The 72,089-nt window shown below is 38.8% G+C and overlaps 3 protein-coding genes across 5 annotated transcripts in view; 1 reads left to right on the top strand and 2 right to left on the bottom strand.

Annotated features, from left to right (window-relative positions):
• LOC107564540 (thymidine kinase 2, mitochondrial-like) overlaps window positions 1-7,057 on the top strand; it is a 7,219-nt gene extending 162 nt beyond the window's left edge. The window contains exons 1-9 of one of the 2 annotated variants that reach the window (XM_016249643.1): window positions 1-100; window positions 255-329; window positions 439-492; window positions 607-750; window positions 5,314-5,387; window positions 5,690-5,778; window positions 5,876-5,955; window positions 6,187-6,267; window positions 6,384-7,057. The exon at window positions 1-100 is cut by the window's left edge and continues 162 nt beyond it. In XM_016249643.1, the coding sequence (XP_016105129.1) occupies window positions 44-100; window positions 255-329; window positions 439-492; window positions 607-750; window positions 5,314-5,387; window positions 5,690-5,778; window positions 5,876-5,955; window positions 6,187-6,267; window positions 6,384-6,467 (738 nt within the window). In that variant the 5' untranslated portion in view covers window positions 1-43 and the 3' untranslated portion in view covers window positions 6,468-7,057. The remainder of the gene's footprint in view (window positions 101-254; window positions 330-438; window positions 493-606; window positions 751-5,313; window positions 5,388-5,689; window positions 5,779-5,875; window positions 5,956-6,186; window positions 6,268-6,383) is intronic. The other variant, XM_016249644.1, reaches the window with a different exon arrangement.
• On the bottom strand, window positions 6,734-11,006 carry LOC107564539 (uncharacterized). Of its 2 annotated transcripts, none has more exons than XM_016249642.1 (2): window positions 10,803-11,006; window positions 6,734-9,348 (listed from the first exon to the last, which is right to left on the bottom strand). In XM_016249642.1, the coding sequence occupies exons 1-2, from the start codon at window positions 10,881-10,883 to the stop codon at window positions 8,095-8,097; spliced, it is 1,335 nt and encodes a 444-aa protein (XP_016105128.1). In that variant the 5' UTR covers window positions 10,884-11,006; the 3' UTR covers window positions 6,734-8,094. The 2 variants fall into 2 exon arrangements, with proteins under 2 accessions (XP_016105128.1, XP_016105127.1); XM_016249641.1 differs by lacking the exon at window positions 10,803-11,006 and adding an exon at window positions 10,283-10,768.
• A 5,395-nt stretch (window positions 11,007-16,401) lies between these two features.
• LOC107564545 (protein BEAN1-like) lies at window positions 16,402-43,316 on the bottom strand. The gene is made up of 4 exons (XM_016249652.1): window positions 43,274-43,316; window positions 42,806-43,006; window positions 41,308-41,449; window positions 16,402-17,167 (listed from the first exon to the last, which is right to left on the bottom strand). The coding sequence occupies exons 1-4, from the start codon at window positions 43,314-43,316 to the stop codon at window positions 16,798-16,800; spliced, it is 756 nt and encodes a 251-aa protein (XP_016105138.1). The 3' UTR covers window positions 16,402-16,797.
• Window positions 43,317-72,089: the final 28,773 nt, after the last annotated feature.

Here is a 72,089-nt window from a genome sequence, read left to right as displayed (position 1 = left end):
GTTGCCATAGAGATCTGCTGCGGAATCTGAGAAAGGTTTCATTATGTTGTCTTCTTCTCAAGGGAAACTGGTTAGAAACGGCGAGGAGAAGAAATCAGTGGTGAGTTATACACTGCAGCATGTTTTTGGATGAATAGATCCTCTGATCTGAAAGAGAGTCTATTAGTTACACGGCTGAGAAGACAGTGAACATAATATTGTTAAATATGTGTATGGGTTGTTGTTGTTTTGAAATTGCATCCACTTTTGTTCAGATCTGGATAGAGGGAAATATTGCAAGTGGAAAGACAACATGTCTGGAATACTTCAGCAAAACCAGTGACATTGAGGTAGTAATACAGTAAATGTGTAATGAATAACATTTCTCACGGTACCTGAAATTTCACTCAACTACAATTCTTATTCATTTATTTAATAGACAACTGTCTTGTGTTGTAGGTGCTAACAGAGCCTGTGTCTAAATGGAGAAATGTACAAGGATGCAATCCATTGGTAGGGACCAAGTAGCACATAATTATGGATATAATGAGCTTTTTCTTTCTGATCCATCTTGTTGTGCATTTTATTTCATATTTGATTATATAAATGTATTTTATTCTGCCACAGGGATTGATGTACCAGGACCCGTCTAGATGGGGACTCACTCTTCAGACATATGTCCAACTGACAATGCTGGATCGGCATGTCTTACCAATGGCATGTACAAGTCCTACGGAGCCCCTAAAGGGACATGGTGGTGGAAAAAAATCAGTGAGTGAAAAAATGTGGGGTGGGAGGAAAAATATTTTTCAGATTTTTTTGTTCACTCGCAAAAAGTTAGCATTCTCTGGCAAAACCAGTAGAGTTCTGACAAATACTTCCTGTTTACTTTACAGATTGTAGTGATTCATACTAGGGCTGCACGATAAATATCGCACGATATTTAATGCGCATCTTGTCGGTAAAGCCGGTTCTGTAATCAGCGGTAAATCTCTACACGTGCGTGCTTTCACGTGGAGAAGCATTTACTACACAGAGCCGTTGTTCACGGACAAGCTGCACAAAACATGCACAAAATATGATCGTGGTTTTGTGCAGCTTGTCACGGAGATTTACCGCTGATTACAGAACCGGCTTTACTGACGAGATGCACATTAAATATCGTGCGATATTTATCGTGCAGCCCTAATTCATACAGCTCCATATGTTCACAATGGAGCGGTTCATAGAGTTTTATTTTGAACTTGGACAAAATAGTCAGTGCATGCTTATCAAGGCACGGTTTTGGGACATTAAAGGGGTCACATGATGCGATTTCAAGTTTTCCTTTCTCTTTGGAGTGTTACAAGCTGTTCGTGAATAGATAAGATCCCTAAAGTTGCAAAGACTAAAGTCTCAAACCCAAAGAGATATTCTTTATAAAAGTTAAGACTTGTCCACGCCCTCCTAAAACGCCTCGTTTAAACATGCCCCCACATGTCTACATCACTGTGTGGGAAGATTTGCATAACACCGCCCAAATGTTCACCCAAAGAAAGAAGGTGTAACTTTGATTCTTGCTGTAGTATTGTTGCTGCCGCCGCTGCCATGTCGTATTTCCTCTATGCCCCACGTTCAGAAAGGTGGGGCATAGAGGAGTGTGTTTCGTTGTGAAAGCGAAACTACTTTGTTTGGCCTTCCAAAAGAGTACACAACTAGAAATCAGTGGTTAAGTTGTATTTACAACACTGTTCCAGAACAGTTCAGATGTGAGCAACGCATTTTATGGAGGACAAGGACTGTTTCCTGGGAGAGTAGCCAACAATGCCGGTGTTCCGGTGAATTCCGTTCCCCTGTTTTCCTTTATTTGTGCTAACAATAGCAACCCATTAGATCGAGTTAAATGCCAAGGACAGCAAAATATTCCACTGAGAAATTGGATTGTGGAGTGAGTCTTCGTATTCAAGCCAGTCGTAAGCTGAAGGCCAGAAACATCTTTATCAGCTGCACATACACACGCTTACTCACAGTCTACAATATTGACAAAGCAGAGAGATTACAATTACACCAAATACACAAAATAATGTTATTTTTTAGCAACATCATATGACCCCTTAACTTAATTAATGGACTAAGACAGTGGCATAAAAAGGCCAAATTCGGTATACAAGTTTATTAATAGATTATACATGAAAGCAGGTAAGCCCAGAATAACAGAAGCGTTTTCTTTCCATAAAGAAAACGCGGCTTAATGAAGACGGAGACATAAAAGACCAAATATGCTATAGAAATGATTCAAAATATATTCTGTAAACATGCAAGCAGATGAGCCCATATGAGCTGAATTGCATGATAAGCGTTTTCTTCCCCATAGAAAACCGCGCTTAACGTGGCTTAATATAAGAAGACAGTGATATAAAAAGCTACAGGCAATCAACGCTGTAATCCATTAAGCCAGTGGTTCTCAAACCTTTTACAGTGGTGTACCCCCTAGGGCATTTAGCCTAACATTCTTCTGAGTTAGACCGCAGTCACACCTTTTCCATTAAGGGACAATATTTTCCCCCTTAAATTGATTTACAGGTGCATTTTTACTGTTATAGAGGCAAAGTTTTTCTAGCCTTATTAATTGTATGTCATGTTTTATGTCATATTCTTGACATTCCATTAAAGGCACAATATGTAAGATTTTTTTATTAAAATATCCAAAAACCACTAGAACAGTGTTATATATTTTGCTGACTTGTGTACTTACATTATCCCAAATGTTTCGAAGAATGTTTAAATCCAGAGAAATAAGTAATTGTAACTAGTGACACGGAGCGTGTCCATAGTGTCATTGTGTTGCCTGCCAGTGACGTCATAACCCCCGATTTCCGGGGAAACACCAAATACGCTTTAATATGTTGTGCGTTTTAATAGACCGGTGACGACCACACAGAGTAGCATTATAACAGAACTTTCAAATGGATCTAGTATGATAAAACAGCGCTGCTTTTTTCCCCCCCACATATGCACGACCGGAAGGAGCGGAAGCGGTCGACTGTGGCATAATAAAAGCTCCGCTGCTTTCAAGCCGTGTGTCACGCTCGTTCAGCGGCCTCGTTTCGCTTCGACGGCTTTCAGCCTCACCCTGCTTCATTCTACTACGTTAATAAATCATTAGCTCATCCATGAACATGATTTCTGCCCGAGTCCCGTGGGATTGCATCGGCTGTGGGGATGAAGACCACAACTCCCATGATTCCACACTCAGTCACAGTCATAAAACTAGCCTTTGTCTATTTGTTTATTTTGAATACGTGCCCTCTAGTGGCGAAAATTACATATTGTGCCTTTAAGTGTATTATTAAAGATAAATAAAGCAATAAATGATGGCAAAACTAAGTGATACTTGTAGATTCAAAACTAAAATCGCCAGTATGTGGCGGCAAGTCACTGTCTAATGAGCAAGGTGAAGCATTCATTCATTCAGTAACGAAGCAAATGGTTGTAGTTATGAAAGGGTTATTAATCAGTACTGACTCTCCGAATCATTCAAAGTTGCTTGGAGACGCACACCAGTTCTGTTGCGGATTTCGTTGGAACTATTATTTCGTTGTAAAATATAACAAACAATATTGACACTATTGCGTTTAAACTGTAGGCTACATTTAAAATGTAAAATGTACACTTAATATTGCCTTTTTTGTTGAACTGTTATATAAAATCAATGTCACATTTGCAGTCTTTTGGATATTCAGGAAAAATTGCATTATAGGTTTCAGAGCGAAATACAGTAAGAACGTAACAGTGTTTGCTTTATAAAATGTATCTAATAATCTTTTATATTATTGAAACTTCAAACTCGAATTATGCCTTACTGTAAGTGACGGAGTAGCTATTTTATGTTTCAGCGATTTGATCGTGCCAGGTGTCCTGACATTTTATCCTACCCATCAGATTGTCCTACCAGGGTTTACTGCGCATGCGCACATCAATATTGCGTCCTTTTTCTCATGCTGAACAACAATATTTAATGTAGGCCTATCTACATTACTGTAAGGGTAGGTGTAGACTTTAATAAAACACAATCTAATAGGTAGAACATTTATTTATTGTTGGTTTCCTGTAGCTGTATCCATTCCAGCTAGAACCGCAAATATAACACATAATTACTGTAAGGGTAGGTTTAGGGTTGTGGTAGGTGTAGACATTAATAAACAATAATTTTACAGGTAGCATTTTTCGTTGTCGAATTGTACTACCCACTGTTTTAATGGGTGGTAGCAAAATCTGACAGGGTAGCACAAATCGACAGAACACCGGCATCTCATGCGCACATTTATTGCATTCAGCGCGGCCTGTTCATTATTAAAATAAAACATAGAATCATAAATACTGATAAAATGTTACACAGTCAATTTAAATAATCTGTATTATAGTCCACTCCAGTGCGGCAAATTTTTGTTCATTAGGATGTTTTTCCTGTCGATATTAGAACGTACAAAGTCCAGTTAATTGAATAAATAATGGTTTAGCTTAAAATACATTGCGAATATGGAAACATTTGGATTTGTGCTGAATGAGAGTGGTACGTGAGCCCATACTTTTAGTTTTGCTTTAAATTAGGTTTTGGCTTGTTTATAGCTATTCTGGGCTTGTCTGCTTTCCTGTGCATAATAGGCTATATTTTATTAATAAACTGTGTACCATATTTTGGTTTTATACCGTCTTCGTCCATTAGCCTCCCTTAAGCGTTTTCTATAGCCTAACCGTTTTCTGTGGGGGAGAAACGTTGCATTATGGCTATCTGCTTTACTGATAGTAATGCTATTAATAAGGTTATTAATATTACAATTGTTATTAGTATTAATAGTATTTATTAGGCATAATACCGAATTGGGCCTCCATGCCACTGTTATAGTACATTAAGCCACATTAAGTGTTTTAGAATGTCCCAAAACCGTGCCTTAAACTACAAGCAAAGCTAACTGTATTTGAACTCGAATCCAAGTTTAAATAAAACTCTGAACCACTCCATTGTGAACGTAATGAGCTGCATGAACCACTAACAAGCTGTTAGTAAAGTTAACAGGAAGTGTTTGTCCAAACTCAACTGGTTTTGCGAGGGAACGCAAAAAAATTCCTCCCACCCCAAATTTTTTCCACCCACCCCAAATTTTTTTTCCACCACCATGTCCCTTTAGGGGCTACGTACAAGTCTTTCACGTCCCTCTAGTCAGTTTTATCGAGTTGTTTTACATGTATCTGTTTCTGTTCTGCAATACAGAAATTAGCCTTCTGTGTGAACAGAGGAAATGGAATGCGAATCATGACTGCACTAACCTGTTGTTTTTCTTTCTGTCACCACAGTCAACACCAGTCAGAATGATGGAAAGATCTATTTACAGTGCAAAGTACATTTTTGCGGAAAATCTTTATAAAAGGTACATTTTCTTATAAAGCTGAAAGAGCTTTACCTGCCTTCTATTGGACTAAAATGGGTAACACTTTATTTTGGTGTCCTTCTTACACATTATATGTACTTACTATAGCAATAACAGTAAATTATGCATAATTACATGCAGCTAACCCTAAACCCTAACCCTACAGGTTGATAATTAATATTGCTTAGTATTGTTTTATTACACTATATCAAAGACACCATAAAATAAAGTGCAACCACAAAGTGTACTGATCATTAAATGTGTACTAATATTAAATGAGTATTATTTTATTTGGTTGACAGTGGAAAGATGCCCGAGGTGGACTTTGCTGTTTTAAGTGAATGGTTTGAGTGGATCATAAAGAATATAGCTATTCCTGTGGACCTTATTGGTATGGCATTGCAACATTGCATGTTGCTTGTTAGATGTAATGATGCCAAATAAATGTTGTTGTGTATTTATGCATGTTCTCATTGGGTTTTATACAGTTTACCTGCAGACCTCTCCACAGACCTGTTACGAGAGACTAAAGCAGAGGTGCAGAGAGGAAGAGAAGGTTATTCCACTGGTGAGCTGTTAAGTGAACCGCTGTGCATGCAAAACTGAACTGAAATGCAACAAATCTGAAACAACCCAATATAACTAATAATCTGAAATAACTCTGCTGTCAATGGTGGAAGAGTTTTAGCTTAGAGATGACTTCACTTTTCATGTTATCAGAAGGCTGGATTAAAAAAACATTACTAATTTTTGTCATATATTTTGAGAGGTTACACTTTATCTGATGTTTACCCTTTAGGAATACCTAGAATCAATCCATAACCTCTATGAGGACTGGCTCATTCATCACAAGTCGTTTGAGGTTCCTGCTCCAGTTCTGGTGAGTTTCTGCCAATAGTCATTGGTTAAAAAGCCTGCATGATATCTATTGTGACGTATTGTATAATCACCCATGCACTATCTGGGAGTAATTTGTGCTTTCACTTTGGTGGGCAGGTAATCCCAGCAGATCATGATCTTAAGAAGATGCTGCATCAGTATGAGGAGAACAGAGAGAAGATACTTATGGCACATTGCTGAGCAAATGATCAGAGACAACGATGACCATATCAAGCCATAAATATGTCAGCTCAAAAGACAGATGAAGCAAGCACTTTTTTTTTTTTATTCGAAACTGGGTTTACAAACATTCCTCCTGCAGTGAACAGTTGATTTACATAGTAGGATTTGTAAATTAGTGCATATGATTGGTATTTTATTTAAATGCTGACTTTTATGATTATTATTTTGTGTTTGCATTTGCAGTCTTTGTAAACTTGTTTAAGCACTTAACAAGAGACATAGTCTTTTTATTTTTAGTGTTGTTTATGGAATCATTCCATATCTAAAACTACTGCACTTGGAAACATTTCCATTTTTTCTTTGTCTGTAGATATTTTAAATTCAGAATGACAATTCCAGACCGTGCAAATATACTGTATGTGATTTAGCCTTGCATTTTACAGTGAAGTCCTCATTCTAGGGTCTTAAAGATTCTTTTATTTTCATGAGTTGTGCATCCTCCCACTTGCAGACAGTGACTCTATCAAATACAGGAACTGTGGTCAGTTTATGTTACTGAAGGTGTTATTGCGACCAATGTAATTTATACTGCATAAGGCATTGTTTTAAATAAACTGAAGAAAAAAAATGATTTGAAAATAGTGATTTTATTACATTGTAATTTACAGTCACATAATTCTGATGCGCTGCACTGTAGCCTCAGTAGTATGGCACGAAAAGTACTACAATTGTTTGCACCTTATTTCTTTAAATAACAGGTAGTATAATATAGATGCCCCAGGGGCCTCATTTATAAAATGTTGGGTAGAAACCTACATTTGATCTAAGATTATTTCTCAAATGTGCATATGTGTGATTCACAAAAATGAACGTACACGCAAAAAGCATGCGCACACCTCACAGATGTGAATCTATAAATCACAAATGATCTTGAATTTAGTTCTCTGTCTTGTAAATGGCCCCTAATTAATGTCATTAGCATATCAAAGTGCACCAGTCAACTTCCAAGTTCTTTCCTTGAGAATGGTGAGCGACAAGAATTTTTTGATTTCCAAATACCTGTGTTTGTACATCTGCTTAGAACCTGGTGTGGCACTAAGCACTTTTCCATGTCAAAGACCATTTTTTTTATAAATCTTAACGTTGGCATGAATTTTACCTGTAAGATCAAATCTGTGCATATGCACGTTTTATAAATGAAGCCCCAAACACCATTTTGTAACACTTATATAACCCCATTAATCCAAGGTTAGACATCCCAGCAGAACAAAGGGTCCATAAGACAAGCGCACATGTATCTGTCTACATTTCATAAGGAACAGTACCTAGAAAACCAAGCTCTAATAATAATTTTGACCAAAGCATATTCATGAAAATTATAGCAGCAAGACACCTTCCTTCACTTCAAAAAGCTATGATAGAAGTTAAAAAGCCAAAGAGCACAGACATTCTTCCTGTCACCTTCATAAACTCTTAAGATACCAAAGCTAATCCAAAATCAGGGCTTCATTAACAAGAAACTCGCTATCAATGAAAATGCTTTGCACATCATGACTAGCACAAAGACATTTTTGGTGCACTGCCACGCTCTAGAACACTTTCAAATCTCTGCCATGGATAAGGAAGAAACAGGAATACTCTGTCTCTAAATCACCACGTATGTTTGGACTAGGTCGTCTTCTGGTGGCTGAGGTGTGGGACTCTTGCGTCCGTTTGAGCCCTTATTGGCAGTCTGACTGTGGTCAGTCGGTGGTCCAAACACTGGTGTACACACGCTCAGTGCACTATGGATGTAGATTGACTGAGGAGGCTCTCTAATAAGGTTGTCCTGTGCAAGAACGCCATCAGACCCAGCACAGCTACCACAACCTGTGATGTTGCAGACAGGCTCCTGGGATGGGCTGCACAGGATGGGCAGGCTCATGCCATCTGGGGATTTTGTGGGTGGAGCTGTGATGACGTCATTGGGTCCACTGCATGGCTGGGCCTGTGCGGTCTCCTCTATGGGGTATTTAAGAGGTTCATCTGCACTGAGTTCCTTCATGTGCATTTTCCCCATTTGCTCAGTGAGCTCAGCCAGGCAGTCTTCTGTCGAGCCTTCACGGCTGCGTCCTTGCAGCAGCTTCCCAACCTGAAGAACCAATGGTTTGTCATCTGAGGGCTGGGCTTCTACAAGTGCATTTGCGATGTGTAGTTTTCTTTGGCCTGTCATGGTCTCAGTGTGTATGGCTATAGACTGGGGGCCACTCATGTCAGCACTGGCCTCGTGGAACAGGCCCGCATTGTGGCCCCTGGATCCAGCCCACTCCTGGGCCTTGAGAGGCTGCATAGATCTTTGAGACTTTCGGAAAATGGGCTTTTGTCGGATGGCCAGGTCTGGGTAGTTCTCCCGCATCTCTAAGATAGACTTGTCGTCAGTCATAAATGAGCTGGACGGTCTTTCGACATCAGAGATAGAAGCATCTTGAGACTTGTCGACTTCCTGATCAAGAGAGTTATGACTTTTAAGTGACTCCTGCCGCTCCTCTTCCTCTGGGTTTACCAGAGAGCCACCTTCAACATGCCCATCATCCTTAAAAACATCCTCGTTTAGATTACAGGTGTCATTGATAGGTTCGGAAACTACTTCTCCAGCACTGAAGGTCAGAGGAGCAGCTCTCATTCGGATGATCTCCAGACAATCCACATGTGATCTCTGGTTCATGAGCTCCAGAACATACTCACACTCTAACCTGGCAAGGAAAAGGTCAAATCCCATACTCTTGGCCTTGTCAGGATCAGAACTGTCTGACAGTCTATACTCAGTGTCTGTTTCCATGCAGTATCCAATAATCTGAAGAATACTTCTGGCAAAAGGCAATACTGGCTTGATGTAATAGACAAAGTGTCCTGTAAATGTCTGAGAGAACAGGAGGAAAAAACAGTCCTGATTAATTGTATATTATATTAAACTGTATAGTATTTTAGAATGTGTCAGGTTTCTTTTTTCACTTCTAAAATAATTAAACCATGTGCCCTAATGTGGTACTATATTGCAACCAGTTATTACAGCCTTCACACTCTGCTGAGCTTAACAATGTTTACATCACTCAAAGAATCTTATCAAAGTTATATATATATATTTTTTTTTCTCTTCATACTTCCGTGTTAAATATGGTTTTGTGGGTAAAAGTGCTTGCGGTCTCAGACCTCAAACAGAACTTAGGAATTAAAGGAAGTCTGCAAGAGCAGCCTTGCTAAATGAAATCTTAAAGCAGCCTAAAATGGTATGCTTTGTTTAACTGATCTTAGTTTGCCTTTCAGCCTGGCTAAGATGTCTTTAGATGAACTAGCTGATGTCAAATCTGGTCTAAACAATTGATAATTAGCCTACTCAAAATCCTTCTAAAACCAGAAAACAGATCAGACTAAACAGCTTACACTGTTTTTAGCATAATCAGCTCATCAAAAATCATTATGTATTAACTTGATACCCTGTTAAAAATGATTTTGTGGTCATTAAAAAGTGCTCAGGGTCTCTTAAACCTCACAGAGAACATGAGAATTAAAGGAAACCAGTGACATCACCACTACTTATAATAATAATAATAATGAATTAGGCCAGCCTAAACTAGTTTGCTGGTTTTATATGGCCTTCCAGTGTCTTTTTGATGGTCTAGCTGATCTCACAGCTGGTCTGACCAAATGAAAAGTTCCCCAAACCCCTTCTAAAACCATAAAACAGACCGGTCTGACCGAAACAGGAGACCAGAGACCAGACCGGTTTAACTTCCAATGAATTATCAGCTGGGAGAGCAGAGAGGACAGACCTATTAATAGCGGCTTTTATTTACCTTTAAGGTTTTAATCTCTTTCTTCCACGGAAACAAAAACAGGTTGACACAGAACATCTCCAGTAACTCGGCAGCTTTTTTAAAGTCGTGGACTCGTCTCTGGCAGTCTCTGTACTGTGCGCACTTATAGAGAGTCTCATAGAAGTCCAGCTCGCCGAGTCTCTTCCGCGGCTCTTCCTCAGCTAACAGCTCGCGCCTGGCTTCATCTGTCACCTGTGTCTCTGAGCACACTGTCAGATTGCCTTCGCAACTAACTTTGTCGTAGTACTCTAAATACTGAACGAAAACGTCTTTTCGCGAAACAGGCGTTTGATCGTCGACGCTGTTGGTCATGGTTGTGACAGAAAGTGATCAAGTTGATCAACTCCCATCTGAGGAAGCGAAAGTAGACATGTATGCAAATGAGGAGTGATGATGATGATGATGAATATGCAGGTATCGCAAACGACGCAAATACGGAAGAACCTCAAATATACACGTGTTCTTATAAACATCGGGATTATGTTAATAAAAGGCTTACATTTCCATAAATGTCCACGACTGATAAGCGAAACGGTCCTGCAGGCATCAGCGACGTAATGTCGATCTCATTATCATTCATCTCAGCCTCAAGAGGCGCCTGAAATACCTAAATATTGTACATTTATAAGTACGCTTTAATTATACCAGTGACATTTGTCCATAATTTGTCCGAGAACGGTTGCTGGTATAGGTACCTATACATGTCACCATTGTTATTCTTCCTCCGAATGAAGGATACTGACATCTAGCGCTGAAAGTAAGTATGTTAATTATCATGACTGTCCAGAAGATGGCGGTGTAATCACAAAAATGATGCTTACGTACGTCAAACACGTTTTTGAGAGAAGACAGAAAGGGAAATACCTGATCTATGAATTGCGGATCCCTGGGGGAAATCCAGCTTCTAAACTAGAAAATGTTGTGGAATATTTTGAGTATTCTTGTGTAAATACGTGGCATATGAAATGGTAAATATATTCGGTTCAATAATATCAAAATACCTTAGTATTACCATCTGATAACGGCTCTTACCCTGTATATTTATTTTATTTTATTTGATTTGATTATTTATTTTTTTACAAGATCAGCGTGTAATAAAGGATATGAGTTATGGGATTCAATGAGCTAGAGATTCTGCTGTCTCCATGATCTCTTACAGTAATAGATGAGGAGAGATTGACTGACAAGGCAAATGCTGTTTACAAGCGGCTCTTCTAAACATTCTATAACTTCTATTCATCAAAGAATCCTAAAAAGTCATGGTTTCAACAAAAATATTAAACAGTACATGTTTTCAGCACTGATAATTATAAGACATGTTTCTTGAGCACCAAATCAGAATATTAGAATGATTTCTGAAGGATCATGTGGACTAAAGACTGGAGCAATTCATCATAGGAATAAATTACAACAATTTAAAATATATTAAAATACAAAACAGTTCTTTTAAATTGTAATAACATTTCACAATATTACAGTTCTTTACTGTATTTTTTGATCAAATAAATGCAGCCTTGGCAATTTTAAAAGACTTCTTTCAAAATAATTTTTGAAACCAGTACACATAACATATGTATAACCTAATGTGTCCTGAATAGGCTACAGAAATATTCAAATTACAGGATCATAAAATGCACAAAATGTAATAAGCACTTATGTCACCAAATAAAAGAATATAGCGGGTTCTAGAGAATAACAGGATCTAGAGAATACATTTTCAGAATCTCACTTATTTGACCTCATCTGACCTGAAAATAGTCAGATGGTAAAATTCACATTAATTACAAGTGTCTCATTCATGTTTAAACTAACCTTAAATGGTTTCAAATGGTTGGACTTGTATTTCTGTACTGTAGTTAGTGTGATAGAGGTGTGTGTATCACCATGTGTGTCAGCTCTGGATGAAATTAGCATTCCTCTGGTATAGTTTAATAGAAGTGGAGCTCTGGGATAATTTTCTGTACTGTAGTTAGTGTGATAGAGGTGTGTGTATCACCATGTGTGTCAGCTCTGGATGAAATGAGCATTCCTCTGGTATAGTTTAATAGAAGTGGAGCTCTGGGATAAGAGGCTAATTAAGGGCAGAGCTATGGCACAGGCCATCTGTTCAGGATGCTTTCTTTGAGCCCACCATGCAAACAGGCAGGAGAGAGATGAATATCCATATCAGTGTTAGCGAGAGGCTCGTAATACATTATGAATGACAGGAGTCAATGAGCGAAATGGTTCAGGAAATATTCTGTCCATCTGGAAAGCCTTTAGTGTACAATCAACATCTGTTACTAAACAGCACAGCAATCTCTGAAACTTGCCAGCAGTAACTGTGCACAACAAAATCCTACATTGATGTTTTACTGAATTCGCTATCAGTCTGTTTTTCGAAACGTATTATTTCAAAATTCTCCCAGAAAGGATTAAAAGATGGACATCTTGATAGATAGAAGTCTTGTGTTTTTCTATTTATTCAGAGGATACAGTGGTAAAGGAATAAAGACTCTAATACAAAACATACATCAATATCTGCAGCTCTATGAAACAGCATTATCACTTTGGACAACCGACCACAACATAGTGACAGAGAGTTCAGACACATGTGCGATGTATTCATTAAATGTCAGTCAACATTTACAACGGGCTTCGATGCTAAGGTGCTATCCTGGTGCAAGAAACATATCCATGTGGTCCAATGAAACTGCTGAAATAGTTTAGCACACAAATGTAAGTCAGTTAAAAGTGATTTTCCTGAACATCAGCTCACTAGTTGCAGCTAAAATGCACAAAGCCCTAAAATTGACAGAAAATAAATGCTATGTGACCAATGGGAAATAGATCTTCATTGAGTATTTGGCAATATTCCTTTAAATCTGTACTGTATGTTTATTTTATCTTTATGCACACTGAGTTGCTACAGCCTTGCTAACACATGTGAATTACAGGAATAGTTTATCCCAAAATGAAAAACTATACTGAAAATATTCTCAAATACACCTACATATTGGATGGCCTGAGGGTGTTACTTTCTCAGAACAGATTTGAAGAGATTCAGCATTCAGACAAATTCAGCATCAACACGACTCCAGTTGATCAACCTTGTGAAGCAAAAAGCTGCATGTTTGTAATAAACAAATCCATCTTTAACACATTTTTTAAGCTTCAAATTCTTACTTCTGACTAAAATATGAGTCCTCCATCTATAATATTGCTTTCAGTGAAAAAAAGTAGTCTTGTCCGCACCGTTTGCAAACGGAAACAAACCAAAACAGTTCTAAACAAATATGTCAGTGGATTTTGATGTGAAAGGACACCAGGGATGGACCTTTTCAGCGTTATTATGGATTCTAAATTATTTTGGGCAGATGCGACAGCTTAAAGATAAAATGCCTTAATGATGAATTTGTTTCTTACAAATATGCGCCTTTTCACGTCACAATATTGTTAATTTATGGACTGGAGTCATGTTGATTACTTCTGGATAATTGTGATGTTTTAATCAGCTGTTTGGACTCTCATTCTGATGGCACCCATTCATTGGTAAGCAAGTGATGTAATGCTAAATTTCTCCACATCTGTTCCGATGAAGAAACAAACTCTATCTACATCTTATATGGCATACGGGTACATTCTCTGCAAATTTTCATATTTGGGTGAACTATTCCATTAGACTCAAGGGTTTACAGACACAGTATTATTACTATTACAGTGTGGTGGCAACAGCTAATACACCTCTACTCATTACATCGTTGAACATCTGGACCATTTCTTCATCTAAGGTGTAGACCGATACAGCTCGCAGAACGAGACAGGCTCGACATCTACAAAATTACCTTGAAATGCTACTTCAGATGTGTTGTTACAGGAAAAGTAGCCTTTCTTCATAGGTGATGAGTATAAACTTGTTAACTAAACATTGGTGGAAGTCAAAAGTACTATAATATGAGAGTCCAAAGTTGACATCCATTCAAACTACAATAAATAAATAATAGTGGGCAATTTATTATTCATTTCTGCTTTGAGCTGCTTTTCACTACACAAGAAATGCATTCATGCATTAAATTCAATTTAAAAATCCCTTACAGACCCTCTTTTCTGTACGTATTTACTTTCGTGCTGTGAGGGAAAGTGGCGAGAATAGAGGTGAGGTGTCATGCAGTGTCATTTCTGGGCAGCTTTTAATAAATAAATAAATAAATATATATACATATGTGTGTTTTGGAATGACATTTTCTTCACTCTAGCATGTTAATCTAACAGTCATGGATTAATAGGCACATTGTATATTAGACACATGCATGTGGCGAAGCCATTGTGTTACAATGAATAAAGTGGGCAATGTTAGAACAAAAACAAACCAATCTAATACATAAATGTTTTGGAAGCACAGAATGTGTCCAGCAAGAACTATCTTGTGTTTCATTTCATATTGACGTCAATGCTACGACGGCTTTGCAGTTGAGCTACTTGGTTACCAGTCTCAGCTCTTATGTTCTAATGTACACAGCATCAATGCAGTTTAGGAGAACAATATTGTTTAACACCCTTTGGCAAAGTGTTCCCTAAAGCCCTTTCTAACTATAGTTTGTATTGTCATATGCATTGATATCATAATCTCCTAATAACATCTGCAGATGCATTCGAGACTTTAGGAAAACAGTAGTCTCTGCAAACGGAAGGAAATATAAATAAACCACAGTGATCTATGAAATAGATGTAAAACAGTGGTTCTCAACCTTTTTGACTCCAAGGCTCTCCTTTGTCCAAGACAATATTTACAAGATGTTAACTGATGGGCTGGAGTCACATTGATTACTTGTGGATTATTGTGATGTTTTTATCAGCTGTTTGGACTCTCATTCTGGCGGCACCCATTCACTGCAGAGGATCCATTGGTGAGCAAGTGGTGTAATGCTAAATTTCTCCAAATCTGTTCAGATAAAGAAACAAACTAATCTACATTTTGGATGTTCTGAGGGTTTGTAATTTTTAAGCATATTTTAATTTTTGAGTGAACTATTCCTTTAAGATTTTGTTAATATAATTAAATTTAAATCATATTAACTTATCAGGAAGCTTGGTTTAGGCCCCTAGTGGGGCCCTCTGGTTGAGAACCACTGATGTAAAGAATAAAAGAAACGAAATGATGTGTAAATAAGTATGGATTAAAAGCATATTGATTTTCTAATGACTTTCAAATTTCTATTAAAGGTAATAATTTATCATCTTTGCTAGTTATTCTAGTTATTAAATTTACAAAATATCATCTTTAAAAAAACGTTCAGTATACAAAACGTAAATATAGTAGCCAACATTTGAAGTGGATCAAAAAAGTTCATCAAAGTTGTCCTAAGACAAGAACGTATTTTGGTTTTAGGTTTTAAGACTTTCAACTTTGACTAAAGGTTTTGATCCATTTCAAATGTTGACTAATGTAGTTAAAACCAACCCAACATTTTTGAAAAAAAAAAAAAAAAACGAGAAAATCCGAAGTTGTAATAGACCTGTTGGAAATACATAGTCACTCATGCAGGAGCACACATTTTCACACTAAAAAGAAAGACAAATTTCTATTCCTATGTGAATATTAGTGCTGTCAAATGATTAATCGCGATTAATTGCATACAAAATAAAAGTTTTTGTTTGCATATGTGTGTGTTCTGTGTATATTTATTATGTATATATAAATACACACACATGCATGCATATATTTCAGAAAACTATGTTGTGTTTATATATTAAATATATTTATTTAAATATAAATATGTAAATACATGTAAATATTTTCAAAATATATACTGTATGTGTGTGTATTTATATATACATAATAAATATACACAGAACACACACATATATTATGCAAACAAAAACATTTATTTTGTATGCGATTAATCACGATTAATCATTTGACAGCACTAAACTATGTTGTGTTTATATATTAAATATATTTATTTAAATATAAATATGTAAATACATGTAAATATTTTCAAAATATATACTGTATGTGTGTGTATTTATATATACATAATAAATATACACAGAACACACACATATATTATGCAAACAAAAACATTTATTTTGTATGCGATTAATCACGATTAATCATTTGACAGCACTAGTAAATTTCTCTATTACGGCCACAGGTTTATTGTCTTTTCTGACATCCAGAAGGGCACATTTCAATGGTTGTTGAAATTGGTGCTTGTGAAATTGAAATCATCTATCAGTCTAGCAGTAAAAGAAGACACACATTGATATCTAATTACACCATAAGTAAAAGACAAGGTGAGGTGACGCACAAAAAAGTGGTCGATAGCCCTGTGCTCTCATGGCGGCTCCCTCTGTGTCACAGAAAACAGGAGGTGCAGTGTCCGTGTCGGCTGAAGTGAGAAGGGAATTGTGTCAGTTTCAGCCCTCGACTCAGGAGACCCCAGCCACACAATAGAGTCCCTCTCGAAGCTAGTTTGGTACAGTGACGTATGAGTGTGCAGGAGAGGCCCGGATTACAGGATCCTGTGGGAAACGCTGTCCTGAGGACTGCTGTCTGCTGTAGTGTGTTTGAGCAGATCCAGGGGCATCAGAGGAAGAGGGTGGTTTTGTTCACTCACTACTGCCTCGTATGGGGGCGCCTCATCTAAAGGTAAGGCTGACAAAGAGATGGAGGCGATTGGCTGGTGCCTGAAGTCCTGTAGTCTGGTTGGGTAATGGGAAGAGCCACTTGCTGACACCCAAGACGCACCAGCGAGCAGATCCCCCATCTCTCTGTGACAGTGTGGGGCGGGATGCTCCCGGCACGGGTCTGTGAGGGAGTAGGGAGGCGGATCGTCCGTAGGAACATATATATGCGTCCCTTGTCCCACACACTCATCATAACTGAAAGAAAAGACAATTTTGAAATAAATATTATTATATATCAACAATATTATGTAATTGATCTATTTATCAATATACTATACTACAGTTTGAAATTCGAAGGTCCTGTTGCACATCTTCTTTAGGGTATGTCCTGTATACATGGTAGGTTACATTTTATAACCACTAGAGGGCAGAACATTAATTTATGCTAAGAACCCTGACATATGATTATCTCCTTACTAAATACCTATATTCTCTATGGGAAAACGATATAGTTTGATATTATAAAGACAACATGGTGTTTCCAGAATTAAATAATTGACTGTTATTATAAAACATACACAAAAATTATTAAAATATCATATAGAAAATATTACATGCAAAATACACTGTGGTATATATATATATATATATATATATATATATATTATTAACTTGCTGTCAATAGAACAAAATATTGTGATTAATCTTATGATTTGTCCTGATAGGTCAAGTTATACTTCATCCTTTTCTTAGCACTCAGCAGCTGCAATGATGCACAAATAACATTCAAGCAATGAAACTAAAATGATAAATTAAACAATGTATGTATTAAGATTAAATCATCATGTTGTGCATATTTAATATTTAACACCTTTGAAAGCTTAAGTAAAGTATTTTTTCTTTAGATTTTCTTTGACCCCAACCACCCAGCCTCTAGGAGGTTAGGGTTCTCTAAGAATTAATATACAAAAATGAATACAGTAACATAACTATTATATCATATTTAGTAAACAAATAAAACTTTTAAAGTTAAGTTAAATCAAATATGTAGCTAAGACAAATAATAATTTGAAGCAATTTTACACTTCACTTCTACAATTCTACACTTCAAGTTCGCAACATTTTACCAGAAGTGTCAGATTTATGACTGTTTTTATGAATGAGGTTTCTAAATCCAGTATATTTACATAGTGAGAATATTTTCGTATGCTATTATAACTTCTGAATGGCAGACCCTCAGTTTTACTGACATCTGATTCTCTTTTTGTTCCTTCCCGCCACACTAAATCACCAATTGCAGTTTCTCTGTGCGACATCCTGCTGCATGGCAAACAAAGCTCCAGTGAAGCACATCAGATTTAAAGCCTGATGTGTCCATCCAAGAGAAAAGCAAACAAAACGAGAGACAAAGGGACTGAAATAGCCTTCTTGTTTGTGTGAAGGTGAGTTGTGTATGTGTGTGAGAGGTGAGCTACATTAACCAGGTTCATGGACACTTCCAGTAAAGTGAAGCAGTCTTATGCCTCTGACCTCAGCGTGCGCAGAGCACAGAGTGTTAGAAAGAGTAAGAGTGAATAGCAGCAGGGTAATTGGACCTCGGTATGGTTAACCATATCAGACTGTCAGTGAGAGCGGAAACGGGATGCTAGAATTGGTTTACACTGCCACCCCAGGCTTACACATGAGAGATGAACACAGAGAGAGAGGGCTTTGCAGTGGGCACAAAGATCTCTATTATAGACACATCTATTTTGTCTACATACAAAAGATGTGCAGATGAGTTAGTACGATTTAAAAAAAAAAAATTAATACTGTTATTTAGCGAGGATGCATTAAATGGATCAAAACATACAGTAAATAGATTTGTAATGATACAAAAGATTTAGGTTTCAAATAAATGCTATTTCATTCATTCATTCATTCATCAAAGAATCCTGAAAAACCTGTTTTCTAAATCATGGTTTCCACAAAAAAAAATTAAGCTCCACAATTGTTTTCAAAACTGATAATAAGGAGACACATTTCTTGAGCAGCAGATCAGCATATTAGAATGATATCTGAAGAATCATGACACTGAAGACTGGAATAATTACTGCTGAAAATTCAGCTTTGCCATCACATTGTAAAACACATATTAAAATAGAAATTATTTTAAATTGTAATAATTTTTCACAATGTTCCTGTTTTACTGTATTTTTGATTGAATGAATGTAGCTTTGGTGAGCATAAGAGACTTAAGAGATTTCTCCAAAATAAATAACACAATCTGAACACTTCGTACTTTTCCAAAATGTATTGAATAAAAAATACATACAGTACCTAATTTTCTAACACAACATAAATGTTGACTATTTAAAGTACAAGCATTCAAAATGGTCACTATCTGGTGTTGTATGAAAAAGAGCTGCATAGATTATTACTTGGGGGGGGGGGGGGGGCCCCCCTTTCTGAATTATAAATAGATTACTTGTAAGTAGATATATATAGATTTTTTTATTTGCTCCCCTGAGTGAAATAGACTGAATGAACTGCTGTAAAATAATTTTGAATTTTAGTATGTAGTATATATAATAAACTGATCTATCAGCAGCAGCTGTATCAAAGGGTCTACCATATACTCAGAGATCCACTCTCTCACCTCCTCCGTCAGGCTTCAGGTGATGAGGGCTAATTAACACACCACCTGCTCAACTGGAAGAGGTGATGATACCAGGGAAAATGGCTAAGCATGACTGAGTCCCATTAAAGGAGCGAGTAAACACCAAAAAAGTGGTTCAGATGAAATCAATGTAGTTCCATTCTCCTAAAGTTTCTCTGTCTTCTCAGTTTCTCTTCTCATGTCATGATGGTAATCATACCACATCATGAACACGAAAAACGCCTCTTCATGTGGACTCTGAATAACATCTGTGGTGCTTGAGGGTCATTCTTTATTTTTGCCTCTGCATCTCTAGTTGGCTGAGACTAGAGACTGCTGATACATCAAGCAGTTGAAGTTATCAACCAAAACAGATTTTAAAAGATACATTTGTGTAAATGTTACATTGATTATTGGTGCATACTAGCAAAAAAAATGTCAAGGGTAAAAATTTATATAATATATAAAGTAAATTAAAGTAAATGCATGTCAGTGTAGCAAATTGCAATTAATCTAGACAATTTAGAGTCACAAAATGTTTTAGTGAAATTATATCCTGGAATTGTTTTATATACACTACCAGTCAAAAAATTTGAAAAATAAAAAAGATTTTTAATGTTTTTTTAAAGAATTCTCTTCTGCTCACCAAGTCTGCATTTATTTGATCCAAAATACAGCAAAAGCAGTAATACTGTGAAATAGTTTTAATATTTAAAATAACTGCTTTCTATTTGAATATATTTTAAAATGTAATTTATTCCTGTGATCAAAGCTACATTTTCAGCCTCATTACTCCAGTCTTCAGTGTCACATGATCCTTCAGAAATCATTCTAATCTGCTGATTTGCTGTTCAAGAAACATTTATTATTATTAGCAATATTTAAAACTGTTGAGTACATTTTTTTCAGGATTCTTTGATGAATAGAAAGATCCAAAGATCAGCATTTATCTGAAATAAAAAGCTTTTGTAACATTATACACTATCCTATTCAAAAGCTTGGAGTCAGTATAATATGATGTCTGAAGAATCATGTGACTGGAGTAATGATGCTAAAAAAAATAAAAAAATATATATATTACTAATTCTTTGTGGTGGAAATTAGTGCTTTTATATATCTATACCTAAAGTGTCTGATTTGAAGTTGATATAACTTTAAAACAATTGTTGACACAAAAACTGGCAATTGGGTTGTTTTGACCCAGCGGTTGGGTTAAATGTATAACCCAACCTTCTGGGTAGTAACCCAACCGCTGGGTCAAAACAACCCAATTGCTGGGTTTGTCCCTATTTTATCCAGCACTGGGTTGTATTTAACCCAGCATTTTTTAGAGTGTAACAATGTATTATCTAAATTATGACTCTATCTCATGATTATGACTTAAAAAAAAATCATAATTATGGCATAAAAAGTAAAAATTCTGAGATTATGAATACCAAGTCATTTTTTATGTGGTGAAAATGAGCTTCCAAAGCTTTAGTACTTTTATATTTCTATACCTATAGTGATTTAAGGTTTAAAACAACTTTTGACATTTAACTTCGTATTAACAATATTTTTGTTAAAAATAAATCATTCTTTTTTGTGAGTGCAAGAAAATGTATATGTTAACACACATCAACTCAACATACCAATCCAGATATCAGCACAGGTGGAGACCACAGCAAACAGGACTCCATGCCTGGACAGTTCACACCGCCACCACAAGCAGGTCAACCAGTATTGACAGCTTGGCTGAATGCTCATAACCCCACAATGCTCTGGCACATGTCCCTGAGAATACTGCATTCAGATATACTGTGGCGCCACTATGTCTAAGAATTACACACTTTGGCAGTCTCTGCTTGTAAACTTGGCAATGATGGCCAATGACTACATCCTTTGGACTGTATACAAATGCATTATGCAGTCTTTTCATTAGGTTGTACCTTATAGTGTGTTACATTATGAGATTGATTCACAGACATACATAAAGCCAAACTGAAACTACCCTTGCAGTGTATCATTCTGAGTCCACTTCAGCCCATATACTAAGATAAACAAGGCCACATTGTAATTTGTAATTCACTAAATTGTCATGGCAGACACCCATATCCGCTATCATTTTATAAATAATACTGTTTTTGGTTTTGGTTTTAGGTAAGAATGTACTTGTTTAGACTTCAAATATGCAGTTTGTTAAAAAAGATAATGTCTATTTGAAAATTTGCTTCGGCGTTTTCAGAGATGTGAGCTCCAGGGCGTCAGCGGGCATTCAGCGATCATAAACCCATGGAGAGAGCGCCTTACCTCGGCCAGATCTTCTGGAATTTGCTGATGTCTATACGGTGGTTAAGCATGAGATATTATTTGTTTTGGGTTAATCTCGGGGGTAATCTTTGGTCTCATTAATCTATTATTTGTTCCAGAGCAAATCTCATCACGTTATATTTTGTGTAACTTCAATGCTGTGTCTCAGAGCGCTGCCTTTGTACTTTTGACTGAACTGCCTAGAAACTTTTATGATGGCTGTTGTTGTTGTTTATTAAATATTATTATTCAATAAATAATATTTTATATAAATAGTAGTATGTAATATTAGTTAATTAAACGGTGTGTGTGTTCGTAATGATGATTTTTGTTACATTATTTCGCCATTAGATGACGACAAGAGACTGTCTTTATGAGTGAGTCCGCACTAAAGACTTTTATATTAAAAGAGACTGAAATGCTGTTGTAAAAAAGGAAGTTATTTTTACTTTCAACAACCCCTTCTAAGATGCTGCCAAAATATCAAACTAATGTTTTATTGTGAATTTTGAGATTAAAGCCCAGCTCACACTGTGCATTTTTGGCCACGATTTGGTAGTCCGAGACAAATTTTGAAAATCCTATTCCTATGATCCTAGGCTAAAATCTGTAGGCTTTGATCGCTGGTTTGACATGTTCACCGACAGCTGATTAATGGCTGTTGTGATCAAATTTGACCTCCAACGAAATTCTGGCAGTGTCAGAAGATTTGGCGCACAGTCTTGCAGAGGCTCCTACGACGAACATCAAACTGTCTTCGTTTTTCAAGACAAGCCATGATCAGAATTAATGCTAGAAATTTCTTCTAACTGCCATAAACTCCGGCACTCCCATCCTCCGCTCACGGAATTCATATGATAAGTTGTCTTTGCTTTGATAAACACCAGTTGTGCCACTGTTTTTATGTGGGTGTGTAGTGCTGCTTACACAGTTCTTCTTAAATACGCCGCTATTGCGCCATTCATATACTTTTTATGATAGCTAACATTTTAGCCCCGCATGTAATGCAGCTCACAGTCACTGAACGTGTATGGGTTGATAATGTCAAGTTGTCTTGCATGCACCCGTTTTTAATGCGTCTTGACTGTCGTACAGTCTGACATTAATGACAACTGAGATCCCACAGTGTGACATGATCATCATGTTTGTACAGTCTGACAAGCATCAATCGTAAAGGACTATTGAAAATCGCACAGTGTGAGCCCGGCTTAAGCTGAAGAATGAATGCTGTATCAAATGCAAGTAGTAGTTCGCGCAAAAGAGGGGTTTTAAAGACACCGTTGTTGTTTTGTATGTATTTACACACTTGTGCCGTCAAACTGTTGTATAAATGCAATATCACACTCGTAGTCGTGCAATATGGCTGTATATCGGCACACCGATATTTTTTTAATATTTTTTTTAATAAATCAGAAATTTTAGTTTTACTTTGTTTTTGTCTTTGCACTCCTTCATCTTTGAATTAAATCACAGCACCGTAAAACTACATACTGTACACAAGGAAGCTTACTTAATCTTAAAATTGTGATGTAACAAAGGTTGCGGAACTTGGCTCTATGCATCGGCTGTTGATTGGATGTAGGCAGATCTGAATGTAGCTAAGCTTGCAGTCGATTATAAGAAACGTGTGGGGTTTAACTGAACTAAATGTTTGAAAAAAGTCCGGCAGATGTCACCAGAGAGAAATCTTACATTTCACATAAACATATGCATGGGTGAACTGTTCACAATAAGATCAATAACAAGCATTTAAAAAAGAAAAACAAGACAGGGTGGATTTTACCTCCATGCTGACTTGAAAAATAGACTGATTTCGACAGGTCATGCTGGATCAGGTCTAAGGGTTTGATTTATAGAGCAGGTTCAGGATTCAACTTTAATTTCCATGTAGACCTTTACTCTTTGTGCTCATTTAAAGGTTCACAACACCTGCTGTGTCACCTGTAATCAATATGAATAAGACCTCTGTTGTTGCCCTGGTTACCCTCAGCGGTGTGTTCCCCTGCTCCTCATACATAAATAATGACTCTGATCGAGAATGCTCCATGTGTGAGTGTATGTGCGAGGTGCTATCAAGATAAAAGCACATTCAAAATGTCGACGTCTGCCCTGCGATAAAACACAGGAAAAGGTATGAAAGCTAATTTGGCTTTTTTCTGGATAATAAGAATGTATAGCACAGAGATCTGTTAGGGCTTTCTATATCCCTCCGTGTGAGTGTTACATAAAGCTGTTCGCTCTCTACAGAACAAGGTGAGAACTGTTTTCCACCATCCTGCATCCTCTGTTAAGGAGCCAGGCTCCTCAGGGACCCCTCCACACACACTTACTGAGATGCCACCTCAACTGACAATAATTCATTAATCAGGCTATGTAAATGTCACAGCCCAGTCCTGACTGTGACTCTCATCTCATCTATCCATATCCATAAATAATAAACAGCCTGCATTTGCTTTAATGTTTTTTCCCCCCCACAATTGTTGTTCCCAAGAACAAATATGAGCATCAGTTGTTTTTGCACATTGGGCTAATGAAGACAGCTCCCACTTCCCCAGAGAGTATGAAGAACAACACCTGCAGAAGACAGGAATATAGTATAGTCTCTGTAATTCCACACCCAATCTTTAAAATAAATTTGCATAATAAAATAGCACAAATTTAAATGCAAAAATAATATTATGCATTATATTAACAATAATAAATGCCATCAATTATTTATATTTACTAATATAATTTTATTTAAATTATATTTAAATAAAAAAATGTAACTTATTCCAGTGATGCCATTTATTTAGTCTTGAGTGTCACATGATCCTTCAGAAATCATTTTAATATGCTGATTTGGTGCTCAATAATTATCCATGATCACTGGTACTCAATTATTAATAATGGTTCTTATTATTATTAATGTTGAAAACAATTTGAAAACAATTTTCATTTTTCAAATTTACATTTTTCATTATACTTTGATCAACCGAAAGATCAATGAACAACATTTATTTGAAATATAAATCCTTTGTAACATTATAAATTACTTTACTGTCACTTTTGATAAATTTTCTGCGTCCTTATATCTTTTACATTTTTTTCTTATATCTTACTGACAATAAACTTTTGAATGACAGTATCATGGTTTCTGAAAAAAATATTAAGCAGCAGAACTGTTTTCAACATTGAACATAATAAATGTGTCTTTAGCACCAAATCATCATATTAGAGTGATTTCTGAAGAATCAAGTGACTAAAGACTTGAGCAATAGCTTTGTCATCACAGGAATAAATTACAACAATTTAAGATATATTAAAATACAAAACAGATAAATTGTAATAACATTTCACAATATTAAAATTTTTTACTGTATTTTTGATCAAATAAATGCAGCCTTGGCAATTTTAAAAGACTTCTTTCAAAATAATTTTTGAAACCAGTACACATAACATATTTATTATGTGACAATAAATGCCGTTTTGACGCTCTTTGATGTGGCGTGACAGATCGCCTCAGTTCTAACAGCATCACCCCTTCCTCTTTATTACTAGTTTAACGCAAAACATACATGAATATGTATATTTGTCTGCCGTGCTGCTGAGTGGTTTGTGATTGTAGCTCCGTGTAGCTTCACTTTTCTGTTGAATTTCTATCTTACTGTCACTCTGTTGTTTAAAGTGATTAAGGCCCAATCCCAATTCTATTTTATACCCCTTCCCCTACCCCTCTGCCTACCACTTCCCCTTGTCCCTTCAAACAGAGTGTCAAGGGGTAGGGGTGAAAATATTCCCCTAAGAATTAGGACACCACTACTATTCCGTCACACATCATCATACGTCGTCTAGCTCCTACAATGCACACACCTATACTGGTGTGCTGGTGTGTGCATTAGAGCCTTACAACTCACACATCCAGGAGAAAATAAACTTGTCAACGCTGCCCCACGACTTTCATTAATAACAGTTTAAATACTTAATCGCTACATTATATTTTCCAGCAACGAGAGGATAAAATCGCTGTTTTTTAAGTAAACTCACTCTAAAAAGAGAAACGCACAGACGCGCATACACACAACTTTCATCTCTCTCTCTCTCTCTCTCTCTCTCGAATTGGCAATATTTGAGAAAAGGGTTTAGCGATTTCTAATTATTGGGGGGACTAGCCCCCCTCAATGTCTATGGTGGTTATCACCCTGATCAGACATGAAAATATGTTGTGGCACTATCGTGCAGTCTGTAATGATATGACGTTAGTTAGCAAATATTAGCAATTTTTTGCAAAAAATTCTTTGAGTAACATGACCGTAAATATGAACTCACGATTGAATGTAACATAAAACAAATTATTACTTTTCGTTAAAATCTTTATTAATGCCAAAAACGCTTACATTTATGTGTCTTTTTGTTCGCTCGGGCAGCCATGTTGCCCCTGAAGCCGGTTTACGATGAGATCATTCATACCCCTTCGTTTGAAGTGGGTCCCAAAAAATCTTCGTTTGAAGGGCTGTCTGGCCCTTCCCCTACCCCTCCAACCAAAAGAGAATTGAGACACCCCTACCCCTTCACGTGAATGCGCGAAACTAAGGGGTAGGGGAAAGGGGAAGGGCTAAAGGGTAGAATTGGGATTGGTCCTAAATATAACTTAATTCACACCATATATCGGATATTATTATGATCATTCGCTTTTAATTTTAAACTGTGAGTGCAGCACGCGTGCAGCACGTTACCATTCATTAGCTGGTTAGCTTGTCATTCGCGTTTCCATTCACATTCTATTTGCGTCTATTACCGTTTTCTTTTCTCTCTCGCTCCGTTTCTTTTCTCTCTCGCTCCATTTTTCACGAGTTCATCAAACAACAGTGGTAAGTCAGAATCATTCATCAATCATGGTGATTAATGTCTTCTTCTCCTGCTATTGTTGTTTGCACTGCTTGCCACATGTACAGTTTATCTCTCTCTGTCGGCGACGAGGGATTCACATGTGATAAATGCAGGGAAATAGTTAGGCTTACAGAGAAGATTTCAGAACTAGAGACGCACATCCAAACATTAATTGAGGACAGTAAGAATGTGAGGGCTGTAGATACGGCTTTGGATGCGACTAGCTCAGGGAGTCCTGTATATTGTTCGGTTCCGGATACAGAGCCTCCGCAGCAGGGCGACTGGGTGACTGTGAGGCGGCATAGTCGCAGGTCCGATCAAAACATCAAACAGGTTCTCCCCACTCAGTGACGCACCTACTGAGAAACCGACTGAGAAACCGTTATTGGCGATTCAATTGTACGGACTGTGAAAATAGAGACACCAGCCACCATAGTCCAATGTTTACTGGGAGCCAGAGCACCTGACATCTTGGCAAATTTAAAATTGCTGGCTAATGCTAAATGGTAAGATTGTTATCCACGCCAATGCTGATGATGTTCGACTTCTCCAGTCGGAGATCACTAAAAATAACATTAAAGAGGTGTGTGAGCTTGCAAGTACGATGTCAGACACTGTAATATGCTCTGGTCCCCTCCCTGCTTACCGTGGTGATGAGATACATAGCAGACTGTCATCACTCAATGGCTGGATGTCTAATTGGTGCCCACATAATAACATAGGTTTCATAGACAATTGGATGAGTTTTTGGGGCAGACCTGACCTGTTGAAAAATAATAGTCTTCATATCTCCTGGGGTGGTGCCGCTCTTCTCTCTAGAAATATGGCACATAGTCTTTTTTGTTTGTCCTTGACTAACTGGGGCCCAGGTCAGGAAGCAGACAGACTGGCTAAAATGACTGTCTGCTAGCCGCCTCACGTCACAGAAGTCAGTTAATTCTCAGCACATAGAGACCCTTTCACCTAGATTAAATTAAAAATTAAATGTATGCATTGAGCAGACGCTTTTATCCAAAGCAACTTACAGTGCATTCAGGCTATACATTTTTTACCAGCATGTGTGTTCCCTGGGAATTGAACCCATGGCCTTTTGCACTGCTAACGCAATGCTCTACCATTGAGCCACAGGAACATTTTCATATTATATATTATATTAGATATCACACTATATGTGTCTGTTCCCCAGACTAGAAAATACAAAAAATGTATTCATTTATTTACAATTTAAGAGGAACAATTTAACTGATGTTCAACAAATAAAAATGTATATAATACAGAGAAACAAATTATAAAGCTTGGCTTATTGAATATCAGGTCCCTTTCTCCGAAAGCACTTTTTGTAAATGATATGATCACTGAACATTACCTAGATGTGCTCTGTTTGACAGAAACCTGGCAAAAACTTGATGATTACATTATTTTAAACGAGTCTACCACCCCAAGATTACAAGATTACGTTATAAACATGAGCCACGTCCAAAAGGTAAAGGGGGAAGTGTTGCTACAATTTATAACAATATTTTCAGTATTTCTCAGAGGGTGGGCTTCAAGTATAACTCGTTTGAAGTAATGGTGCTTCATATAACATTCTCCATAGAAATAATTGTTAATGATAAATCCCCTATAATGTTTGTACTGGCTACTACAGGCCACCAGGGCACCATACAGACATTATTAAATAATTTGCTGATTTTCTATCTGAGTTAGTGTTGGCTGCAGATAAAGTTTTAATTGTTGGTGATTTTAATATCTATGTTGATAATGAAAAAGATGCATTGGGACCAGCATTCATAGACATTCTGAACTCTACTGGGGTTAGAGAACACGTGTCAGGACATTGTCGAAATAATTCTCTAGATTTAATACTGTCACATGGAATTGATGTTAATGGTATTGAAATACTGCAGCAAAGCGATGATATCTAGACTTGTGCAAACTCCATATAGCTAAAACTGTATATTCTACTCCTTGTTACAAGTATGGTAGGACCATCACTTCTACCACAAAAGACTGTTTTGTAAGTAATCTTCCTGATCTATCTCAATTCCTCAGCATATCCAATAGCTCAGAACAACTTGATGATGTACGAAACTATGGACTCTCTCTTTTCTAGCATTTTAGATACAGTTGCTCCTTTACGCTTAAGGAAAATTAAGGAAAACGGTCTAACACCGTGGTATAATGAGCACACTCGCACCTTAAAGAGAGCGGCCCAGAAAATGGAGCGCAGCTGGAGGAAAACAAAACTAGAGGTATTTCGTACTGCATGGCGGGAAAGTACCCTATTCTACAGAAAAGCATTAAAAACTGCTAGATCTGATTACTTTTCGTCTCTTTTAGAAGAAAACAAACATAACCCCAGGTATTTATTCATTATAGTGGCTAAATTAATGAAAAATAAAGCATCAACAGGTGTTGACATTTCCCAACAGCACAGCAGTAATGACTTTATGAACTACTTTACTTCCAAGATCAATACTATTAGAGATAAAATTGTAACCATGCAGCCGTCAGCTACAGTATCACATCAGATAGTGCGCTATAGATCCCCTGAGGAACAATTCCACTCATTCTTTACTATAGGAGAGGAAGAATTGTATAAAATTGTTAAATCATCTAAACCAACAACATGTATGTTAGACCCTATTCCATCTAAGCTCCTAAAAGAGGCGCTTTCAGAAGTAATAGATCCTCTTCTGACTATTATTAATTCGTCATTGTCATTAGGTTATGTCCCCAAAACCTTCAAACTGGCTGTTATTAAGCCTCTCATTAAAAAAACACAACTTGACCCCAAAGAACTAGTTAATTACAGACCGATCTCGAATCTCCCTTTTCTGTCAAAGATACTAGAAAAGGTAATATCTTGACAATTATATTCCTTCTGAGTGAAAAATGGTATCTGTGAGGATTTCCAGTCAGGATTTAAACTGTATCATAGTACTGAGACTGCTCTCATTAGAGTTACAAATGACCTGCTCATATCATCTGATCGTGGTTGTATCTCTCTATTAGTGCTACTGGATCTTAGCGCTACTGGATCTTAGCTCTGCGTTCGACACTATCGACCACAACATTCTTTTGAATAGACTAGAAAACTTTGTTGGCATTAGTGGAAGTGCATTAGCATGGTTCAAATTGTACCTATCTGACCGCCATCAATTCGTAGCAGTGAATGAAGAGGTATTATATCGATCACAATTGCAGTATGGAGTACCTCAAGGCTCAGTACTAGGGCCGTTACTTTTCTTGCTTTACATGTTACCCTTGGGAGATATCATCACAGTTATGCTGATGATACTCAGCTCTATATTTCTTTGCGGCCCAGCGAAACATACCAATTTGAAAAACTAACAGAATGCATATAGTCGATATAGAAAATTGGATGACGAATAATTTCTTACTGCTTAATTCTGAAAAAACAGAGGTGTTAATTATCGGACCTAAAACCTCTGCATGTAACAACCTAGAACACTGTCGAACACTTGATGGCTGCTCTGTAAATTTTTCATCATCAGTTAGGAACCTAGGTGTGCTATTTGATAGCAATCTTTCCTTTGAAAGCCACATTTCGAGCATTTGTAAAACTGCATTTTCCATCTCAAAAATATATCTAAATTACGACCTATGCTCACAATGTCAAATGCAGAAACGTTAATTAATGCGTTAATGACTTCAAGGTTAGACTATTGTAATGCTTTATTGGGTGGTTGTTCTGCACGCTTAATAAACAAACTCCAGCTGGTCCAAAATGCAGTAGCTAGAGTTCTTACTAGAACCAGGAAGTATGACCATATTAGCCCGGTTCTGTCAACACTGCACTGGCTCCCTATTAAGCATTGCATATATTTTAAAATCTTGCTAATTACCTATAAAGCTCTGAATGGTTTAACACCTCAGTATTTTAGCGAGCTCTTATTGCATTATAATCCTCCACGTCCGCTGCGTTCTCAAAACTCTGGCAATTTGACAATACCTAGAATATCAAAATCAACTGCGGGCGGCAGATCCTTTTCCTATTTAGCGTCCAAACTCTGGAATAATCTACCGAACATTGTTCGGGACAGCACCTAGAGAGGACCTCTACAGCCCTGAATGTCAGCGGAGACCAGAACAACTAGATGAGCCCCAGAGACAGATCCCCAGTGAAGACCTTGCCTCCTAGACGGCCATCGGGACAAGACCACAGGAACCAGATGAGCCCTACGCACAATCTGATTTTGCTGGAACAACCTGGTGGTTCGTCTGGCCAGAGGAGAACTGGCCCCCCCGACTGAGCCTGGTTTCTCCCAAGGTTTTTTCTCCATTCTGTCACCGATGGAGTTTTGGTTCCTTGCCGCTGTCGCCTCTGGCTTGCTTAGTTGGAGACACTTATTTTCCAGCGATATCGTCAACTTGATTGCTCAGATACTATTTAAACTGAACTGAGCTGGATGATGACATCACTGAATTCAATGATGAACTGCCTTTAACTGAAAATCACACAATTAGTGTTTCAACCGCGGAAAGATGTGATTAAAACAGCTTGTACACAAAATGTCACGTAGCATTTCATTTACCTGAGACAAGTCATCAGTGTCCAAAGCTTGTTATATGCTAGAGAAATGAAGTCTAGTGAAGAGCATTTTGCGAAATATTAAAATATACTTCATTTTACTTTACCTGTTATTGATGTCTTAATTATGTAATGTATGTTTAAATAAACATTTTATGACTCTGTAAATTATTATATTTCAATAACAAAGTTGATTTAAAAACAATTTACATGTTTGCATACAATTTTTTCATTTGAGTTTTGATTATTATAGTTAAAAATAAATAGTATTGAATTTAAGTTTGGGCTCTGTTGTTAATTGTAACCCTACAGTAAAGTAAAATAACTCACTATAGTTTAGAGCAGAAGCTGAGGTAGATTTTTATCCGTAAGAAAATTTTAATTATAACTGAATATATTTTAAAAAGAGCAATTTGTTCAGTAAACCATTGTTAAATAAAAAAAGCAATTTGTCAAAACTGAGGTACTAACTTTTTGTGTACCGTTACACCCCTAATACACACACACACACACGAATACTTTGCAGAGTGTGTGTGTGTTTCCTGGATCTGTCTTGCTTTCACCCGCTCTGCGGAAGTGGCACTTCACGGGCTCCACAGGTGAGCAGCTCATATACATGCCCTGAGCACTAAGTTCCCAGGTGCCATCTGTGGCCATAGCAGCCCTGGCATGAGTCACATGCCACAGCCCCTCCCTGCCAGTCCCACAGAGACACAAGCACAGCCACACAAACACACGGCCATTCTGTAGCAATGGGCTTGCACTTACACCCACTGCGCTAATAGCTTCTCATTCCAAAGTCCTGAAGACATCAAAGAACAGCATAGCAGTGGACTCCATGTTAGAGTCCACATATGTGCATGTAGAATAAAGTGGCAGGTTCCCAAACGTGGCATGTGGAAATACCTAGGTAGCCCAGTCCCTCCACAGCATAATGGTCCTATGCCAGTCCACATATACACACACAGACAATTTGCTTCCTCTACGCACATATTTTTTTTTAGCTATGTTGCTTTAACTGTGACGACAGAGAGCCCTGAGTTTGTAATAGGGCGGGCTGCAATGTGCCAGTGGTGATAAATGCACATTATGATGTGACTGGAGGCTCGTCTCCTCTGATCTGAAGAGTGATTCCGCTCCCGCTCATTTCTGGCACAGATGAATGAAGGCTAGCAGAGAGGTAGGCAGTGATGGAGAGCTCCGTTCAGCTTCAGTGCCTTAGCAGCTGTAAGACCTCCTCTTCTCTCAAAACACTTCACAAGATAACATACAAAACACTGCAGAACATAGAACACTGGAATTGAGGTCTTACAATGAAAGAAGCCACCTTCATAAAAGTAGCAAAATAATATTTTTAAGCAAAGCAATATCACATAAGGGTGCTGTTGTTCCAAATATCAGTGTGGCTGTAATTCAGCCACAGGTAATCCCATCCATGTTGATGTGTGATAAATTGTATAACAATTTATCAATAAACACGTTCAATACATCCTCATGCCATTTCAGATGTATATGACTTTTTTGTTCAGTTGAAGACTAACAAAGATTTTTTGAAAAATTATCAATTTCTGTGAGTCCATATAATGCAAGTAGATGGAACCCTGAAAGTTGACGCTTCAAAAACCACATGAAGCAAACAGCAAACAGTAATCTATACAAACCCAGTTCATGAATCAGTGTCTTCTGAAGTCAATGGCAGGGGCAAAAATTAGTGCTGTCAAAATTCATGCCTTAACGCATTTGATTACTTTTTTCAGTTTACAGCTTTAAAAATATTTAACGCAATTAACACAAGGGCGGAGCTTTTCAATATATATTTTTACAATTATACTGTAATGTTGAATGGCTAGTCAATGGTTAAATATTAGGAAAAGTAACATTTTCTAGAAACATCAGTTGAGTAGTATTAGTATCAGTGATACTCACCTTCAGTCATAAAAAGATGCCATTAAACAAATATTAAAATATACTGTATTTATGTTGTTTCTACATTATTTGAAGATTGTGGGATTGTGAAGTTAGGTGGTTCAGAAAAAATGTCTGATTAATGAATTACTTGTTTTTAATCGATTGACAGCACTAGTAAAATTACTAACATTTTAACCCTTAAATACATGAATGTTTCGCCAATCATTATTACATATTCGGGTCTTTAGCGACCCGGACCTATATATACAGCACGGATGGATCTCTAACTGCTGCAATAGCAAAAAACTCTCTTGATATTTTAAGAACAATTACAGAAGAATAAAATAAAGCATATTTCGTTACCTTTTGAAACTTAAAAGGGTTCAATTTGAGCAGATGATTTTACCATCGCTCTCATCATCAGAGCGCACTTCCACAGTACATGCAGAATCTGGCTCATATTCACGATCTCAGCCATATTCTCAAAACTATCAATTTCAATTACTTCATATTCAATATTTTGATCACTGGCAGCTTATTCACCACATCCAGCATCAAATGACAGTGACATTTATATTTCATTGCATATAGTAATTGCTCTGCAGTAAAGCCATTCAAACTAGTTAAATTTTTGCTGATGATATTCGTTTGTTTTATGCTTGCGGTAATTATGAGTGAAACGTCACGTCATCATTATGTATCAAACAGTGTCACCTTGAGGAAAAAAGACGCATTGCACATATTGAGTCATCAGATATGTAAATATAGTTGCGCAGGAAAAAATACTTACACATTTACATACCTCGGGTCTCTAGCGACCCAATATAGTTTTTACAAAAAGTTAATCAGAAAACTGCCATTATTTTATATTTTACTATTTTTTTCTTGTTATATTGTTTATAATTAATAGATTGAGGAATACTAAGAAAGTTGATGTCTGACTTAAAAAATGAAGGAGGGAGAGGGTAGCGAATGATGTCCCGGGTCGCTAAAGACCTGAGGTATGCATTTAAGGGTTAAACACTTATAATTTGCCAGAAGCGACAGTTTAATATATTTGTGTTCAGCTGAGGAAAGATTGTTCATATACATCTGGGACGGCATGAGGATGAGTAAATGATGAGAGTATTTACATTTTTCAGTGGAGTATCCCTTTAAACACTACATGCCTGTGAGCAACACACAGTAGCTGTGTACCTGAATAAATTATTGTTGTTGAACTAATGAGTTGAACGGCTGATTCAATGACTCATTCATTAAAGGTCACTTGTTTCAATCATGAATGAATCAAAGTTGTTAAACAAATTGGGTGAATGAATGATTATTTACTCACTTATAAAATATAACACTTTTTTCCTGAATGAATCAGCATTGATTAACTAATCAGTTGAATGATTGATTCAATGACTCAGTCAAGAAATTGGCCGAATGAATGATTTAATGATGTTACCAGTGAGAGCTAGTGAAAAATCCCCAACGCTAACACATAAACTGACAGTGCATCTGGAATGTACAAACACAGACAAGCAAACAAACTCTACTCTTGAAACAACTGCATTGCCAATCAGATTGTAGGACTGGAACTAACTGCATAACAGGGTCACAGGAAGATGTTTTGGGTTGTGGGTACTGAAGCGGCTTACATACGACATTACATATGATGTCAAAAGTGTAAAGAATAGTGATAAATCTGATATTGTACTTTCTAATTTACAAGGGCTATCAAGAAATAAGTGAGGGAAGAAAAAATAATGAACAATTAAAAAAAAACTATTTTTACTGATTTTAAATGTAGCCTAATAATTTCTTCATATAAATATGTTTACAATCCTGTAAAAACAGGGGGTGCTGCAACACTCCTCCTTCCCGTGCCTCTGCTGTAGAATAATAAGATACCGTATTGTCCCAAATATAAGACGATGTTTTTTTCTTGGAAATATATCTGAAAAAACGCGGTCGTCTTATATTCAGGGTCTAGACTTTGACATGTCAATAATACATCCACAACAATAGGTGGCGCCAAATACGCATAAAACGAGTGTGCCATGAAATACGTAATGTAATGCGTGTTGTAAAGATCGCGAATAAAAACAAAAGAAAACCTTACAGCTGCATGAGTCGTGACTGTCACGTTAGCCTGATGGGATCAAACTCCCTTTGTGATTTTAAAACGTAAGACAGTACCCAGATTTGAAGACTACAGTAAGATTTAACTTCTACTGTTAATAAGATTTTGGTAGGCTACTATTAGATGGATAGCCTAAATGTCCTAATTCAGATGGGCTATCTGTTTTTTTTTATGGTATATCAAAAAGTGTATATTTTTTAAATGTGATTTTACCAGTTTTTACCATACTTTCAAAACAAAAATTAAAATAGGACAAATATGCAATATGATGATAATTGAAGACAAAATGTGTTTTACTGAGAAAAATAATTTGTTATCTGGAAAAAGGGGGGTCGTCTTATATTTGGGCCAGTACGGTAGTTTGTTTCCATAAACATTGTTTCATTGGATGAAGACTTTTCAATGTAGAACAAAATATGTTCAAGAGTGTGTAGTGGTAATCTTCCATCATCTTACCACATCCTCTCACAGAGGTGTGCGGGTATGGACTGCTGGTCTCTAATTAAATTGAGTATCTGGACTGAGGGTCGGATATCTCTCCCAAACAGAATTACACACTATTCAGTAATTCTTAATAGGCCTTCAGGCCAGCACTAATATTCTATATCAGTCATAATTTGCTTTTTAATAGGAGGAGGCTCTGCTCTTTCAGGTAGCTCTTGCTCCCGGGGAGAGGTAATTTCACCCTGTTCAAAAGCCCCTTCACAGAGCTTCACCAGAGGGCTCTGCCAGCCTAATGGAACTGTCATAGAGATGTAAATAACATTGGCACTCTGTGAAACAAGCCATGAAGGGCAGACAAGTTGAGCATAAGCATGACCCTAACTAAAACTTTCCTCTCTGATATTTAATACACACACACACACACAAACAGACAGCCACATGCTTGACAATTTAGATATTTGTTTTGCAACCGAGGAAGCACTTCAGTATTGAGAAAGTGATAAATAACTTAACTAGAGAGAGTCACTTCGAGAGCAGATTACTGACTCAACAGTCAGGTCAATCAGAAGTGATTGTTCTGCATGAAGTCACAAGTCAACCTTGACTTTAGTCAAGGTTCGAGTCAACATCTTTGACAGCGGCACGCAACAGTTTTTATTTAGAGCAGGGGCACATTTACATGCATTGCATTCAATAAGGTTTAAAGTATATATCCGGGCAGTGTTTTAAATTTAAAGGGGGATAAGAGGGCAAGATGGGTGGGTTGTGACATCAAACTCATGAATATTAATGAGCTCATGCTTACATTGCAAGGTAATTTTCCTAGACTGTTCAGTCATATAGCCTGTAGCGTCTGGACCAATCAAACACATCATTTTTCATTTGATTTAGCAAATCAATTATTCATTAGATTAACAAACATGCACAGACCCCTCACCCAATAAACATACTGGGTGCCAAGATGTCTGTTAATGAGGCCCAGGACCCTGGTTACCATGGCAACCATGACACCTTTGCTAGACCAGATAAACTTTACGACCTAATGGCATGTTGAGAGTTCTCCCTCTCACCACATTTTCCATAGGAAAGACACATAATGCACAGCAAAATGGACTCTTCTCTAATTAATTCATAGGAAAACCTTTCTGTGAATGAACACACATCTCCTCAGGACATTTTGTATACCATTACTGTTCTTGTATATTGTCTTTTTAATTGTTTACTGTTTTGTGTGTGTGTTATGATAGATTACTAGTTAATATAGCCCCACCGATACCATGTTTGGTCTCTTTGAATTTGTCTTCTGATGATCTAAATAAGCGTTTATATTATACAGTGGGGCAAAAAAGTATTTAGTCAGCCACCAATTGTGCAAGTTCTCCCACTTAAAAAGATGAGAGAGGCCTGTAATTTTCATCATAGGTCCTTTCTCATTGGACAAGCCCATCCTGAGAGGCGTGAATCTTCTCAGATCTTAAAAAGGCTCACGCACAGTTCTGCCCAGGTTGTTGTGCTGTTTTCTTCTGCTAAGTCTTCTGCTAAAACCTTCTGATTGCGGGCCGTGTCGAGAGCCTGAGCCGGTGCGGGTGTGCCCGGTGGGCTCCAACACATAGCCAGTCAGTCTGCGGTTCGGTTAGATTCTGAGAAGATGAGGATGTGAGCTAGCACCCCTCTAAGGACACCCTAAGTCTGTGCCAGGCCTCGGGCCTTGACTTTCCATTCACCAAAGATCCTAGGATCTCAGCTGATGTCTCTCTTAGCTCTTTTTCACTTTCCACTGGGAAGAAACTCCCAATCACCATCGAGTCAGTACATCTTTGGAGTTCATTACTCTTCAAACCTGGAAGAAGGTGATCGCGACTCCTACACCACCGAACCTCCAAACCATCAAGACTTTCATCCGAGACTGCATCTGTACGCTCGTTCCAGGCCAAGGCAATGCAAGTATCGTACATTTAACTAAAAGAAACAGAGGTTTAGTATAAGCTGTAGACCCCGTTCTAAAACGGTGCTGATGGTTTTACTCAGGTGGTTAACTGACTCTTTTCATAGCTTCATTCTCTGGTTTTCCTGATGGTTTCATCCATCAAGTCTCATTTGCCCTTTTCCTCTGTATGAGTGATTGTTTGTTTGTTTGTTAGACTAGTTTGTGTTAGTGTTTAGTTAATAAAACTCTTGTGCACAAATTACATGAATTTCTGATTCTGCCTTGCAAATTAATTGTCCCTTTACGATTTTGATCCTTACTACATGCTCTAATGCATTAATACTGTAAGAAAGTATTTTCTGTGGCCACGGAAATATATATTTCCTAGAGTTGATATGAACTTTCACTGAATGTTCGCTGGATTACAGTTACTACTGGCAGCCGATATAAATAATTGTAATTAATCATAATTAATTGTAATTATTTATATACATTTCCCTTTTGAGCTAATTTGCTACAAGCCTAATTAATATTCGTAAGCTCAGCCTTCACCTTGTTACCATTCATAAAAAATTGGTTCATATATGCTTGATTTGTATGACCTTGTAGATGTCCCACGCTGTCAAACAGATCACCTTTACTGTACATTTGCTCAGATTTTTCAACACAAACTTAACTTATTTTGATAAATAGTCAAAATGATGGGCTAATCTGGTCCGTAGTAGGGCTGTGCGATTTGGGGGAAAATATCAAATTGCGATTTTTTTGACAGATATTGCGATTGCGATTTGATTTTTGATTTTAAATTTGGCGACTTTTCTGAATTGGGAATAGCCAACATGCATCATAAACTTATTCAAATTAATCTGTTGGGGAGATCAAATGTGCAAGATAACGTTCATGTGCTAACAAAAACATCTAAGAATGTATCTTTTATTCTTCAGTACTGAAAACAGAACCTAGAAGGGAGCTTTTGATATGTGCTGTGACACAGCTCTTGGAAATTACCTTTTTTGTTCGTTGTCTGTCATTTCGAAGCTTACCTTGCACACGTTTTTCTTTAGTTTTAATTTGCCTAACTATCGATCTGACCCAGTAGATACCAAAATCCCACACTGTCTCTCTCCCGCGTTCTTTTTTTTTTTATGGTGGGGGTTTACTCAGTTGGCTAGAGCAGTGCTGATTGGGGAGAACGGAGGTGCGCTCACTCTATTGGTTAGTAAGACTGCCACTCAAGGCTGGCAGTCATGCATATGCTCTGGAACAGAGTAATATCGTGTCCATATCGCAGGCTTTGCGATTAGGAAATCGCAATGTCTCAAATCGCGATTTCGATGCGATTTCGATTAATCACACAGCCCTAGTCCGTAGCTCATATCTGAAACTTACTTACTGAAATGTAGACTTTAAATCCTGTCTCCTTAAATTTCAGTAAGCTGTCATTCTTTTCACTCACCTATTGCACTTTCCAGAAAACCTGAACTCAAATGAAAGGTTGCTTTGGCATGCTAAATGAATGTGGGTGTAGCAGTGCACTTCCCCCCCCCCCCCCCCCCCGTCTCCAAGATGCTTCAAGAGACATACCTGCAAAGCTACAGTACTGTTCAAAGTTTTAGGCACTTGTGTAAAAATGCTGTAAAATGAAGATGCTGTCAAAAATAGAGTCATAAATAGATTTTCTTTATCAATTAACTTCTATTAACTAAATTACATAAACATTTAGTGAGACCATCCTTTGTGTTTAAAGCAGCTTTTGCCCTAGGTGCACTTGCGCAGAGTTTTTCAGGTAGCTTTGCAGGTAGGACTCTTTAAGCATCTTGGAGACGTTGCCACAGTTCTTCTGGATTGAGTCCGTCTCAGTTTGTTCTGTTTCTTCATGTCATTCCAGACAGACTGGATGATGAAGAGATCAGATCTCTGTGTGGAGTACTGGCTGTTGTCAAACAAAAATCTCACTGGATTATTACAATTAATGGCAAAATGAATGTTTGGAAATGTAAACTGATATGTCCTACTGACACACTACAGCAAAAGATAGAAATAGCTGACTTGAAACCATTTTTTTTGGCTGGTGAAAATACTAGTGTTCTAATTATTTTGGCCACCACTGTATCTTTGGTTGAGTAGGCTAAAGATGAGAGTTCATGCAATACATTACACAATCACAATGACCTCATAAGGTGTATTTGATTTCTAATATCATTGGCTTTTTTAAAGATTTAATTACTTCTATATCAGAAGCTATACATTCCAAAATCACTATGACCTCATAATTTTAGAATGTTCCTAATACGGTCATAATAATTTTAGATTATACACTTCTATTATGAAGTCATAAAAATATCAGTATATAAAGCCTATCCCCAAGGAGGTTATAATGGTTTTGGAGTTTGCTTGAAATAAAATAATATAATTTATAGATCCCAATTGGATAGATTATAGTTATTTGATACAGAGTATAGTTATAATGACTCCAGGATGTACAGATATCCCTGAGGTCATAATCATTTTGAAATGTATCGCCTCAGCTAATGATTTGGTATTGATTTTGTAATGCATTACAAGGTTATGAAGTTCCTTAGTTTACGCAATAAAAATGCTTTTGCAGTGCTCTTATGAGTAATAAATGGTAAAAACAGCAATGGCCATTTGAGCTGCTTCCAAAATGTTAGGATCTGGTTTTGACATCCACCCTACAATCATAGTGTTGGAATGAGATCTTATAACAATAAACCTTTCTCGCTCTGAGACATCCCTCTGTGATGGGCTCCCCTACCTGAGGAGTATTTTATGGGTCACTGTGTGAAGGCAGGCAGGCTAAATGGCAAGGAATGGAACTGACAGATTCTTTGAAGATGCCAATTAGACAAGCTGCCATTTAGATCAAACACACCTAGCCTTTTTCAGTGCAAAGTCATGGCATTTATCAGCAATCCCCGCTTTTTAGGAGAACTGAAAAGTTAAAGGTGTCCAACCTTCCTAACAGGATGGGGGAGGACTGCGAAAGGTGAAAACTTCTGAACAGTGACGGAAGAAAAGAGTGAGAGCTGTAGAAGAGTGAATACAACTGGTCCATCTGGTTCCCTGCAAACGCTTTCTATTTTTGACCATTTATTTATCTTATTCCTAATTTTACGCAATACAAAAAATTTACACAGAGTCCAACTCTGGTTTTAGCTAACAAATATACGTAAAGTTTGTGTCAACACAGAGTAATTCTGCTTTTCCCAGACACCAGAACTAATCTAACTAGAACAGGTTTCATTATTTTCAAACAGACCCTTCAAGAATGAATGTCTGAATCTGATAAGATGGGTGCAAGTTACATTTCAAATCAGGTTGAGAGAGAAACGAGTGAAATATAGTTGAAATATGGCAAATTATTCTGGACTATTTCTATCTTTACCATCTCTAACTGGCTTTTAACGTGGTTATCAGCTAATGCTTCGCTGAGGCCTTTAAAGACTGTGAAAAGGACGACGGAATGGAATCCCTTAAAGAGGAAGTGTGCCTTCTCTGTCACAGCCGATAAAGTGATCTCATTACCAATTACAATCGCACATGTTCCCTCCTCCACCCCACACTGTACATACAATATATATTCCCAGACTCAATCCAGAGGTAAAATGTGACTCACTGAGGTGGGGAGTCTGGGTACATGACGTTGACTTGAGATAGCGTCTCCACATAGGTGTCAAAGTCAAATGCAGGGGGAAAGTCCTCAACACAAGTGGACCTCAGCTCTCCAATGGAGCCACCATATGAGAGGCCATCTGGAGCTGTAGAAACAACAGCAACAAAACGTGATCATTTTTGTTTCTCCTATTACAATTTTGAGAATGTTATTGAGAGTGAGACTTTCATACATTGCATATTATTTTATTTATAAACAGTTATTGTCAAGTTCATAAAAGGAATGGTACATTCAAAAATGTGAATTCTGTGATCATTTACTCATGTCTTCCAAAACCCTTTGGTTTCTTCACAACACAGATTTTATGATGAAAATATATATTTTTAATGAAACCTAAGATATTTTGGTCCATCCACTGAAAATCCATTTGCTTGCTTGACACATGAGAACTACAAACGTTTCACACATTTGATCTTCTGTATTCCATATTTAATGAGCTCTATTAATGTGTGTTGATCATTAATAAAATCTGTTCATCATATAAAGTAATCATGTCTCTTTATAAGGCTTAAACCACTATGAATTACCTTTATTCCTATAATATGCTCTCATACCTCTTTTCTGAACCTTGAACATTTTGGGTGACTATCAATGGAGGGACAGGATCATCAGAGATTATATATAAAAAAATATCTGTCATTTGTGTTTCAAAACTCTTATGGGTTTGGAACGACATGTGCATGAGTAAATTATGACAGTGTGAACTATTCCTTCAAATGGTTGTGCCTATACAATAAAATGTGTTTAAAAGTGTGATTATGACATAAAAAAACATTATATTTCCTTAATGCCCAATACATGTAAATACATCAAGGTAAAGGAACATATGTATGTGCCTCATAATCTGTAAAGATCAGACTGAAATGATCAAGGATAAAAAGAAAGATACAGTGTTTTCATAGTACAATGAACTCAATCTAAAAGGAAAAATGTATTTTTCATGATATGACCTCGTTAAAAATGTATAAATGTCACTGCATAAGACAAAAAAAGAAAATCAAACTAAGTGACATTTAAAGAAAGATGGCACAAACTGAACAAAAAAGGTTCAAAACTATAAAACACAGTGAAACATGACCATGGTTCATGATAAAATACACCAGTGGTTACTCTGCTAGGACACACAAAGTTCAAAGTATATTTTTGCAGTTTATAATACAGTCAATGCCAAATTGTAGAGAGAGGGTCATGTTGACCATATCACTAACTACAAGGCTACCTTGGAAAAGGCTAACTGATAGAAGCAGTAGGGCTATGCAAGGATTGGCCTTCATTCCCTGAACTCCCAAACAAAGGCTGAATGCGTGGAAGGGCTGATTCCTCTCAACTTTTTGAAAACAAATCAACTTGTTATGCATGTCATTACGCCACACAGAAACTACAAACAAACCCGTGGTGTGTTTTTGATGTGTTGTGGAGCCCATGAAGTTAGACCACTGACCGTAGCTGGCATGCAGGTGGGGGTTGCGCAGGCGGCTGTCTTTGCGCAGACTGCCCACAATGATGGTGACGCAGGAGAGGAAGAGCACCAGGCCGATGACAATGCCAGCCACCACCAGAGGGGACACCAGCAGGCTGGCTTCATTACCCCCTTCTTGGCAGTCTGGGTACTCATGAGCATGACTGCTCAGGTTTGAGCTCACTGTATGGAGGACATGGTAGATGTGTGGTTCGATAGAAGACAGGAAGATGGAAATAAAAGAAGCGAAATAGGAGACAAAGATGAGACGGATGGTCAGTTTTTAAAGCACTTTCAATAGTTTACAGTAGCAGGTGTTACATAATACACAAAAGAGACATTTTCTTCTTTCCCACACAGATAGAGAGATCATACTGGTGTGGGATTATGTCAGTTAATAAGTATATAATAGCCCTGCTCTGAGACACACACTCACACTCGCAAACCTACCTCTCTGAGGACCGCAGAACAGGAACGCTCCCCAGACTTTCATCCCTCAGTGGATTAGATTCTCAAGTCTGCGGTGTTTAAATTTTAATCCTGACCCGTTTTAATTTTTAAGTATGTGGGGTGGCAGACTTTCGTGTCAGCTCGCGAGAAGCCCAACTCCAGCCATTAGCTCCTCTCTGACTTCTTTCACCCTTTCCATTAGGACCAGAGAGAAACCAAAATAAGCCACACACACTCTCACACATACGTGCATAGGTTACAGAGATACAAACAGATTCAATAAAGCCTACTGGGATAGATGATGATATTAACACTCTGTGGGCTTGATGCCTCCAGCCCTTCCTGGAGATAAACAAGACAGAAATCAAATCAATGTATCTGTAGGGCCAGCACAGTGCTTCAATTGTATCCATGTTTATTCTGAGGACAAAGGAAACATCAGGAAGTGTTCAATGTGATGTGATCATTCTCTTAAACTCCATAAGCTGCAGATGGAGTATAACAACAACAACAACAACAACAATAATAATGTTAAAATAATTAAATTATTATTTTTGAACAGTTACTGCAGGTTAATAAAAATGTGTGGTAATCACTGGCTGTTTAAAATATCCCCTTGTGCGCTAAACAAAAATCATGCTACTCAACTAATGTTTTACCATGTGTGTCATTCACATCCCTGTCAGTGTATGCAATATGTGTATGACATTTATGTAGATTATCTATTATTTTTGTAATTAATGATTGATCACATAACTGGTCTCAATATGAGAAAAAACTCATTTACTGCCAGTCTGGAATGATTGAGCAAAACATCACACCTTCCTGTTATCAAATTAGGCCACAGGTTGTTCAAAATACTAGAAAGACTCAACAAAATAATCACAGTCAATCACACAACCTTCTCAACATCAACAGTTTTGCACTTCTACCATCACATTTGCTTTCTCACACAAGCAGGCAAGCAAGAGCAATAAAGAAAGTAACTAAAAAGTGTGCTGTCACTAGACAGTTTGCTTTTTTGAACTTCAGTCAGTACTGATAGCAATCATGAATATTAATACATTTGAACATTTATGAAGTTCCAGGTTCCTTTTCAAGATAATGTGTAATTTGGGTTTAAAACATAAGTACAGAAACATTAAAAATAGTAATTTTTTTTTAAATATTGCGCTCAGAGAATATCAGCTGTGCTGTGAAGCACATATTTGTCAAACAAACTGAGGTGCTAAATGTTGGTCTGTTGTTAAAGGGGTCATATGATGCGATTTCAATTTTTCCTTTCTCTTTGGAGTGTTACAAGCTCTTGGTGCATAAAGAAGATCTGTAAAGTTGCAAAGACTAAAGTCTCAAATTCAAAGAGATATTCTTTATAAGAGTTAAGAGTCAACCACACCTACCTAAAACGGCTTGTTCTATCATGCCCCCACATATCTACATCACTATGTGGAAATATTAGCATAATGCCACCCCAAATGTGCACGCAAAGAAAGAAGGCGTGGTTTCAGTTAACAGCAGTAGTGTTGATGCAGCCATGTCAGGGAGACGCTGTGTTTCAGTACAAAAGCAAAAGCACTTTATTTGGCCTTCCGGAAGTAGATGCAATTAGGAATCATTGGTTAAGATTTATTTACAACAGATCAGCACAACCCAGATGTTCGAATTTGTGCAACGCATTTTATGGATGACAGTTTTTTTAACCTAGAAGAGTACAAGGCTGGCTGTGCACAAACGCTATTTCTAAAAAAAAAAAGGGTCAGTTCCGACCTTGCTATGACAATCTGGCGCTTCTGAATCAGCGACTGTAAGTATGTTTTGTTATTAGTTTAAGTATTTGCTATTGACTGTTCAAATGCGGAGTTTTGCGCAGCGCAGAGTAACGCGTCGTGTGTGTGAGGGGAATAGGGTCACACCACAGGAGAGTGAACTGCCTGTCAGAAATCATAACACGTCAGCCATCTTAACCGTGGCTTGTGTACGGCATCATCACTGTGTCTGTCACGCGACTCTGTTGCCCTTTCGGGCTTGAACTGATGGTAAAACTCACAACATAATCAACTGTCTTAATATTTACTTTGAAAGCTGAAGCTCGCGATTATGGTAAGGGGCGTTACATTTCCGACGCGTGCTTGTGGTGTTCGGCCAATCACAATGCACTGGGTCAGCTGGCCAATCAGAGCAGACTGCGCTTGTCAAAGGAGGGGGCTTTGTTGAAAACGATGTGTTTGAGAGAGGCGGGGCATAGAGAACCTACAATAATGTGCAGTATTTGAAAAATATGTGTTTTTTGAACATTAAAGCATGTCAACATATTCTGTTATACCAAATACACAAAATAATGATCTTTAAAATAGCATCATATGACCCCTTTAATCTTTGAAGGTGGAATACAGAAATACACTGTTGTTAAAATACCTCAATGCTCCTGTGACTCTTTAGAAATATGCTGTGAGAAACCTGTTCGTGTAACAGACTCCATTAATTATTATCAGTTCACAAACCTCAGAATTAATTAAGCAAAGGAATACAGAAATTAAGTAGTGCTGTCAGTCAAGTAGTCATTAAAATGCACATTCAAAGACGCATTTAGAAAATTACACAACTGTTAAAAAGTTTGGGGTCAGTAAGATTATACAAGTTAATATTTTCAGCAAGGTTGCTCAATATTGGTCCAAACTGAAAGAACATTTAAAACATTTGTAATGTTACAACAGATTTATATTTCAAATAAATTATGTTATTTTGAACAGTTCATCAAAGAATGCAGTTTTTCACAAGAATATTAAGCAGTTTTCAACACTGAAAATAAACAAATATTTATTGAGCATCAAATCAGCATATTAGAATGATTTCTGAAGGACACTGAAGACTGGAGTAATGATGCTGACATTTCATCCATCACAGGATAAAATGACATTTTAAAACATATTAAAATACAAAACAGTTATTTTAAATTGTTAAAATATTTCACAATATTACTGTTTTTAATGTATTTTTGATCAAATAAATGCAGCCTTGGTAAGCGACATCTTACAAAAACATTAAAACGGTTTATCAACCTCACCAACTTTTGAATGGTAATGTGCATTTACTACAGACTTAAATCTAACCCTAAAATTATGTTTGTAGGAGTGAATATATAATTAATTTTGTGTCTGATACCTTTGTTTAAGAACAAGTCCATCCCCCTCACTGCTGGGGTTGGCAGTGAGGTCTCTAAAGACCACATGGTTGCATCTCCAGGGCTACAGCAGCATGGCAACCTCCAGGCATCCAGATGGAGTATGCTAACATGTCTGCTGTGCCCTCTCCCTCGAAATGTGTGACATTATGAGCTGAATGCAACTGAGATTGCATTTGGGAGATCAGTTTACTCCAGTTAGAGTGAATTCAGCATAAGTGTGTGACTTATGTAAGTTGTCATGTCCTTCTACTCTCCTTCCCTCTAGCCCTTGCATCCTTGTCCTGTCTAAGAAAAACAAAAAACAAAACACATGGCTTTATGCTGAAGGTCGCAGCAGACCAACATACAACTCTATTGCATAATCACAACAACTTATGCTTTTTCTGCCCTTCTTCAGCCTCTCCTTCACACACACACACACACACACACACACGTTCACCATTCTTCTTCTCTCCTTTCTCTTGTCATGCTTCCCACTGGGAACAATCCAATTCTGTGCCACAGATTTCTATAACTGCAGCCCACATTTTGTGTTCGACATTTGGCACTTTCTCACACTCCCATTTTCAGTTCTACACTAACAAAATACTACTCTTAAACTGCACTGCATGTTTGTACTTTATAGTTAGACAAAGTGAAAAAATGCCAATGGAACAAAATACACTATGATATTCAAAGTACATTCGGTAGCACTTTAGTATAGGGACCAATTCTCACTATTTAGTTGCTTAATAGCATGCCTATTATTAACATATTGGCTGTTTATTAGTGCTTATAAAGCACATATTCTGCATGACCATATTCTACATCCCTAATCCTACCCAATACCTAAACTTAACAACTACCTTACTATTAATAATTAATACATTTGTAATTTATTGAGGCAAAAGTCATAGTCAATGGTTTGTTAATAGCAATAATTGAGCCTTGAAATTAAGTATGACCATACATTCTCTGAATACAAGTCTTAAAAGTGTCAATTGTTGATAACCATACAGTTGATGGTAGCCATTGACTTCCATAGTATTTTTTTTCCATACTACGAAAGTCAGTGGCTACAGTCAACTGTTTGGTCAACAGCTTCTTTTGGTTAACAACTCAAAAGAAGAAAGAAACCCTTACAGGGTTGGAACAACATGAGGTTGAGTAAAAGATGACAGAATTTTCATTTCTGGGTGAATTATCCCTTTAATCTTTGGGTGAACTCTCCCTAAAAAAAACCCTACAGTGCCGCCCACTAATATTGGCACCCTTGGTAAATATGAGCAAAGGTGTCTGTGAAAATAAATCTGCATTGTTTATCCTTTTGATCTTTCATTCAAAAAAATTTACTAAATTCTAACCTTTCATTGAAGTAAAACAATGGAAAGTGGGGGAAACTCACATTATGATGAAATAAAAAAAATTCTCTAGTTCACATTAGCCACAGTTATTGGCACCCAATTATTGCAACAACCTTTTCCCAAGACAACAGTTTTCTCCTATAATGCCTGATGAGTTTGGAGAACACCTGATAAGAGATCAGAGACCATTCCTTCATCCAGAATCTCTCCAGATCCTTCAGAATACCAGCTCCATGTTGGTGCTTCTTTTCAGTTCACCCAACTCATTTTCTATAGGGTTCAGGTCAGGGAACTGAGACAACCATGGCAGAAGCTTCATTTTGTGCTCAGTGACAAATTTTTGTGTTGATTTTGATGTTTGCTTTGCATCACTGTCTTGATAGATCCTTTATAAGATTTGTACCAGAGGCAGTCAGGTTTAGATTTTTTATCTGTTGTTATTTGATAGAATCCATGATGCCATGTATCTGAACAAGACGTCAAGGACCTCCGGTAGAAAAACATGCCCATAGCATTAAAGATCCAGCAGTATATTTAACTGTAGGCATGGGGTACTTTTTATCCCAGTTTGTACTAAACCCATCTGGTGGGTTTGTTGTCAAAAAGCTCTTTTTATGTTTCATCTAACCATAGAAGCCAGTCTCATTTGAGTTCCAGTCATGTCTGACAACTGAATATGCTAGAGTTTGTTTTTGGGTGAGCCAGGGTTTTTTTCTTGAAACCCATTTGAACAACATGTGGTGATATAGGGGCTGTTTGATATATTTTTTTAGGCTTTCTGACCCCAAGATTCAGCTACTCTCTGCAATTCTCCAGCTGTGATCCTTGGAGAGTCTTTAGCCACTCAAACGCTCCTCCTCAGTGTGCATTAGGACGATATAGACACACATCCTCTTCCAGGCAGATTTGTAACATCTTTAGTTGATTGGAACTTCTTAATTATTGCCCTGATGGAGGAAATGGGGATTTTCAATGCTTTAGCTATTTTCTTACAGCCACTTTCTATTTTGTGAAGCTCAACAATCTTGTTCTGTACATCAGAACTGGGCCTATATTCTTTGATTTTACTCCTTGTGATGGATGATTAAGGGAATCTGGCCTTTGTGTTCCTCATATTTACAATCCTGTGGAACAGGAAGTCATGGCTGCACAATTTCATGTTAGTAATCACCCTGGTGTGCTAAAAATGTAAATATGAATAGGAATATACTTCAGAGATATTTTACTCAAAATAATTTCTAGGGGTGCCAATAATGGTAGTGTCAAGTGTTTGTTTCTGTTTAGTTCCTGTCTGCCCTTATTTGGTTCAGTTCCTCTTCTCATTTAGTTAATCATCGTTCATTCAGATCACCTGTGTTGTATTAATCATCTCATTAGTTCCCTTTGTTTGGGTTTTGCTTATAAGTCTTCAGTGCTCCCTTATGCCGAGTTCACACTGCACAATTTTAATCCGATTTTTCACTCGCCGACAGGTTTTGGGAAATTGCAGACAAATGCCCGAAATCGGAGGCAAATGGGTGCTCGTTCACGTGAGTGACAATCACGCAAGTGTGAATTATCAAAGATGCGATCTGAGGGAATCGCCGTGAAATATTTGGCATGCTAAATATCTGGAGCTGTCGGCGATTTACAATCACGCTGTGTGAAATGAGTTTTGACTGAAAAACACATAGGTGATGCCCTACAGCCAATGAGAGACCAAGATAAAGGGCAGTGGGAAGTTCGGGGAGGAGTTATATGAAACATAGTTTGCAGACCAGTGTTGCCAAATCCACGATTGTCGCCGGTTGTTTTTTGTCAGCAGGTTGAAGCGACCCCAGTAACGTGATATTTAGGCCCTGGAATGTGAATTGTACCAGGAGAACCCTGCCAAAAAGTGTATTTTACCCCCCAAAAGCAATTTTTACTGGGGGACCCCCTCGAAAGCAATTGGGCTATTTTCAGGCTAGTTTTGAGTAGTAATTGGGCGGGTTTTGTAGCGAAAACCTGGCAACCCTGCACCAGACAGTTGTCGGCGATTCTACCTATTGTAAAGTCATGCAGTGTGTAACCGCCTGTCGTCATTCCATCGTGCCGCGTGAACCCAGCAACAACTGAATGCTACCCCAGATAGTCGTTCAGTGTGAAACCAACAGTGATGCGACGTCTTTGAAAATCGTGCAGTGTGAACTGCATTAGTCTTCGTCCATTCACCGTCATGTTTAGTTAGTTCTTCGACGTTTGTGAATTATCTGTCTAAAGATTGTGTGCTGGATTGCTCCTGCGTTGTGCACTTGTCTCCTTCGAGCACAGTACCTGTGACAGGTAGCCAACATGTATTTATTTTCGCAGCCGCCTTTGCTCATATTTACCAAGGGTGCCAATATTAGAGGGTGGCACTGTAACTTTCAAAACTCAAGTCTACTGAAACTAAACTGAAAAAGGCTTGTTCTAAAATTTGTTTATTCTGATATCAGAAACGCATATCTGCATCCCGATGGTAAAGCTTCTGTGTATTAATCTAGGCCTACATGAATAAAAACCGAAACCCCAGACTATAAACTGCTCAAATAGTCCAGTATTATATGTGAGTCTTCATTACAAAAGGCTCTTCCAGCATGTGAGGCAACAATATGCTCAGTGCTGAAACTGTACTTGGATCTACGCTCCTACTCGGCACCACTTTGCTAACGTGGGCAGTGTGAATAACCTGTTCATATGGACAGAAATAAATACACACTGAGCTGATTCTAATAAACACAAGCCCTGATTTGTTTCACTGAATATTACATGACTTCCAAGAAGAGCACAAATGGTTCGATGAATCAAATGTGATGCATCTAAATTTGACTTTCTGATGATTCTCACAACCACAGCTCAATATTAGAATAAGAAAATATACAGTACATACAGTGGGGTTCAAAAGTCTGATCTAGCTTTTTCCATTTAAATAATGTTTTAGGATTATGAAAAAAGAAAATGATAATGTCCAATGAATAAGAGATTCTACACACTGTATCTGCATTCGACATTGAGCATGTGAACTCTTTGTACAGATGGTCCGATGTTCTCGCTTCCATTAAATCTCAAGACACTCTTTGGATCATCTTAGAGCTGAACATGATCATCAGGTTTAACACAAACTTATGAAGTTCATGCGGCTTGAATGCTGCTGTCATTACACTAAAATGAAGACAAAACGAATACTAACACAACCTGATTTGTTTCTTTCAATTCAACTTGATTCATAATGTAGATAATACACTTTGTAATTAAAAACGTTCTATTAAGTTACATTTTCAGACTGTTCCACTCTTTGTACCACTAATGCAAATATTCTGTAATCTGTTACATACCTAAATAAAGCATTGTGTTATTGCTTAGTGAACATACCTGGATTACATACACTTGCAGAAAGAATACCCATACGGCTCAGTGCGTGACATAGTTGAGTGCAAAACCAAGTTTAGAAGACACTGCAGTCCTGTATATGTAATGCTACTGTTTTGGAGCAAAACACAGGCAGGATGTAAATGCAGCAGGAGAAACTATCAGGATGTCTTGGTCAAAACATCTGTAAATATCATTGTGATGATTTGGCCTTCTAAGATTATATGTATCTGTCATAATATGACTTGCTGGGTTGCTACTCTCTGCAATGATGTGAGGTGACAGGGATTTTAGAGACTAAAAATATCACAGAGACAGAAAAATGGGAAGTAAGCAAGCTCTCTATCCTAGCTTCCTATCCATCAAAGAATTCTAATAAATGATCATGGTTTCCAATATATTACTATATTATGCAGTACAAAAAATGTTACACGGAGGACTGCTGCTGAAAATTCAGCTTTGAAATCACATGAATAAATTACATTTTGAAATATAGCTGCAAGCAGCAATCACGCACTACAGAATCAAGCATCAGACCAACTGCAGCAATGAGTAATTGAAGCCAATTTAAGATGATTTTAGTGAAAAATGTCTGAAAAATCATAAAAAAATCACTAATAATATGATTTAATGGCTTATCACTTTTGACCAATAGGTGGCACTGTAACCAAATTGATGTGGCGGGGTCAGGTGGAGGTGACAATGGCACGTGCAAAGTTTGGTGTCAATAATGTCAAAGCTTTGCAGAGATACAGCCTCAGGCTCAGTTTGGCATCATTCAAGCAAATTTGATGCGTTAAGCGAAAACCAATTTGAAAGTCAAATTTGGTGAAATTCAGACCAACGGTCTAGGAGGAATTTGAAAAAGTAGGATTTCAACATAAATTAAAATGACGGACAAGAAGTTTGACTTGACTATGGCAAAATTGGTATCTATGTTCTCGGCATAACCCAAAGAACATTATTTAGACCAGTTTCATTACAATAGGCCAATTGAATCACATGTTATTAGCATTTTTTTTTCCTTCTTTATAAACTTTGGCCACAATATGGTCCTGCCCCCAAAACGATTTGAGTCCTTTCAGGGCATGGTGCCGAAGACACATACCAAGTTTCATAATGATACGGCAATGCGTTCGTAATATATTGCATTTTATGACAAAATTCAAAATGGCCGATGCCCAAAATGGCTGACATTGGAAAATTGGGTATGGTTCGACTCGGCATGCTGCACCGAATCTAAAGAAACCAGTGATTTTTGGCCAAACCATTCAGAAGTTATAAGCAAAAATAGCCATTTTTCATATCTCCTGACTAGCAGGTGGAGCTGTGCCGAAACTGTGCAGTAGCCTCAGGTCATAGTTTTTACAACACACATGAAGTTTGGTATCAATATGCCAAACCGCTGCAGAGATATAGCATCACATCCATTTTTGCGTCCTCTTAATCAAATTCATTCACATGTTATTCGAGAATGGATTGACTAATCAACTTGAATTTGCTAGCATGGTCTAAATATAACTTATAACTATTTTGCCAGCATGGTCTACAGAAGATCTGAGATAATTCTGGTGAAAATCAGACAAACCGTCTCTGACGAGTTTGAAAAAGTAGGGTTTTCCAACTATTAAAAATAGTGAAAAAATAGACCTTACGAATTTTCCTTCTAGAACTTATGGTTCAAAAGTTATTAGCATAAACATGAGTGAAAATTTGGACAAGTGATGGTGGTAGATAGTTTGAGTCAGAGACTCCAAACTTGTTTTGGTTAATGTTGAGAGTGTCCTCTATCTGTGTGCCATATTTCATAACCAAGTGCATAGAGCAAGTGGTTCTATGGGCTTTCATAGACTCCAGAGCGGAAGAAACAGACGAAGAACGCCAATGGACACAATAGGTGCCTACAGACCTTCGGTGCTTGGCCCCTAAATATATTAAAATATTTAAAAACTGACATTTTACAGTGCTACATACAGTATTTCACAATATTACTTTTTTTATCAAACAAATGCAATCTTAGTGACCCCCCCCAATTTTTTTTTTTACCTATAAAACGTTTTAATGATTAAAAAAAATGGAAGCATATACCAATCCAGAGGCAGCTAACACCTGTGGAATGCCATGTATATATGGACAAGTACTCATAAGTACACTTGTAAATGTGCTTCACATCTACAAGACACACTTGCCTCATACAAGCTTCTCCCGAGCCTCATGGGAAATGCCATCTGTCAGAGTCGTTAAAAGTTGACATAACCTTTTACTCATTTCCACTTCTGGGTCCTGGGAGATCGAGCTGGGAAGGACGTGACAGATCGTGCAAGCCTTGGCACATCCCTCAATCTCTCCAGTTGACCCAGATAACACAGACATGAGCTGCACTGATTCTAAATGATAAAGTAATGTGAAAAAAACTTATTAGATAATTATAGCTCACTTCTGAACTCTAGCCAGTTACTTTCAGCTAGCTTGGGTAGTAATACTATTTAGTATGTCACATTTACTGTAACATTTAGCAGAAATGTAGTATAGAATTAGTTTATAATTAGAATAATCAAGTTTTAGGGAATAAAATGGCAATAGAGGAGTTCAAAAATGTCTAGCTAACATCACAGATCTTCTGCACAGCAGGCAAAGGCCTGATGAGATAATACACAGAAAAGAGCCCTTAGTGACAAGGTCACAGGATGGACAGATGTGTTGTCAAGAGCATACAATCCATTCTCATAAAGCTGGAGAGGACTGCTCCAATGAACAGCTATTGATCCAGGCTTTTGACGTTTTGTTTCCTTTTAAATCAAGAGGACTTTCATGCTTTGAAGCCTCAGTGCTTTCTTCTTTCCAGCAATTCATTTAAAATGAGACGAGCACTTGCACTTAAATAATCAAGGATTAAAATAGTAAAGATTATTCACTCTATCTGTGGATATTGCTGCTGTAATTAATATATGAGATGATAATTATCACTGTGCTTATAAAGTGCACTGAAATAACCAACAGAGAAATCAAATCAAACAGTAATAAAAAACTAGTGCTGGGCAATGATTAATCGCGATTAATTGCATCCAAAATAAAAGTTTTTGTTTATATAATGTATGTGTGTGTACTGTGTATATTTATTATGTATATATAAAGACACACACACATACAGTATATATTTTGAAAGTATTTACATGTATATATTAATATTCATATAATTTATATTACATAAAAATATATTTAATATACAAACAAAATTTTTCTTAAATATATACATGCATGTGTGTGCATTTATACATACATATATGTACATTTATATGTACACACACATAATGTACACAAAAATTAAATTATTTAATTAATCGTTACCCAGCACTATAAAAAACTAATAAAATTGCAAAAATGCACCCAATTATGTCATAATGAAATAATGAGGCAAACATTAGTGTCACAAATCCGGTCCATGAACTTCCAATTTCATTGACTCTTGCACTACACACTGTTGCACATCACCCCGGACTACATTTCCCATCATGCATTGCACTGATTGCACTTTCTCTATATATCTGAATAAATCTCACTAACAACAGTTTGTTATTTCCCCCATAAGGAGTGTAACCTCTAACCCCAACTGTTCAGAGGCCTTTGGGACGTTTGCAGAAGCAGCAGTGCTGAACTCTCACTCTGCTTAATTCAGGATGTCACAGTGTTGATTTAGCTGCGGCAGTGCAGCTTCCAAATATTGAGCAAACGTCAGCTTTGATCCAAGATCAGCACTGTGGAAAGCATTAAGCAGTCATGTCAAATGAGCCATGAGCAAGGGAAGCCATCAACACACAAACCTCCTGTTCCCTCATGCCAAGGGCAAGTCCGGGCATAGACTTGAGAAGTAAGGAACTGTTCACCGCAAAATGAAAATTTGTTCATTATTTGTTCATATTTTCATCACTCAAATTCTAAGTTATGTTTTTAAGAAGATTATCTTAAATACTACTTTCATTTACAAAAATACACTATAAACTACAAACCCAATTCCAAAAAAGTTGGGACACTGTACAAATTGTGAGTAAAAAAAGGAATGGAATAATTTACAAATCTCAAACTTATTTTATTCACAATAGAATATAGATAACATATCAAATGTTGAAAGTGAGACATTTTGAAATGTCATGCCAAATATTGGCTCATTTTGGATTTCATGAGAGCTACACATTCCCAAAAAGTTGGGACAGGTAGCAATAAGAGGCCGGAAAAGTTAAATGTACATATAAGGAACAGCTGGAGGACCAATTTGCAACTTATTAGGTCAATTGGCAACATGATTGGGTATAAAAAGAGCCTCTCAGAGTGGCAGTGTCTCTCAGAAGTCAAGATGGGCAGAGGATCACCAATTCCCCCAATGCTGCGGTGAAAAATAGTGGAGCAATATCAGAAAGGAGTTTCTCAGAAACTTGAGCAACTTGTCTCCTCAGTCCCCAGACGTTTGCAGACCGTTATAAAAAGAAGAGGGGATGCCACACAGTGGTAAACATGGCCTTGTCCCAACTTATTTGAGATGTGTTGATGCCATGAAATTTAAAATCAACTTATTTTTCCCTTGAAATGATAAATTTTCTCAGTTTAAACATTTGATATGTCATCTAGGTTGTATTCTGAATAAAATATTGAAATTTGAAACTTCCACATTGCATTCTGTTTTTATTCACAATTTGTACAGTGTGCCAACTTTTTTGGAATCGGGTTTGTATTACAAAACTATAAGTCTTCTGGAGTCATATAATAGTTTTGTGTGATGAATCAGAATTGTGTCGTCATTAACATGAAAAGAAATTCCCTCTCTTGGTGTTTTCGAATGCTATTTTCCTTCAAACTGGCACCATACGCTTAGATATGACACATAAACCAGTGGGATTTGGAATTAATGGCAAACCTGCTGCCTAGAGTGGGGCTGATTTGTGAGATGCAGTTGAGAGAAAAATTATCCCTTCATAAAGCAATCATGTGGTTTCAGAAGACTTGTAATACAGTGCATGAGTCATATGCACTATGCATGCATACTATTTTGTTCATGCTTATTATTTTTTATCTAAAAAATAAATGCTGTCACCACTTTCTGACCCTAATGCCATTCTAATACTGTATAACTTTCTTCTGCATAACATTTCTGACCCTATAATACAAATGTAATGCTCTTCTTCTGTCAATCAGAAAATAAAAAAGGTTTAAAATGACATGAAGTTAAGTAAATGATGACAGAATATTAATTTTGGATAAACTATCCCTTTAAGCTTGAGGGACATAATGTGGACATGTTAGGAAACAAATCTGCATTAAAATTCTTCCAAAATTATCTTGGAAAAAAATAACAGCATACAGGTTTGGGACGACACAAGGGCAAGTCAATTTTGGCTGAATTATTCCTCAAATGGTTACCAAAACCATTAAAGGTAATGACAGCAGGTTACCACTTTTTATAGGGTATATAAACATCATATTAATATGCAATTAATCATGATTAATTACAGAAAAATGTGTGATTAATTAGTTAACATTTTTAATCGATTGACAGCACTAATAACAACCAATCATAGCTATCAGTGTTGTTCCTACTTGTATGAATCATATCATTTACAATGCTGAATTCATAGTATTTGAACATGGTATTGGCATCCTAACAAGCATATTATTCATACTCGACAACAGCAAAACCTAAAATAACCAACATTACAATTTCACAATCTTTTGATCTATGTTCATAATACTGCTGTATTTCCTCTAAACTGTGTGCACGCCCACACAACGGTTTGGGTGAGCTGTTCTAGCACAGCTGGCGTAATGCATTCATAATATTTCCCCTGCAGGGCCTTTAATGTGAGTGTGTGTACGTGTGCGTGGCTAAGCAGAAGAGTCAGCGGTGATCCTGCGGGCCTGTAACGGATGGGAGATAATGGATCTGATTGTGGCAATGATGTTTGCTCCCGTCCGCAGCCTGTGCTGAAGGCGGTCTCTGGCCCTGTTTGATGAGGTTTGTTACTGAGCAGTCTGTCTGTCAGCACGCTGGGCTCACTCTAACCACCCCAAATCGACCAAACAGAAATCTGGGCTTCATCAGCTCAAGGTCAATCTGTACCCAGCGCCATCTGACTCGGACTGGACAACAGCTGCTGACCGGAAAGCAAGAAACTATACAGCAGAGGGGCAGCAAACACACGCATAAATACAATACTGCAAAATATGAATCACACTGATGCAATGCATGAACACATTAGGATAAAAATAAGTGGGTGGAGACGGGTATAGCTGCAACACTTGAGTCTAACTGTTGACATCTCTAGGAGTTCTGGTCCTAAATCTGTAAAAATAAAACTCAAAATGTAAAATGATGTTAAATAAAATTCTTCCAATACCAGAGTTGAGGTAACACATAACAATTTTCACACTGCACTGTGAAACTCCCATAACTCTGGGTTACCGTTGTAGCGTCTGGACCACTCAAACACACAATATATATTTTATTAGCTAGATTTAACAAATACTCTGTAACACCCCAGGAAGCCGAACAGGCCCCTGGTTCCATGGTATCTTTAATAATTTTTATCCGAGTTTCATATGCAAATTACCATGCTTTCAAACAAAGGGCCATAAAAATGCCCCAGTATCTCAGAACTCCCACTTGAGATTCTGGACTTCCTCATTGGACAAGCCCATCTTGAGAGGCGTGAATCTTTGCAGGCTTTAAAGGCCGCACTTCATGTGACCCGCCCATGTCGGTGGTTTGTTTGAAGTCTGAGAGGATGTGAGAAAAACGCTCCTGGAAACCCTAAGCTCGTGCCAGGCCTCGGCCTTGTCCTTTCCTTTCAATCAAGATTCTCTTACTCAAAACTGGTTCTTTTCATCGACCCAAATACAGCAAAGATCAACTGGAAACCTTAAGATTGCATCAGGAATCTCTTTCAGACAGACGAGACTCGCAAGTATCAAACTTAGTCTTATTACTTGATACATTAAGTATCAGTTGCACCTTTTTACAAAGGTGTGTTTGAACTAAGAATCTGACGTTTCCCTGATGTAGATCTGCTGAATATGCAAATGGTTCCATAAATTTCATTCCTTATGTCTCTTCTCTGTACTGAGCAGAGCATGTGAGCGGAGCGGAGTGGCAATATTTCCTTAAGAGCGCAGAGCGCCTTTCTGAAGATTCCGCTCCGCTCGCTCAACCCAGAATGCCGTTTGGTGATTTGCTTGTTCAAGATCGAGAATAGTAGAGCAGTTATGGAGTTCAGATATTGTTTCAACGAAGTTGCAAGCCTTATACATAAATGTAAAGTAAAAAAATCTAAGTTAAGAATGAGCAGGGAGAAGAAACTGAGAGGGAGTGCGGAGAGAGTTAGTAAAGATTCATATTTTATGTGTTTATGTAGTATGTTAGACTAGTTTAAGTTTTTATGTAGTTAATAAAACCTTACTTGTATCACACTTGACGTGGTTCATTGTTTGCTCATAACTGGAGTCACTTATTTATGCAGATTTATGCTACAAGCTTTTGTAGAATTGTACAGTAAGGAAGTTATTTCCCTTAACCAGGAAATTAACGTTCTTAGAATTGACAAGACAGTTGACCCTGAGAGGTCAGCTAAATATCTACAGCAGATCTAAAATATTAATAATTAATCATAACTAGTTATGATTAATTATTCATATTTCCCATGAGCTGATTCGTTACACCGTCGTTCTAAACCCTGCTTCTAACCCTGGGTATGCCACAGCAGGTCAGGTGGATCTAGGTAATCTACATTTCACACTTGTAATTTAGAAGCGGGGTTAGCACCTCTTATCACCTGCTTCTGCAGTGTCAAACGTGTACAGTGTGAAAAGATGTGGTGTTAAAATGTATACTCATGGCAACTATATTCATGGCAACAGACAACCATTCGAATAGCTGATATTCTTAGGAAATGCAGCACGGCGTACAAACAGTTTTAGCATTTGAGGGGGAAAAATGTCAAATGTTGACAGAAAGGGAAGTGGAATTGGAGTGAAGAAGAGACTTCAGCTAGCTTGCTGTTTTATTCTCACTTTCATAGTTCAAAAAGTGCATTCAGGAAACACTTGATAATACAGTTGGCAATATATAATACAAGGATGTGCAATGCTAGAGCATTTATGTAAACAAATCAAGTTTTGTATTCATCTATTCATCCAGTGGTTCCCAACCTTTTTTCCTCGGGGCCCCCCTACATACATATATGACAATCTGAGCGCCCCCCCCCCCTCATATATATATGCACATTATACTAAGAGTATTACAAGTTTTAGAAATTCACATTTGACAGTAGCTTGAGTTGAGAGTAGCAGGAACTTGAGCTGGGATGCAGATGTACATTTATTTTCATTCAAAAAAACAGTACCTGTTTCTGTGAGTATCTGTGAAAATTATAACAGCCTCATCTTTCATACATTTGTAGATCATGATAACGTCTCCAGGTTACGTATGTAACCATGGTTCCCCAAAGGGAACGAGACGCTGTGTCAAAACGCTACGGGAACGCCCCCAGCGTGATCACGCTCTGAATCACATGTGTAATCAGTCCAATGGATGGGCGAGACGTCACGGGCGGGGTGACATAGCGACCAGGAAGCATAAAAGCACGTGCGGTGAAATCGGTGTCAGCTTCTAGGAGTGAAGCAAGCGCTGGCATGGATGCCGGAATTATGGCCCTGAGACGCAGCGTCTCGTTCCCTTTGGGGAACCATGGTTACATAAGTAACCTGGAGACGTTCCCCTTCAGGAACTCGAGCTGCGTCAAAATGCTACGGGAACGAGAATGCCCACGCCGCCAGACTTGCAAATCCCTGCCTAGTGTGGAAAAGCACAACTGAGGCGAGAGAAAAGGGAGCCAGGAATGGCTAAAGTAGGCGGGGCCCGCCGTCCCGAAGGCCAACTTCTGAAGGAGTGAGCCTTGACCCCCGAAGAAGAGGGGAGATCAGAGGGCTCAAGGCTATGGAATAGCATCCTGATCCACCACTTAGCATAAGCTTCTCTGGCCGGAGGCCTCGGCCTCAGTGCACCGCGGAGGAAATGTGTAAGAAGAGGGTGTCTTCCCACTGAATGGCCACTGAGAGGGGCGCAATTGCCGCCACGAAGACCTCTAGGGTGGAGTGGGTCAACTCTGTGGATAAACAGGCCTGCAGGAACTCCAGAACTGTACCAAACGGGCAGTTAGCTGGGTCGAGCTGGCGGTTTCCGCACCTTGGTTGAGAGACCAGAAGCTATGAGTTGTGCCTCCTCAGAGGCCACACCCACAGCTTCCTCAGCTCCGGGCGGGGGCGTACCCTCCGCCTGTGAGAGGAGATCTATCCTGACGGGAATCTCCCATGAAGCGCTGTCGAGGAGAGGAATCAGGTCCAAGAACCATACTCGGCCCAGCCAGAACGGGGCTACTGGCAGTCGACAGACCTCGTTCCAGCGCACTCTCTCCAGAACTCCCGGGAGCAGAACAATCAGAGGAAAGGTGTACAGACGAAGCCTCGGCCACATCTGTCCCATGGCATGCAGCCCCAGTGGAGCTGGATGAGTCAAAGAGAGAACCAGAGGGGGACCGTGAGATATCATCTGAGTCGCAAACAAGTTCACCTGAGCCTAGCCAAAGACTCTCCAAGTCTTATTCACCCCTCGGGGTGAGACATCTATTCCCCGGGCCTCGGCCCCTGCCTCGACAGAATGTCTGCCCCCACATATATAAAAGACCACTGCTGTGTTGTCGGTGCGCACCAACACATAGCGATCTCTTAGGCCTGGGAGGAAGTGTTTCAAAGCTAGAAACACGGCCAGCATCTCCAGTCAACAGCAGCTCCACAGGCGGAGGGCTGAGCGGCCACTCATGACCACTCCCAACAGGTGAAAGATGCATCCGTCGCTTGCATATGCGGCGACCAGGAGCTCCCAGCACCAGGCCCTGACATAAGAACCAAGGTTTCCTTCACATGTCTAAGGCACGTAGGCACCGCCGCGTGACCTTGAGCATGCAAAGCTGATTTCCCCTCGGGGAGAACCTCTTGGTCTTAAGTCACCACTGTAGGGGTCTCGTGTACAGCAGGCCAAAAGTAACCATGTTGGACGCGGCTGCCATCAGACCCAGCAGTCTGGAACTGCTTGACAGTGAGTGACCGGCCTTCTCTCACTCTCGAGATGAGGATTGACTTGATCCGAGCAGGAGACATACGTGCCTACATCGTGGTCGAATCCCACACCACACCCAGATAAGTGGTTCTCTGTACTGGAGAAAGCACACTTTTCTTGGCGTTAAGTCTTAACCCCAGCTCTTTCGTGTGAGTGAGAACGATATCTCGATGTCGAACCGCCATGTGCTCTGATTGAGCTAATATCAACCAATCGTCGATGTGGTTGAGTTGTGAAAGTGTGGAGTGAGAGTGCAAAGCCAAAGGAAGGACCAGTATTGGTAGGCTTTTGCCCCCAAAAGCAAACCTCAGGAACTTCCTATGATGAGAAAGGATGCCCTTCATGCTTCCTCGGAACGGTGAAGTACCGGCTGTAGGACCCGGACTCTGCTGCGCAAGGAGGGACCACCTCGATGGCCTCCATCCTCAGAGTGTGTCTACTTCTGTTCCATTACCAGAGCCTGCTCGGGGCCCACCAGTGTGGTAAAGGCCCCATTGAATTGAGGCGGAGGAGAACCGAACTGGATTCTGTGGCCTCTCACTACAGTGTGCAGGACCCACTGAGACATGTTTGGCAGTAGTTTTCACGCTGCCAAATAGTCTACTAAGGGAATCAGTCTCTCGAGACTGACTCTGGTGTAACCAGAGCGGCTAGCTCGGTGCCCTGAAGTGGCAGACCGGCAGGGGATGACCGTACTAGCTGCTCTAGAGACCTCCGTGGAGGTTGCGAGCCTCTTAGCACCACTACGTTTCCGGGCGGTAACTGAGAGAGCGCTCGCCGGAGACTGCTGCGCCCTGGTACACTGGCAGGGTTGGCAGAGTGATCTCCTGAGGGCACTGAGGAGAGACGGACACGGTGTAATGCGGTGTACACCGCTCTTCCCCAGAGGGGCCTGCCCTCCGAGGTCCTGAGCCACAGCATCAGGACTCTCATAGCTGAAGTCTCCTATTGAAAACTCTAGACTCTGCGGAGTACGAGAAGTGAGGCCCCCAGAATGAGGGGCTGGAACACGGTAGGTTGGGACTGCTCCCGCCCAGCAGCCCCTGCTGACCGTTTCAACCTCCTCGGAGGAAGAGAGGTAAACTCGTGCTCTCACTCGAGAAAATGTATTTATTTATTTTTTATCCCAAGTGCCCCTGTATATCTAACTTCTCATAGTCAGATAAAAACTTCATTTTATTCCTCAGAATTAAATGCAGTCAAACAACCAGAGGAGTAAATACGGTCTGGTGAGTAAGATTCACATCAAAAACCGAATGATGTAATATAAGCATTGCCTCGGCAGCGCGCGAGCCACTCAGTCACACAAACAACATCAATCTCCTCAGAGAAAGATGGCCGCATCAGCAAGCTCTCACTCAGAGGGGGAAGAACCCCCGAGAGCCGACTGCGCGAGCTCCGCTCCCCATTAATGCGGCTCATTATAATATCAAGCATAATATGCTTGTGTAACTGATGCTTGTGCAACTGGCGAACTCTTTGATGCCAATCTCCTCGGAGAAAGACAGGCGGAGCATCACGCCCTCTCCCCGGTGGGGGGGGGGGTGAAGTATCGCAGCGTGGGCTTCCGAAACCCCGAAAGCAGGTGCCAGATCTGGTGGTTAAGGAAGTAGATAGGGACGTGCCCGTCTACATTCCCTCCACCGGATCCGTATGCGAAACCCACGAGCACAGCCGCCACTCTGGTTTTGACTTGAGATTTTGTGACAGACAACACTAAATAAGACTCACAAACAGATATCAGACTGACACACACACAGAGCGCTTGCTGAATGACAGAAAGCTGATGCCGGCTTCACAGCACGTGCTTTTATGCTTCCTGGTCGCTACGTCACCCGCCCGTGACGTCTCGCCCATTCATTGGACTGATTACACATGTGATTCAGAGCGTGGTCAAGCTGGAGTCGTTCCCATAGCATTTCGATGTAACTCGAGTTCCTGAAGGGGAACCACAGGTACACCACCTCACAATCATGGAAAAGTAGCCTAACTATATGGTTTCTATAACATTTGCTATGAAAAATAGTAACCTGAAGACATTCAGTATAAGTACAAATGCACAACAAACAACTGACATCACTTAATAACAAAAATACTGTGATTATATTCCATTACTCCTTTAAAGGTGCCATAGAATGCATTGATACAATATTTTTAATTGTTCTCTGATATCTACATAGAAGGTATGTGGCTTAGGTAAGGGCAAAAAATGTCCAGAAACGGTTTTACATGTCCATTTACAACCCTAGGATTTGTCCCTAGAATTAAATGGCCTGTTTTTACCTTATTTGGAAGGGTCATGAATAATAATGTTGAGCTTTGCTCTGATTGACTGTTTCACAGTGCGGCTCATTTCAATAGCTCACAGAGCAGGCTTCTGCCTTGGTTCAGAAACACAGGGAAAATATATATTTCAATACTCTCTCTCGCAGTTATATCGTTGGGTAATTATACTGTATATAAAATGCAGGCATCAGGGAGCCGCTATTAATATATTTGAATGCACGATCGCGTTTAACTTTCACTTTCGAGATTTGCGATCGCACGTGCTCTGTGTAAATTACAGTGGCAGTAATCAGATGCTGATCTTGTCAGTGGTGCTCAGGATCTGTAAATCATTCCCCATCATCCTCAGTCATCTCTCCTTACTCTCTTTATGTGGTAAGTGAAATCTTATGTATTGTAATGTAACAGGCTACCGCTAGCAAGCAGCTAACCATGTCCCTTTAGTGGCTCACGTTATATGCGCCCCCCCCCCCAACATTTTCTTGGGGAAATCTAGGAATCTTGGGGGGCGCTCTGGAGGAGCGGGCACTAGATGGCGCTCTAGAAAGCGCTTACGAGGAGCGGGCAATGGAGCGAGCTCTGGGGCTGGAGCCAACATTTGAGCGAGCTTTGGGGCTGGAGCCCTCCATGGGCTTGACTGGAGATCAGGAACCCTCCCTGGGCTTGACTGGGGATCAGGAGCCCTCCCGGGGCTTAACTGGGGAACAGGAGCCCTCCCTGGGCTAAACTGGGAATCTGGAGCCCTCCCTGGGCTTAATGGGTGATCTGGAGCCCTCTGTGGGCTATATTCGGGAACAGGAGCCCTCATTGGGCTGAACTGGGGATAAGGAGCCCTCCCTGGGCTTAACGGGGAAACAGGAGCCCTCCCTGGGCTTAACTCGGGATCAGGAGCCCTCCGTGGGCTATACTCGGGAACAGGAGCTCTTCCTGGGCTGAACTGGGGATTAGGAGCACTTCCTGGACTTAACTCAGGATCAGGAGCCCTCCGTGGGCTATACTCGGGAACAGGAGCCCTTCCTGGGCTGAACTGGGGATCAGGGAGGTTCACGGGGTGATGGTAGTTGGCCCCGAGCCAGAACAGAGAATTAATGGTGGCGTCATCGAGGGCCGTAGCCGCGGCGAGCCTGCAGAACTCCCAGGAATACTCGACAAAGGGGAGATCTAGGCGAGCTAAGGCGGAGAACCGAACGGCAATTTCCATAGCCGCGGGGAAACCAAGGAAAACTAAAAACTTTTCAAAAAGGCGGAAAAAAACAAACGTGAGGAAAAGTCGCCGCTCACTTTTTGTAGGGTCCGGAATTCTGTCATGGGTCGCTAATGTGAGGAGCACGGAGCAAGGAACGAGGAGACCAGGAGTACAAAACAAAGGGGTTTAATATTCTCTTCAGGGAATCACACGTAGCACAAGGAGGGGACATAAACAATTCCGGACAAAGAAACTCAGAACGGGACTCACTATAGATACACAGACACCAATGGGACACAGCTGGAACCAAATTCATACAGCGAGGACAGGAACAGGAAGGACCAAATAAGGAAAACAGGAACTAAACAGGAACATACACGTGACAACATCTTTATGAAGGATGATTTTATGTAGAAAACAGTAAATCACAAAAAATGACTTTAGCTGGGTTTTTTACAGGCAGGGAATATACCAAAACACATATATAATACATTTTAAATACATTTTGATAAGCCTTCAGGTTTTAAAGTTTAGGTTGTATTTTTATGAAAAATACTGTATTTTTTATTTTCTATTTTTCATTAAAAATAATCAAATGTATTGCCACTAATGAAAAAAATGTAGGTCCCACTTTATATTAAGTAGCCTTAACTATGTACTTACATTAAAAAAATACATGTTTTTTTTTTGCATTGTACTTTAAAAAAAATACCTGCATGTAATTACATCTGTAATTACATTTATAATTACACTGTTGACCCATCCCTTACACCTTTAAGGTGCTGTAGGAGATCTTGGAAAATGCTAACTTTAGCCTGATAGCACTGAAAACGATTCAGCAATTCGCCGTCCAAAGCCACGCCTCCTGAACGCATGAACACGCACAGACCAGATGACCAGAGACAACATTACTACAATACATCATGTGTCATTCACCAGTGAGAAAACTATATAGTACAGTTAGTAACAGTACTACAATACCAGGAAGGAAGGTCAGATTGTTGATGTTTGCCTGCCATTCTCGCTGTGTCTGCATAGCATACGTAAATGCGCTGATGACATATCCTGTCTGCGTGAACAGGGTGTGCAGAGGTATGCAAATACATAGGTAGGAAAGCCAATCAAAATGCTTGGACCAAACATTTTGATTGGACGAACATTCCTGCAATTCGCCGTCCAAAGCCACGCCTCCTGAACGCATGAACACGCACAGACCAGATGACCAGAGACAACATTACTACAATACATCATGTGTCATTCACCAGTGAGAAAACTATATAGTACAGTTAGTAACAGTACTACAATACCAGGAAGGAAGGTCAGATTGTTGATGTTTGCCTGCCATTCTCGCTGTGTCTGCATAGCATACGTAAATGCGCTGATGACATATCCTGTCTGCGTGAACAGGGTGTGCAGAGGTATGCAAATACATAGGTAGGAAAGCCAATCAAAATGCTTGGACCAAACATTTTGATTGGACGAACATATCTTGGTCCTACGTCTTCCACAGAATATATAAATATTAGGGGTGTAACGATACACGTATTAGTTTTGAACTGTTCGGTACGAGGTTCCTTTCTCTATTAAGAGAGGAAACACAGACATTGCATGGACCAAGTTTAAAAGACAACATTTCAAATCATTTAAAGTATCGGAGCAATATACTTCCAAATAACAGGCTTTCTGTTTGATGTGTTTATTGTAACCTATGAAGTTTAATCGATGTTTTATAACCCCTTTTAATAGATAAAGTTATTAAAGATACTCTGTGTATGCCATATATGCGAAGTTTGGGCTTGTGGGAATGGTCATGATATTCAAATGACATTAAAATGAGTGAAAAGCTGTTATTTTGAACGGTGTGTGTTGTACGACACTTTATAGAAGTTATTAACAAAACCTGCAAAGATATTTCTCCACATGATAAATTGAAGCCTCATGTTAATGTATGCATGCTCCGCCTTGCAATAAGTCGATTGGAAGATCGCGCCGTGGGACGGACTTATGCCGCGGATCAAAAACCCAATGCAAGACAGACTTGCTTGCTTGCTTTTTCGCCTTTCGCCGTGCTAATAGTACTCCAACTTGTGCTCACACGCTTACCACCAAAGCGATCGTTCATCCAGAACTCAACCACTCCGTTGAAGCTTCGTAACTCTGCAGAACTCAAAGTCTTGCCAAATCAGACTCTCTCAGAAGAACTTCGAGGCTCCTCCGTAACCCGGCAACCAACCAATCACCACCGAGGGCTCTACCAAAAGGACATCATCTCAGCAACCAATCAGCAACGGAATTCCCTCAAGCAGCCAAACAAGGAAACTCAGCTTTCCAGCTGTCACCCAAACGCAAGTAAACAAACAAAGCTTCTGTCTGCTGAACTGGTGCCGAGCTAATTTTAAGCAGTAAACATAAGCCAAGTCTCTGCTTTATGAATTTTCTCAGGTTGCAAGTAAAAGATCTGTAGCGAATATCTTGTTAACTCCGTTAACATAATTTCCCTGAACCTTTGTGTGTATGTGTATGTGTGTTTTAGCTTAGTTTAATGTAATCTAGAATAGCCAATAAATTCTTGTTTCATTTATAAAGAATCATTGTCTTGTGTTGTAATTTTAAAGTTGAACCTTGCCAAGATCTTGTTACCTTGCTCAAAGTTAAGGTTAGATTACCATTTTGTTTATGTGTTGTTGGCCACGAAGTAATATGAACAGAATTGTTAATATACACGGACGTTAACGTCACGTGGGACGAGTAGTTGATAAAGTGTAAACTATCAAATTTGAAATCAGTTCAGGTTGACTTCGAATTTTCAGATTCGAGTCCTCTCAAAACTTGAAATAATTAATAATAATTAATTCCCTAAGAAAAGTAATCTGACATTACAATTATTATTACATTCGGAAAATAAAAGAGCGTAAACTGTGTGAAATATAATGTTCTCAGTGCCACTGCACTCAACAATACAGCCCAAACGACGTAACAGGCAACGTGCTGTCTGCCCAGTGGCATAGCGGAAGGGCCGGCGATAACCTCCCCTTGCTGGGGTGCATCGAAAGACGATGATTTTGTATCGACGATAGCCAGAGATATTGTCAAAAACAAAACAAATATTGGCAATATTAAGACGATTTGGCAATAATGTAGGCCTTTTACATTCTTATTTTTATTAGGCTAATTATTATTATGAAGTTACTTTTATTATTAAAGGGTTCATATGATGCTATTTTAAAGATCATTATTTTGTGTATTTGGTATAACAGAATATGTTGACATGCTTTAATGTTAGAAAAACACATTATTTTTCAAATACTGTACATTATTGTAGGTCCTCTATGCCCTGCCTCTCTCAAACACGTCATTTTCAAAGCCCCCTCCTTTGACAAGTGCAGTCTGCTCTGACTGGCCAGCTGACCCAGTGCATTGTGATTGGCCGAACACCACAAGCACGCGTCGGAAATGTAATGCCCCTTACCATAATCGCGAGCTTCAGCTTTCAAAGTAAATATCAAGACAGTTAATAATGTCGTTAGTTTTACCATCAGTTCAAGCCTGAAAGGGCAACAGAGTCGCGTGACAGACACAGTGATGATGCAGTACACAAGCCGCGGTTAAGACAGCTGACGTGCTATGATTTCTGACAGGCAGTTCACTCTCCTGTGATGTGACCCTGTTCCCCTCACACACACACACACAACGCGTTACTCTGTGCTACGCAAAACTTCGCATTTGAACAGTCAATAGCAAATACTTAAGCTAATAACAAAACATACTTACAGTCGCTGATTCAGAAGCGCCAGATTGTCATAGCAAGGTCGGAATTGACCCCTTTTTTTTTAAATAGCCTTTGTGCACAGCCAGCCTTGTACTCTTCTAGGTTCAAAAAACTGTCATCCATAAAATGCGTTGCACAAATTCGAACATCTGGGTTGTGCTGTTCTGTTGTAAATAAATCTTAACCAATGATTCCTAATTGCATCTACTTCCGGAAGGCCAAATAAAGTGCTTTTGCTTTCGCACTGAAACATAGCGTCTCCCTGACATGGCTGCATCAACACTACTGCTGTTCCTAAAACCACGCCTTCTTTCTTTGCGTGCACATTTGGGCGGCATTATGCTAATATTTCCACATAGAGACATAGATATGTGGGGGCATGTTAGAATGAGCCATTTTAGGTAGGCGTGGTTGACTCTTAACTTTTATAAAGAATATCTCTTTGGATTTGAGACTTTAGTCTTTGCAACTTTACAGATCTTCTTTATGCACCAAGAGCTTGTAACACTCCAAAGAGAAAGAAAAACTTGAAATCATATCATATGACCCCTTTAAATTAAAATTACAATTACTTTGCCCCGCAATAATTACCACATAACTAACGCGCTGCGTGGATAACAAAAGATTAGGCTATTTACTCCTCAATTAAAATGTTTTTAAAACAGGTCTATTATACAATGAATGATAGGCCTACAGTATAATTAAAATAATAACACTGCAGTAAATAAAAATCAATGAAATAAAAAGCTTTAGCCTAAATCAAGCACCGACTTTCAAAAGCAACCTGTTTAACACTAAATACGTTTATGCGTTTCTAAATGAAAACAGTTAACTATGTACCATTATCAGCATATGTTGATGTAGATTCATCTCTCGTCGTCTCTGAGAGAATATGCAGCGTCAGATGCCAAAAGCTCATTGCTCTGTCATTCCATTTTTACTTTCACTTTCTGCATAGTGAATTGACTGAGATTAAGATGTTCACCGGCATAAATCTTGCGCAAAGTTTGCAAGATGCTTATGTGATATCCATTGGCACACCTTCACGGTTTAAAACAGAAATATTTCCAACATTGTGACGAAAGCAATCCACCCCGCCACCCGTATCGAAAACGTACCGAACAGTGACTCCACTGTCGTATCAAACCGACCATGAATTCTGTGAACCGTTACACCCCTAATACATACATATAAATACATTTAGACCACTTAACTTAAAGGGGTCCTATTATGCTCTTTTACAAAGTCTTGATTTTGTTTTGGGGGTGTACTAGAACATGCTCTCATGTTTGGTGGTTCGAAAAACTCATTATTTTTCACATAATTTACATTATTAAAATACCTTTCTCCCCAGCCTGGCACAAACGGCTCGATTAGCTCCGGGTTTGATGAAGGTCCACCTTCCGTAAAAAAAAATGTGTTGTGATTGGTTAGCTGTCCCAGTGCGTTGTGATTGGCGAACAGCTTAGACGGTGTTTCAGTACTGCCACGCACCTTGCTCCGTCTTTCAACAAAAGCTTTTGGCGAATCCGGCACTTCTCACTCGTGTTGTGGAAGCTGTCCTCAGTAAAATGCGCAGCACACAATAGCAAATTGGGGTTATAATGCTCAGGAACAGAGTTAAAAAATAAATTGCAACCACTGTTTCCTGACATCATCTGCTTTCGGAAGCCCAAACAAAGACGTTTGGGCACGGAGGTGAAAAAAACAACGTTTCATGCAGTCGCACACCGGATGAGAAGCGCAGCGTCGCGTTGCGCCACGTCTTTAAAATTCAAATACATTATTTTCTATGAGTGTAGGCACACCGGCGGCGCCCTTCGGCGTCTGTCCGCGGCGCCCAGCTACGTTGCGTTATACGTTACTTGTAAGAATTGTTCTAGACCAGCGGTTCTCAATTCCAGTCCTCGTGTACCCCCGCTCTGCATGTTTTGCACGTCTCTCTTTGTTAACATACCTGATTCAGATCATCATCTCGTTAGAAGTGAGCTCCGTGCATGAACTGTGTTCTGATTGACATGGTCCCTACACAGTGTTCATTGCTCCCTACTCCCTGAGCAGGGGAAATCCGTTGAAATTTACTTCACTTCGGAATATTCATTTACAGATTTGCGCTGCCTGCAGCGTCTTCACACACAAAAGAAACTTACTAGAGAAGCGTGAAGTGGGACATAATATACCTCTGTAAATAAATACAATTTAAATTCACGTCTCACACACTTAAATGGCCTTTTTTATGGAATATATACGCTCCAAACTGGAATCATGGAGGAATATCCGGTAAAGTCCACTTCGCAGGGCACTTACAGTCAAATATAACAAACGTATGAAGCAATAAGAGAAACATACAAAATGTGCAGAGCGGGGGTACGCGAGGACTGGAATTGAGAACCGCTGTTCTAGACATGCCAAAAATTTGATGCTACAGCACAGCAGCTCTTCTTCTAGGTTTTCTCTGATGCACTAACTCTGCAGCAGCACAACTTCGTTGTCTCGTCTGATGCGCTCACTCAACCAAGCATTCTAACCACAACTTCGCCCCTCCCCACCCCCCAACCATTAGAATTTCTGTAGGCGGGAATTATTTGTAATGATATTCCAATGAGCCGCTTTGTGATATCACAAAGCCCGGAAAACAAACACTGTAGTCCGAACGAGCCGTTCGTTGTAGTTCTTGAAAAGGGATTTAAAAAAAACTAATTATCTCCCTTTGGAGTGGACTTTGAGATTTGTAAATTTCTAGATCTTTTTAATGCCCAAACATACACACTACACATTGACTAAAATTAAAAAAGTGAAAAAGCATAATAGGACCCCTTTAATTATTGCTATCGGGATGTGAAGAGACAGCATAACAAAACAATTTTCTTAAGACAATCACCTATTGCACCTTTAATCCTTAACTAGGGTTGGGTACCGAAACCTGGCACCGGTACTTATGTAACCGGTATGTACTAGAACCGAATCAGAAAGCAGATTTTGGTGCCTCATTTCGGTGCCACTTAAATGCTTGAGCGATCGATTGAAATATTTGTTCGCCGAAACGGACGTAAGGATAACCGGCACCGCACGTGAAAAATTATTTCTTGACTGAGAAAATTCACAAACGCAAGTTGGAAAGCTCTAATAATACAAATCCAACACATCTTTGTAGTAACGCGAGTGTCCATGTTGTTTTCACATTTCGACTTAAAAGCACAACTCTGAAAATGAGAGTATCCGAGGAGCGCATGAATGCAGCAATAACACTTGCTCTGATGGCAGCAGGTAGATACCGTTAGCTAGCTAAGCTAAACATTCTTAAATTAAAATGCCTAAAGCTAAACTTCCCTTGTAATGACTTGCAATGAGAAGCGGTCCAGGGCTCGCAAAATCGCTAGGCCGAAGTCCCGGGCTTTTGCTATTGTGTTTTCCAGTCGGGCTACCAAAATGTTTCACCGTCCTGCCCGAAGGGGTTATTTTTAACAGTGATATAAAATTCCTTCCTTGATTTGCGTTGTTCACTAGCTTGTAGGGGTAA

The sequence above is a fragment of the Sinocyclocheilus grahami genome, unplaced genomic scaffold, assembly GCF_001515645.1.
Source record: "Sinocyclocheilus grahami isolate Dianchi unplaced genomic scaffold, SAMN03320097.WGS_v1.1 scaffold946.1, whole genome shotgun sequence".
In the NCBI taxonomy this organism is placed as follows: Eukaryota; Metazoa; Chordata; class Actinopteri; order Cypriniformes; family Cyprinidae; genus Sinocyclocheilus; species Sinocyclocheilus grahami.
Note: the sequence above shows the minus strand (reverse complement) of the source record. Positions and strands in the feature narration are given on the sequence as shown.

Excerpts from the sequence above, each read along its gene's own strand:
- LOC107564539 (XM_016249641.1), bottom strand. The coding sequence starts at position 10,615 with ATGACCAACAGCGTCGACGATCAAACGCCTGTTTCGCGAAAAGACGTT. Across the intron at positions 9,349-10,282 it reads AAGAGATTAAAACCTTAAAG|ACATTTACAGGACACTTTGT; the intron begins GTAAATAAAAGC and ends CTGTTCTCTCAG.
- LOC107564545 (XM_016249652.1), bottom strand. The coding sequence starts at position 43,316 with ATGAAAGTCTGGGGAGCGTTCCTGTTCTGCGGTCCTCAGAGAG. Across the intron at positions 43,007-43,273 it reads GTTCTGCGGTCCTCAGAGAG|TGAGCTCAAACCTGAGCAGT; the intron begins GTAGGTTTGCGA and ends TCCTCCATACAG. Across the intron at positions 41,450-42,805 it reads CCACCTGCATGCCAGCTACG|CTCCAGATGGCCTCTCATAT; the intron begins GTCAGTGGTCTA and ends TTGTTTCTACAG.